Source organism: Trichechus manatus, unplaced genomic scaffold, assembly GCF_000243295.1.
Source record: "Trichechus manatus latirostris isolate Lorelei unplaced genomic scaffold, TriManLat1.0 scaffold00054, whole genome shotgun sequence".
Lineage (NCBI taxonomy): Eukaryota > Metazoa > Chordata > Mammalia > Sirenia > Trichechidae > Trichechus > Trichechus manatus.
Window position 1 is genome coordinate 1242459 of NW_004443990.1, and position 69811 is coordinate 1312269.

Below are 69811 nucleotides of genomic sequence, written 5' to 3' on the forward strand. Positions count from 1 at the left end.
TTATTCTATACCATCCGTTATAGACCCTACACTCACACTAAATACTGTCTATGCCTTTCAAACACTTAGAACAATGGCTTTCTTCCTTGCTGCTCTCTGACCAATCACTATGCCTTTTTTTCATTGTGCTTTAAGTGAAAGTTTACAGTTCAAGTCAGTTTCTCATACAAAAATCTATATACACGTTGCTATATGACCCTGCTGCTCTCCCTATAATGTGACAGCACACTCCTCCTTTCCACCCTGGATTTCCCACGTCCATTCAACCAGCTCTTGTCCCTTTTTGCTTTCTCATCTCAGCTCCAGACAGGAGCTACCCATTTTCACTATACCTTTTAATGTCTTAAGAGAGGACAATAAGAAAAAGGAAAACAAGTGGATGGCAGAGAAGATAACAGCACCATTTTCCCCCATTCCTTGACTTAATCTTCAGATTCTAGGTAACCTAAAGAAAGACAGTCCTGTAAAGTATTTCAGGTGTGGCTTTACAAAGGCATCATCAGTGTTTGGCTTCATGATGAGGCTGCCTATCCAGAGCTAGCCAAAATGAGAACTAGTCATTGTGCTGCAATTACTGCTTTATGAAGTTTATTAAATGCTTTACCCACTTTCACTCTTAAGTATCTGTCCTGGTTTCTCCTGACTATAAATAATCTGTTTTATTACATTCTCACAAGTTCTAACCAATTATATCAGGTTTGTGTTTCAAAATCATTTTTACTTTAGTTTTATTCATTTACTTCTTCATCCTCACAGCTATTTGTAACATCTCACCCTTGGTAAAATTAAATATTAAATCCAGAGTTGAAAAATAAAATGTTAAATGCTAAATTTTTAACAAATGCTGAACACCTAATTCCCAAGTGGATACGCTACCATGATTATCTTTTAAAGTCTGAGTTGAAAACTCTTATCAGACTTTCAAGTCCATTTAGATTGGTTTGAAGTAGGAGGGCAAACTGCATTCCAAAAATACTGTAGCAGTTTCACAATATGTATCAAGAGCTTTATTAAAAAAAAAAATCAACTTCCAGAGGAAAAAATTGTAAAATGCAAAGGTTTATGCATTATTTATAGTCTTATACATGTCTGATAATAGAAGAAGGATTAAATTATGGGATGTCATACAAGAAAATATTACACAGCCATTTAAAATGTTTAAGAACAACAAGAAAACACTCTCAACAGTACATTTAGTGAAAAAAAAGCAGGACATAAAATGGTATGGAAGACAATTATCTCAACTCGCATCTATGTGTGTATCTATGACTGGAATTACACTAAGTGCTGCTGTAGCCTCAGTTATCTCTGGGAAATAGAATTAAGGATAATTTGCTTTGCGGTTATTAATCAAGATATGTTTTACAAAGTATATATATTTTTACTTTATTAGTTCTTTAAAAAAATACTCAAAAAGTGTACTTCTTCAAACATCTCTAAAATAAAATCTCTATTCTGTCTATCTGCTAGCTTACGATTCTAATAACACTGAAGAGCATTTTAGCCACACAGCATACTATTTTGGTAAATATTCCATCAGCTTACTTATTTGAGAGATTGTTTTCAAATACAATTAGATCAGCACAGTGCTCAAGGGTTCAAACCCAGTAAACTACCGTTGTTACGTGCCATCGAATCAGTTCCGACTCATAGCAACCCTATGCAACAGAAAGAAACATTGCACAGGCCTGTGCCATCCTCACAATTGTTGTTATGCTTAAGCTCATTGTTACAGCCACTGTGTCAATCCATAAACTACCATATCAGTCTTTTAAACTTGGATGTAACATATCACATAACAGGAGCTTTCTAATTTCATTTTACAAATCCAAGTTAAAATCATTTAAGGTTAGAGGTTTTAGAAACCTCCTGTTACTAAAATAATAAACATCTGTAACTGATTGTAAACATAACTAGACTGTAACATCTAGTTGCTGAGAAGATTCTAAGACTACTTGAAATAAATGATCTCTTATTTCCTCTCCCAAAGATCAAACACTGTTTCCTCAGAGCATTACCTATGGTCCCTAGGAACAAAGACCAAACCAAATGTTAACTTCAGGCACACACCAAACTATCAATGGACAAGTGCAGAGCAGAAAGCTGCATCCTCTTTTACAGGTATCTTCCCTCCCTCTTCCCCTCCCCCCCTTGCTTCCCTTCCCCAACAAGTGTTTTGCTTTGCATTCTCCCTGTAAGTAATATTTGGTAGAATGGTCCCAAAATAAACTAGTTTCCCTAATTATGGTACATTCTTGGCAAGAATTTTCACAAAACAGCATTCAATAACTGCAGAAGTCCCAAGATAAAGTAATAAATGAAATATGCCACTCATTCTTTAGTGATAAAAACCCACTCCAAAGCAAAGAAAAACTGCACCTTTTCCTAAATAAAATGCTATTTTGAAATATCTAAATTAAGTAAGCCCAAATTTTATTTGCCTTGGTCACAAGTCCACATTACATTAGAAGCAGAATTCAACCACCAGGTACAGTTGAATCCAAACTTGTCTGGAGAAATAAGTGCAGTACTAAACCACAGTGCAAGGTTACATCTTCTTCTATGGAAAACTTTGTAAATTAACATCACTGGAGAAAGAAAAGAGTATAAGAGCACCCCAAAAGTTGGCTATTTCCAAGTACTATGTGACTGATGTATTAATGCTGTATTCACATTACAGGTAGTTATGTGGGTATGAAGAGAGAATCAATAAATCTCTTTTAAAATTTTGTAAATAACTCAAATTCATGTTGATTTCCCTTATGTTTTGGTATTATACACTCAAGAGAAATTTTATATTCAAAATCTGTGGCATTTTTTTTTAACTTCAAATCCATTCTAGGACAATAAACCTAAATGTTGACATCAAATTATGTGCTTTAGGAAAGTGTTTATGTTGGAGACAGAGAGAAGCAAGACAATATCAACAAATAACACTTCATTATCAGGAGTTTTCAAATTGAGAAATGCATCATATACTTTGATTAGAGTGCTAGCTTTTTTAAAAACTATTTAAAAAGCAAGTCCATTATACTTTCAACGCCAAGAAATACAGAAATCATAACAAGGAATACATACAAATAATTTCCAATGCAGCAAAATTAAACAAAAATTTCATTTACTTTATGTTCGGCCAAATTATCCTACCTTTTCCAAAAAAAAAAAGGGCACTGGGTAATTATAGATGTTTTCACTTAAAAAGTTCTAACAAATCAAGTCATTCAATAGCTCTCCTACTTCTTCTAAAAGTCTTACAGCTCAAACAAGTCTTGAGACCGGCAAATAGAAAGGCATAGAGTGACATCTCTACAATGACTTGCATTTTATTTAAAATTTGAAAAAATCTCACTAGATATCTTCAAATAAAAAATCAGGAATATAACAGATAAAATGCTTTTGAATGGTATAAAATCAAAGATGGTAAAATGAAAAGACTCATCTACACCTTGCCAAAATAGAAAAATGTATAATCCACATATTCAACATCATCAAAATAAAGATTTAAAAAGATACTCATAAAAAGTTCATTTAATTTCTTAAGAAATAGTGGCAAGCAATTGTACCCTTTATTTCCTGTTCAGATTCAGTTCAAATTTCTGCCATTTCCTTTTAAAGGAAAGAGTACAGCAACACAGGGTAGAGAGGGTCCGTAATGCTGCACAACCATGAACTCTAAAAACTGAAAACTACCCAGAACTGGGTCTTGACACTCAAAATGATCAATCAGCTTTTTACAGTACACATTCAATAATTTGGCTTCCTCAAAACGAAAAAAGGGGGGGAGAAGCTTATCTGTAAACTAAAGAATAACTAATGTCAAGAAAGCCCATTCTGAAGAGTCATGGCCTAGCAATATATACATTTCAAAGAGTTTTAAGGTAACAGTAAATACAAGACTATTTACAACGAAATCAAATCCTTTTAGTGGAATCTTTCTCGGCAAGTGCATGTCACTGTGCCCTCAGTAATCATGCTTATGTAGTGAGAGCTACAATATTAAAATAGAAATATACAGGTAGCACTACAGCTGCGACATTTCCAGATAATTAAGCCTCCCGCAGGGTAGGCGGTTTCTGTAAGGGATAGGCCCTAAACGCCTAAGATTCTTCAACCCCTCTTCAAGGAGCGTGCTTGGGCAAAAGCAGCGTCTCCTGGAGGGAAAGGGTAAAGGTAGAGGATTCAAAAACGAAGGAAAACCTGAGAAAAAGGGTCAAAGTGCGTACGGAGCGCTAGGCTTGGGGCCCGCAGACGTTACAGAGTGACCCACTGCAAAGGCGAGTTTGTGGGGCCTGCTGGAGAGAAGGCCTCGCCTAGGAGTTGCAACACACTCTTTCTCCAGTGCGCAGCGCTCGGGCTGAGGGAGGGGGAGGAGGGGAAACAGCTGCCAGGGAGCGGCGAGCCCAGCCCGGCCCGACCCGCTCACCGTGAGGGTGTCGTCTATGTAGAGCGGAATCTGCCTCCTCTCGAAGGGGAACTCCTCCTCCCCGTCCCTGCACACTGCCACCAGTCGCGCCATCGTCGCCGACGCTGCCGTTGCCACCGTCACCACCTCCTCGCAGCTGCTGCCGCCGCCGCTGCTGCTCTTGCTGCTGCCGCCTCCTCCCAGCTCCTCCGGCCTGCAACAGCCAAACCCCGCGAGCGTAAGCACCCGCCGCCGCGCAGCACATTCGCCACAGGGGGGAGGGAGCGGAGCAGGCGGGGACGACAGAGCCGGGCGGCGTTTCCCATCACCCGATTCCACACGCGCTCAGCCAATCAGCGGCGAGCAGCGCCGGGACCCGCCCCCTCGCGCCGCTCTCCCTCTGCACCCCCGCGCCGGCTGCCAGTCTGGGTCTAAAGGAGAGGCTACCCTAGCCCGTCACGGGAGTCCCGGCCCCAAGACCCCACCCCAGCTTCAGCGCCACAGCCCACTCCCCGCTTCCGGCCGCTGGGGCGCCCTCAGCCCACAGCTGACCCCCTCTTCCCCATTCTTGGAGCGCCCCGCCCAGTCAGCCCCCAGGGCTGCAGTCGCCCAGCGCGACCCCGCCCCTGGGAGGGGTCGACCCCACCTCAGCTCTGCGGAGGCTTAAGGGGGCCTCCGACGCTGTCCTCACCCTTGCAGGAGGGGGTTTCTCAGTTCTGACCTTCACTGTCTCGTGGTCTCTTCCCTGACCCCCACCTCTGCTCCCCGTTACCGGCTGACGAGCCCCGCGTCAAGGCCAGCCTGGGCGGGAGCGCGGCTCCGAATGCCGTTTCCTCCCCAGGCTCAGTCAGCCGCTCGCGCCACGGCGAGTGGGGGAGGGAGGGCGCGAGACGTGGGGCGGGTAGGGCAGGGAGGAGCCGAGAACGCTGGGCGGAATCCCTCCTCCTCTCGCGAGACTGTTGATCGTCGCTCCCAGCTTGCCCTTTTCGAAACCCTCGCGGAGGGGGTGAGATTCCTTCCTCGACAATTCCGAGTTCGTGACCGGCGCCTTTCGCCCTGTCTGGCTACTTAAATAAATCCGAAGTAGGGCTGCTAGGAGGAGTAGACCTAAACCTCAGTCTCCCGCCGCGCGGTACCGGGAACCGCTCTCCCGAGAGCCGGTGGCCAAAGGAGCCGAGCCGAGCCGACCCGTGGTCGAGGCCCGGTGAGGACTTGGGTAAGTGGTGAGAAGCTGAGGCCTTCGAAATCGGTCAGAACGGAAGGCAGGAGTGAGGGGAAGGGGAGACGAGCATCTGGCGGGTAATAGACAAACTCTGAGCTCGGTTTCCAGGTACCTGACTTCTCTTAATCCAGTTTCCACTGCGGGAAGATTGGAGGCGAAGGCCTATCTCCGTGGCCCTAACACTGATTCACCCGGAACCAGCTGCATAACTGCTCCGCAGTTGGAACTGCGTCGAAATCCCGCTGAGGGGACAAAGTATTTAAGAGCTGACAGTTATTTTTGTGTTACACTAGAAGTAAATAGAAAACCTACTATCCTTTTTATGGAAAGTGGCTTGTGTATGTGCCCTGGACAGAGGAACTTAGTGGGCCGGGTTAATATTAATTTAGGAACTCAGACTGAGGACGATTCCCTTGGGCAAGTGCTGGTACTGGCCAAGGGCCCTTCCCTCTGGCTGTCTCCTGAGAAGCAGAGCTGCTATAAAGAGAGTTCTTCACTCGACCCGCCACGGTTTGCTCCGTTCCTACCTTGAAGTCTTTGAAGATCTGTTGTAAAGCCAAAATAGTTGGGAAGTCTTTTGCCTATGAACGTTTTGAAGATCTGAAGGGTGAATCCATTGACTGCTCTACAACTAACTAATGCTAAAGACAAATCTATCTTTCCTAGGAGAATAGGCTAGAGCTCTGATACTGACCTTTAAAATGAATTTTGGTCGTCACATGAAGTCTTAGAGATTTCACAACAACAAAAAACCCCATGGTGCATCCTTGGCCATGTTGACTTATGACATTGTGTGGTCACTGTTAGGGTAGATGACATAATAAACTGGAAGAACCATTGTTTAGTCCCAAAGGTATGATTATCCAGTAAGCATGTCTTTTGGATGTATTAGGAGAACAGTGGGATCATTAGTTTATATCCAATAGGTATATAGGATGTGCCTGCAGCTTCTGACTGGTTAGACTACATAGCCAAACCTTGGACGTTTTTAGAGAATTTCATGTTCTATGTAAAAACAGACTTAAGAAAAAAAAAATACTTGTGACTTTTAAGGTCTAGAGGTAAACAGACTTAAGAAAAAAGAAATACTTGTGACTTTTAAGGTCTAAAGGTGCTCCTATAAGGACGATACCAGTTAATTAAATGTACTTACATTGTACCTTTTAAACTTCCTTTGGATTGTGGTTTGTAAAGGACATTGACAACAATGAGCTTGATATATAGATGCTGATTTTAATAACTTTCATTAATGAACAAAAGAGTATTCACTTTTCGGATTTAAGTCTAAGAAAAGGCATTAAAACCCAGATATAAAATATGTTAAAATGAGACCACAATAATCTCTTCATCTGAGATTACTTACTTTCCCTGATTTGGGTTTGACCTTTAGGACCTCTGAGCCTGCTGCTTTAGTATTTTTGGACAATTTATCACATGTTGTTGTTGGGTGCCATCTAGTTGATTCCAGCTGATAGTGATCGCATGTGACAGAGTAGAACTGTCTCATAGGGTTTTCTTGGATGTAATCTTGACAGAAGCAGATCAGTAGATTTTTCTCCTGTGGAGCCACTAGGTGGGTTTGAACTGTCAGCCTTTAGGTTAGCAGCTGAGTGCTTAACCGTTGTGCTGCCAGGGCTCCTTTTACATATTACAGGCATTCAATAAATAACTTATTGTAAGGCTAAAAAGGTGAATAATTTGCAGATAAGTTGCTCTTTCTCAAGGAGTTAGCCTGGGTGGTACAAATATGATAAAATCAATATTTAAGGAAAAATGCTTACGAAATTATTTCATTGCAAAACAATTCCCAGTTTCAGAGCAGACACATTTTCACTACTGGTCTATATTCAGCTGTAACCAGTAGGGCTGCAGCAAATATTTCTTGAGTATTGTTCTGTGCAGTTTAAGATGAGAAGTATCTGCCTTTAGAGAGTATCTCTAATTAAAAAATGATTGCTACATGAAAAGTTTGTTGTTGCCTATCTTTAACTTTGATATTGGTATTGTGAAGGGTAGGTTGAAGTATTTGAAAGGCCAGGAAAGATGACCGTCAACAGCAGAGGACATTTTTCTGGTACCTAATAATGAACAGTTTGACTGATGGAAATGTGATAAATTATCATCAAAATACCATTCTTTGGTTTTCAGTTTTTGTTTTTTTAGCTTCCCAGCATCTGAGAAGCCAGCCACAAAACTCAGGCATAAATGAAATATGATTATTCCTCAGGTTATCTAGGTTTAAAAGAAATGAAGTGTACTAATGTAATTCTCACTGTATCTTATCTTCATAGACTATATGTGAACTCCAAGGAAGCAAAGTATGATGTTTTTGGATGACTTATACAACATATTGGACATTCATGCTCAATAAAAATAAAACTGGTTGTCATTTTCTACATTAACTGTATAATATTAAAGTCATGGGAGTCACTTTGGGAAGTGAATAGGGCCTAGGTTGTGTCGGGTATTGGCACTGTGAGATAGCAGGAAAACCAGTCAGCTTTCCTAGTCATGTTTAATTTGTATATTATCATCTTATTGGCTAACTTTCAAAATTCTTCCTTTTTAATTGAAAATAAAATCTAATCTGGTTTTTATTTTTATAGCTATGTTATTATTCAACATGCTGATTTCTTTACAGGGAAAATTGTTTTCAATAATACAGTTCCACATATAATTGATTGTAGTTAGCAAATATGAAGCGCTACATAAATGCTAAATTAGCCATCATCAATATAACAAATTAAACTAGTATAATAGTCATATTTAACAAATTAGGGAATAAAATCTCCGACTAGAGATGATTAATTAAAACTAACAGTAAATCTACGATTTAATATTAGAAGAGGCCTTACCTACCCTACCAACCAACAACAACCTACTGCCATTGAGTCGATCCAGACTCATAACAACCCTATAGGACAGAGAACTACCCCATAGGGTTTCCAAGGCTGTAATCTTTACGGAAGCAGACTACCACATCTTTCTCCCATGGAGCGGCTAGTAGGTTCGAACCTTCAGCCTTTTGGTTAGCAGCCAAGTGCTTTAACCACTGCAGCACCAGGGTTCCCTTCTGCTTCCCTTATACTACACAAATCCATATTGCCTACCAAATAGCAAGTTAACTTCGACATTCTGGCCCCCAGCTATTTCTGCAGTAATCAGATTTCCACTTGAAAATACATCTCAGGGCAAGTTTTGATTTATTTATTTTTACCTACTTTAAATAATATACAGTGAAACACTAGAATTGGAAACTAAGGATTTTCTGGAGGGTTATTAAATCTTAGATTTTGAACAAATTTTTTGAATGACTGAAGCCCTAAATAGCATATTAAACCTTAATACAACCATACTTTTATTAGACTAGGTTCTTGATGACTTTCTTTCTCACTAGTTCCTGTTAACGTGGTAGATGAGGCATGCCTGATATACTCCCTGCCTACCTCCATCTCATTGCCCATGCTCTCCCTTTTTCTAAGTTCTAGCCTTCTTTCAGTTCCAAAATGTGCTAGGTTCCCTCCCAATTCAGGACTGTTGCTGAAGAATTCATCTACCTAGAATATTCTGTTTACGCCTTCCCTTGTCAGCACTCCCCACCCCCCCCGCCCCCCAACACACACACTGTAACTCCTCATCACATCCATCAGCTCTAAGTACCATCTGTGGGGAAAACTTTCAACTCCCTTTTACTAGATTAGTCTTTGATTTGAAACTCTTGGCAATCTATACTTCTTTTTCATGACTTATCACAGTTGACTAGTGTGTTTCCCCCACTAGATTGCAAGCTCCAAGATGTCAGATAGCTTGAGCTTTGCTCATCATCATATTCCCAGCACAGAGTAAGCTAAAAAAAATGAATTAGGTCCAATTAGGTTCGATTCTCTCAATCATTACATATGTGAATTGTATCAACAATTCAGTCTATTCTTTAGAGCACTTAACTGTTTTCTGACTTCATAGTATACTTTGATTTTAAACACTTGCTGCTTATGTTATTGCTGTCGAGTCAATTTCAAATACTTAGGCTTTATTAAAAGATTAAAATTGAGCAATAAAGGATCAACAATTCCACAATTCGCACTGAAATGTTTTAATATAAACTTTATTATAAAAGTAATACAATAAAAAAAAACAATGGTGTAAGGTGATTATAAGATGAAAAATAAAAATCTTCCTCCCCACTGTCTAATCTTCCAGTGCTGCAATTTTATAAACAGTTTGTTTGACATACTAAATTTAATAAATTAACAAATTACAGGCTTTGTTTCTTCTATTGGTTTGATATATATAGTGCTGAGATACATTAAAATAGGAAGTATCACCACCAATGTCGCAGAGAAGGGTTGAAACTTAATTTTATAATAAAATATGGTTAACATTGGATTGCCAAAAGCACATTTTCTTCACATTTAATATTTATTCTCCATTAAAATACTGCCCAAATACAGATAAATATTACCCATATTGATCACCAAAATTTTATAGTCTTATCTTGCAAATGTAGCACAAACAGAGTTAAACAGTTGATAAGCATGTAGAAATAGAGCACAAATAAGGTCCATGAGGGACTGCTGTGTAATGTATCTACCATTAGGTTGATCAAGCCAGTGGTTATATTTGACAGCAAGAAAAAAAATAACTGGTTTCTGTTAATAGCTGTGATTAAACAAAGACTGGTTCCCTTTCTTTCAGCTTCAGGGACTAGAGATTCTGAATGCTTTTTAGTTGTAGCAGGTGACTGGATAAGTTTCCAAGAACATGGTACTAGAGTACCTTTAAATAGAAATTTGGCAAAACTCAAAATTATATCACCCATTAATAAACTACTAAGAAAAATCAGGCTGGAAGCAACTATCCAAACACAAAAGGCTAAATTGGCCATTCTTCGAGATACTGCTTCTATATTTGCCTGAACTATGTAAAGACATAAGAAGAGGCTAACAGCTGTCAGTAGAAGACAACGTATTACTTTTATCCAGTCTTTGATATGTGATCTGCTCTTAAACAGATAGGACCCTGTTTGCACACCAGCCATATATATTGTCACATATCCCAAAGTAGAGATTATTCCTTCTCGGTTGGCATTTAGTAAACCGACCCTTGTGCCACTGCCATCAGTGCCATACAAAATTAACCTCTTTAGTGGGGTAAAGTCAAGAGCTAGCTGGTATAATACAGTAATGCTGATGGCCACAATCCAGGATTTATTTAGGGGGAAAATAATCAAAAGCAATGATGTTAGTAATTTCACAATTACTAAGGTAAAAAAAAAGTTCCAATGAACTCCATATTCGGTTAAATGTTCCTGATAGTCTATGTATTTTATAGTGACTAATCGTCCTATTCCTAAGAAGACTAATGGACAAACAGAGTGCAATGACTTTGTAAGGTGATAAAATCTGGATATCTCCATGTTGGATTTTTTCCTAACCTCTGGACAAACCATTGCAGTCCCAAAAACAAAGCCTCCTACTCCCAAATCCATTACTCCTGTTCCATACAGCTCTGTTTTGGCAAATCGTCTGGGAAAAAGTGGGAAGTCCACAGCCAAAATGGCAACAGCAGTAAATACATTGTTCATTATACGGAAACAGGAGATGGCTGGAATGTATTCTGATTCTAGACCGACTTTCAAGAAATTTTCAAGGATTTTCTGCACAGGCACTCTGGCATAGCAAGTCCTCCTGTGGTATATTTGATAGGCCAGTCCTGCCCCAAAGATAATTACAGTAAGCTGCTCAAGGAGGAGAAATGAAGACAAAATGGTGAAAGCGGCCACCAGGGGAACTATCAGAACAACAAAGTCAATGAAGAATTGGGTTCTCCAAGTATATGAAGAAGGATAGAAGTGCTGTAAGAGAATGGTCAGCAGCCCTCTGCACAGGATATAGGGTGCAGGCAAGCACAAGACCTGGGTGACTTCCAGGATGGTGGTTCCATTGAGATTACTGACAAAAGCTTCCTTCATCTGCTTTTGAGACATTGTTTTTTTTCTTCCTGTGAAAGCAAAAAAATGAATTTATGGAAAGCAATGTTCTTGTGGAACTGGTATATGTAGGTACCTGACTTGATTTTACTCTTATTCCTAGGTTGCAGAGCAGAAATTTAGGCCCTAATGTCTTCAAATCACTAGCAGAACCTAGGACTTGTGATTCCTCTCCCGAGATTTTTGGGAAGAAGTCTAACATTGATGCATTAAGATAGAAATGTCATAACTAATAGTTAATGAAATTATTGGTTAAAAGCTCATCTTAAACACTACCTAAGGGGCTTTATTCTCCGTATAAGGCAAACTCACAAAGAAAGTGAATCTGAGATACAAATCCTCAGAATGGCATCGCAGGCAGATAGGAATTTCTACTACAGAGCACAGAAGATATCATGAAGATTATTTAATGAAAATTAAATACACCTAGTTAATAGTTTAAGCCAAATTCAAGTGTGTTTAACTAGCTATAAGTACACTTGGGTGTTTCTGCTCAGAGCCTCTCTGAGCCTATTGCCAATGGTACAACATGCCAGCCCTCCAGTGAACTGAGCTCTAAGCTCCTTACCTCCTAGCCACACCTTTGACAGCCAGCCATATTTTCACGTCAAGGTGTAGGTAGATAGGATGGATGTTAATCATTTGGGGAGGGGGGGATGCAATTAGTGTTGCTCTTTTTTTTTTTTAAGGGATATAGAATATCTTTCTGCCCCATATCAATGCCTGAAAAGCGGCAAACATACTTTTTTGGTCAAGCAAGAATCATAATGAATGAATGCATTATAGGTGATCTGGGAGCAGCAACGATACTTCACCGTAACAAACCAATCCGAATCTGCAGGTCTGAAAAAAATGAGTCCTTTTTCTGACACTTCCGCCCCAGCTGCGCCCAGCCCTTACTGCTCACGTGCTCCAGGTGGTCCTGGATACCCCCAGCAGAAAGTCCTTTACGAGGGCAGAGCCGTCGGGCTCCAATCTCGCCGGCAGCACAACGCGGGAGCAACCCACTTCCGCCTCCCGAGAAGGGGAGCTTCCGGCTGGCGCGGGGCAGCCTGCTCTTCCGGGCCAGCGGATTCCGCACACACCCACTACCCGCCTGCAGAGGGGTGGCGCTGGCTCCCCAGTCTTGTCCTTTAATTTGGGCTCGCCCAGCTCAGATCCTCTCGGGTGGTGGCCATGGGCTGATCTGTCAGAGGAGCGCCCGGGAACGGGAAAGCTGCGTCGCCTCACAGCTGCCCCTCAGACCCCTATGGCGAGGCCTTGTCAGGGTGATGGGGTCCGAAGGACTAGCGCAAGATTCGGCCACGGCGTGCTCTACTGAAAGATCCCAGTCCCTGACCCGAAGACCCAGGAAACCCTGCTTCCCGCGCCTCTGCCCCCGTAACACAGGAGTCCCCAGCTTCACCGTTACCCTTATTTTACCCAGAGTCTCAACATCTTGTCCCAGACGGAGCTCCCAACCCCGGGGCCAGGCGTCCCGGGCTGGCCACGTGCGCCCCGGGCCGCGGTGCGGCCCCGCCCCGGGGGAGGAGCCGGCCGCCTCCCGGTCACTGGGCTCCAGCAGCAGCCCGCAGGGTGCGATCCGGCGGTCCCGGCTTTCCCTCCTCCTGTTCCCCCCCGCCCCCAGGCTCTTCCCGCCGCCTATCCCGACCTCCCGCCTTTCCAGTCGGGCCGGGCGAGGGCCGCACGCTCTTCAGCTAGGGCTGTGGGACCGGTGAGTGCCACCCTTGGCCCAGATCCAAAGCTCTTCGTGACCCCAAAGGCGCAGAGGGAGGCCGGTTTACCCGGAGAGCTAAGGAAGAAGAGGACGTCTCCCTGTCCCTTTTCCAAAAAGCCCTTTCCCTTTTCTTTCTGACCCTCTCGTATCCAAGGAGGAGGTGGCCCAGCTCGGAGCCCCTGCCTCGCTAGACCCAGGAGCTTTCACAATCGCTCTCTTCTACCTTTCCACCTTGCCGGCAGGGGGGCGGTCCAGGGTCGTGAGGAGGGTTCTCGTTGGCAGTGTGGTCCGGCCGCCTTTTCCTCTCCGGGACTACCCAGGGACCGGGGACGGGGAGGCTGGCCCAGGGAGACGCCAGGGCAGTTGGCGCCCTTGGCTGGGGTCACATCCACCTTCCTGGGAAGGACATACTCTCCCCGTGCCAGGTGCTTCCGGAGCGGCATCCCAGCCCTGGGCACGGTGGGCACCTTGCCCGGATGGGGAGTACCCAGTTCCCGCCGGGAACCTGGGGGCGGGGCCGGCCGGGTCCCTAGGACCCTTCCCTGGCTTCCCTCCTGGTCTACCGTCCCACTACCCTGAGTAAAGAAACAGGCTAGGGAGGAGGAGCTGGTGATCAGGTTGTAGCTTGTCTTGACTCGTTACTTCATCCACTCATTACTGGCTCTCTCCTGCCCACAATGGTCACACCCTTTCCTGAAATTCTTGGCTGGTGGCGCAGTGGTTAAAGCCCTGGGCTGCTAAACAAAAGGTCTGTTCGTAGCCGCTCAGCGAGAGAAAGATGTGGCAGTCGGCTTGCGTAAAGATTACACTTAGGAAACCCTACGGGGCAGTTCGACTCCGTCTTACAGGGTGGTTATGAGTCGGCATTGACTCGACGGCAATGGGTTTTTAACCGCGAAGTTTACTGAAGAGCAGGAGCTGGGATAACTGGAAAAAACTGCTCTAAACTGACTTGACTCGGGCTGGAACCTGAGACTGTATCATAATAACTAATTACAAAGTGTTTTTACAGGTACTATACCATTTAATCCTTAGCTCAGCACTGTGAGGTCTAGATATTATTACATTTTGCAGTTGAGAAAACAGAATAGGGCTTAGAGAGTTCTAGTCATCTGTGTGCTAGCAGGCTTGTGGACTTTGGATTCTAAGGGCCACATCTGTTGTGCTCTCCCTCTCAACCTCTATCTTAAAAGGAGCTCCCAGTTGAGGGAGCTTTGTTCTTGAGTCTCTGGAGCCCTCTGCATTGCTGTCCCTCAGACTGGGTGCAGTCACTGTCCAGGGTGAATGTGTCCAACATAGTCCTGAGACCCTTCTCTGCCTGCATTGTTTTTTTCCTAGTGCCCATGAAAGTCCCCATCTCTGTATTCAGAGCCCCAAGAAAATCTCTCCAGGATTTTCATCCTCATAGTTCCTTGCCTGGGAAACTCCAAGTCTGAGGGTCACTTGTAGTTCTTTGGAGATTGGTCAAGACCCCCCTCTCTTGGGCACATTCTCCTCCTGTGAAATCCTCACCTTCTTGAATTTGATTGGATTGTCCCACCTGATTAGCCTCCCAAATGGCTTATCAACTCTTATTAACAGTACTAACAAAACACCCTTTGAGTGAATTTATGGTTTTGTACTTTGTGCAGTGCTTTCAAACGATGACTCTATTCACTTTCAGAACTACTCCTTGTGAGGTAGATTTTACTATCCCCATTTTCAAGGTGGGCCAGGGAGGTGATGTGGCTTACCCAAGGTTACATACCCAGTGAATGGCTGAGCTGTGATTTCCCTCCCACACAACAGCTTTCCTGTAGCATCATGGGTTGACTCAAGCCTCCCCACCCTACCAGCTGCTGGTTACACTGAAATAGAATATTTCTGTGTAGCAGAGGATAGGGCAGGAGGCTTCTCTGTCTCCCAAGTGTCTTCTATGTCCTCCATGGCACAGTGACACAGAAGACTTGCAGCCCCACCCCAGCCCCTGCAGAATTGGCACTGATGCTGCAGAAGGAACCCAGAGAGCCTCTGGATGCTCTTGTAAAAGTTTCCCTTGTTCCCTACTTGGCAGAGGACAGGGCTGACTCTCCCTCTTTGCCCAGTGCCACCCTGGTCCCAGGTCAGTTTCTCTGGCTTAGTGGGAGGAGCGAGAGTGAATCACCTTGGAGAAGCCTTAACCTGTGTGTGGCCTTTGTCTTCTCTCTTATACCCCAGGCTCCAGGGTGACTTGTCTCACATTCCCCCAGAACCGAGCCCTTGGCTGGACCCATGCCCCAGCCTGTACTCCACGACCAGGTGAATAGCACTCCACGTGCCTACAACTCAGAACCCTTGCTGACCACATTGAAGCAGGATGCTCCAGCAGGTAAAACCTCACTTTTAAGTAACCTAGATCCTGAGACGCATTTTCAGCTTTTGCTTGCCTGAATAAAGGCTCCACTGCCCTTATCTGGATACATGAGGGAGGAGGGAAAAGACCCCTTGAAGGTCTTTAATTTCTCCATTGCCTTTCACCCTTAATAGTGAAGAAACTCTCTCATCTAATTTGAATTTATCCTGTTACGGTTTTTAGCTCTTTCTGAGGTGTGTAAGGTGGGATGGATTAAGGAATCCTTAGGGTACTTTGGTGACCATACAAACCTGAACTGGAGAGGGAGCGCTGAGAGGTGTCCCTGCCAGCCTGAATTGTTGAGGCACAGTGGAACCCTGGGGCTTCCAAGAGGAGGTGTTCCTTGAAGCTGAGCCTTAAAAAATAAGAAGGAGTTAGCCAGGTAGAAGAAGGAAAATAAATATTCCAGGCAAAAAGGTCAGCCTGTACAGAACTGTCAGAGAAGATGACCTGTGTGGAAATATAGAAGAATTCTGATGAGTGGATCATGGAGTACATGCCAGACATTGCTATTAGGATATGAAACCTGCCCTTACTCCAGGCCTCCCTGGGAAGGCTGTCATCGTCCCAGGCCTGCAGGATTCCAAATCACCTTTCACTGTGGAGCTCCATCACATACCCATAGTATCCTTCATATGCAGGCTTATAGATATTTGCTGAATTTTTATCAAGTGTTGTCAGGCACTGAGCTGAGGCAGATGCTTAAGATGGTCCCTGGCCTCCAGGTGGTATAGTAGAGTACACCCGTATCATCTAGCATCAGGGCCTGTCTATCTTCAGGAGGAGAGATGAAAATCAAGATCAGCACAAAGCTGATTCCTGTGAGGTAGAGGTCAAACATAGCTCCATGCTCCAACTTTTTCACCAGCTGTCCTCCCTGCAGCACTCTCTACTTCTCTGCTGGGTTTGATAATTCATTGCAATGGCCACATAACTCACAGATCATACTCACAATTATGTGGTTTATTAGGAAAGTAACAGGCTACAACTCAGGATCGGGATCAACTTGGAAATAAAAGGATATGACTTAGGAGACGGGATACAGTTCTTTAATCAGGATAGCTTCCAACCAGGAGAGCTCTCAGCTTCTTCTCAGCTGTGCCCACTGGCAGGCAGCCCTTCTCTCAGCTGTGCCCACAGGCAGGCAGCCCTTCTCTTGGCCATGCCAGCCAACAGGCCCTTCTCTGGCCTCTGCCCTGCTGGGACAAGGGTTACAGCTCTTTAGCACCACTGGCAAGCGCCCAGAGGCACCCTACTCTGCCAACAAGTCTCCTGCCTCAAGGGGCTCAACTCTCTTGCTCCATGGCTGGCAAGCCCACTGCAGTCACCCCTCACCCGTCTCCTAGTTCCCGCCACTCGTACTGCTGCCGCTGTTTCTCTGCCACTGGGCTGTGCTGTGGTTACCAACGTTTCTCACCGTCTTTAGTGTTACAGCTCTCTCTCTCCTGGGTCTAGGAGGTTCTCAGTGCGGGGACCCCGGGTCCAAGGGATGAGCTCTGTTCCAGGCTCTTCTTCATGGTACTGAGGTCCCCCTCAACCTCTGTGGGGTTGGCCTTTATATTCAATTTCAAAACATAGCCTTTCCAGCCAGACCACGAACTGACCAATCCCCTCTGTAGACCATAGTCATTCAATTTGCATAGTAATTGGCCAATTCCTACACGGTCACTTGATCCTATTGGGTGGTTGTGCACACCCTAGTTGCACAGTAAACTAACCAATCCCTTGCAAGTTTATGGCCTAGCCAACCATTTTGGCAGAATTGTAAACCCAAGGCCAAAAAGGCCATATATAAGAGAAACCAATTGCATGGCAACCCATCTAGTGGCACCCCCGGCAGGTAAGTGCTTGAGACTCAGCAGAATAACCGAGTGTGGGGCCAGCCAGCCAGGGGAGCCATGGTAGCCAGTGCTGCTTGACCTTCTTCCAGCTACTTAGCTCATAAAATAGGCTTGAGGGCTGGAGAGAAGCAGGTGGGACAGTTGTCTGCTTTGGGCTTTTTTATTGTTTAATTTGTTCTTTCTTATTTAAAAAGCAGTAATATTCACTATAACCATACTAGCAGCTATTCTGTGTTGAGCTCTTGCTGTGTGGTAGGCGATAAGCCAAGAATTTTACACGTGTAATTTTTGTTTAATCTTCACAATATCCCCATGAGATAGATACAGTATTATATATATGATGTTAAATCATATTCTCATTTTGGAAATAAGGCCCAGAGAGATTAAGTGACTTATTCACGGTCACATTCATTTTAAGAAATTTGGAAAATACAGATAAAGGGAACATTAAAATTATTCATAATTGCACCACCCAGAGATAAACAGCATTTTAGAGAATATCCTAGGATTTTTTTTTTTCATAAATAAATATTTTAAAAACATTTAAAGGTGTCATACTTTTTTGTAATGTGCTTTATGCCATTGTATGGATGCACTATAATTTAAGCAACTCACTATTTGGACATTTTGGTTGTTTTCAATTTTTTACAATTAATAACAACTCTGCATACACTGAACATTCTTATGACCTTTATTTAGGATCATTTCCTAGACGTGGAACAGCAGGCTCAAGGAGAATGCATAGCTTTAAGGCCGCTGATATATTGTCTAATTAAAGGAACCACTTTTATTTGTTGTTGATTTTGTTTTTCTTGTTGGTTTGTGACTTTGGAGAGACCCATGTGTTACAAGTAGAACTGCTCCATAGGGTTTTCTTGGCTGTCATCTTTACAGAAGCAGATTGCCAGGCCTGTTTCCTCTGCGGTGCTGCTGCGTGGGTTTGAACCACCAACCTTTTGGTTACCAGCTGAGCACAAACCATTTGTGCCACTCAGAGGCCGTAGGAACCACTTTTAAAAGAATAATAATAACTAACATTTTTTGAGGCTACACCAGGTACCTTTTCATGTACCTTATGTGTTTATGAGGTGTAGTACGTATGAGGTATAAGGAGTGCTGGTGGCACAGTGGTTAATTGCTTGGCTGCTAACTGAAAGATTGGTGGTTCGAACCCACCAGTCCCTCCGTGGGAGAAAGATGTGGCAGTCTGCTTCCATATAGCTTTAGAGCCTTGGAAACCCTATGGGGCGGTTCTACTCTGTCCTTTCTGGTCACTATGAGTTGAAATCACAATGGCAATAGGTTTGGTTTTTGTTTTTTAGACCTATGAGGTAGGTGCTATCACCATTCCCATTTTACAGATGAGGAAAACTGAAGCACAAAGAGGTTAAGAAACTTACATAAATTTATACAACTAATAAGTGGTTGAACCAGTATTCAAACCCAGGCAATTCAAACCAGGCAAAAAAATCTAGCTTTTGTTCTTTCATTATACATTATATGTTTTAATAGCAATATTATGCCATTTAACAGATTTTGGCAGGAAAAATCCTCTGGTGGCATTAATTTCTGCAACCATAAAAAGAATCCCTGCTAAATGCCAGCAAATGAATTGGTAATACATTAGACTTCTTTGCTCAGCAGGGAGACACTCAAGGGGGGAAAAAGATCTGCTTTGAAATCTCTTTTCCTGGGAGGCGGGGGGTGGAAGTGGAGTGTGTTAGTGTTAGATGAGCCCACTGTCCAGGAACAGTAACTGCCTTCCTGAAGCACTGCTTCCTGTAGGGTGGTGCCTTGCTCAGAAGTCTTGGTTTCTCTGTCATTGCAAGGCATTGGCTCTCCTTTCCCTTGAGTAAAAACCCATCGCTTAAGCTTCATCTCACCCTTACAATGACATCTCTGGCCCACTTTGCATCTGAGTTGTGTTTTCACCACATCTCTTCTCCCTCTCCATCAAGTATGATTACACTCTCCCTGGGTGGCTTGGGGTTTTCTTGTCCAGTCATCAACAAGCTTTCACTGAGTGCCTTTTTATCACTCAGGACAGACTGGGGTATGTCGTTGTTAGCAGCCGTGGAGTTGGTCCTCGACTCGCGGTGACTACATGTACAATGGAACAAAACACTACCAGGTCCTGTGCCATCCCCATGATGGGTTGCAGATCAGACCACTGTGCTCCATAGGGTTTTTATTGGCAGATTTTCTGAAGTAGAGAGCCAGGCCTTTCTTCCTACACTATTTTAGTGCCTTTCTTCCTAGTCTGTCTTAGTCTGGAAGCGCCACTGAAACCCGTTCACCATCAGAACAACACACAAACCTCCACTGACACATGGGTGGTGGCTGTGCTTAAGGTGCATTGGCCAGGAATTAAACTCACATCTCCTGCATGAAAGGCAAGCATTCTACCACTGAACAACCTCTGCCCTCATTGAGTATGTTGTAGCAACAAACAATCCCTGAAAGCGTGGTCGGGTGTGGCTGGGTGGTCCCTTTAGATTAAATAGTCAGGGAAGGCCCTGAGAAGGTGACATGTAAGCTGAGGTCCTACTGATAACAAGCAGCAGCCATGACAAGACCCTGAAGGAACATCCCAGGCCCATGCCAAGGCCCCAAAGCGGGTAAGCTTAGTATGTCCCAGGCCCTGAAAAGGGTGCGTGTGGCTCGGGCAGTGGGACTGGGGAACGTGGTACGAGCAGTGTGCAGAGAAGCAGGTCCAGACGTCGGGCCGAGAGCAGCAGTTATTTACTCCCTGGCATTGGATAAATGGAGCGGTGGCTGGGCACTCCTCGCTTCCTGTTTCTTTGTTTATCATTATTTTTTTAATTTAAATAATTTTTGTTGTGATAAAATATAGACAACAGAACATTTGCCATTGGAACCGTCTTTAAGTGCACAATTCAGTGACATTAATTACATTCACAATGTTGTGTAATCATCACCACTATCCATTTGTAAGTGTTTTTCATCACCCTAAACAGAAACTCAGTATCCCTTAAGCAATAACTTCCCATTTCCTCCCTCCCCCAGCCCCTGGTAACCACTAATAAACTTTTGTCTCTGTGCATTTGCCTCTTCTAAAGATTTCATATGAGTGAGATCATACAATATTCGTCTTTTTATGTCTGACTTAATTCCCTCAGCATAATGTTTTCAAGGTTTGTCATGTCGTAACGTGTATCAGAACTTCGTTTCACTTTATGGCTGAAAAATATTCCATTGTATGGGTATACTACATTTTGTCCATTCATCTCTTGATGCACTCTTGGGTTGTTGCCAACTTTTGGCTATTGTGAACAATGCTGCAATGAACATTGATGTTAAGTGTCTGTTTGAGTCCCTGCTTTCAATTCTTTTGGGTATATAGCTAGGAGTGGAATTGCTGGGTCATATGATAATTCTATGTTTAACTTTTTGAGGAAAAATCATTGTTGTTTTAAACCACAAAATTTTGGTGAGATGTGTTATGCAGAAAGAGATAACTGAAATAAATACAAAATTACAATAATTAGTATAACTGATGTTTTTATTTATTTATTTAAATTGTGCTTTAGGTGGAAGTTTACAGCTCAAGTTAATCTCTCATTCAAAAATCTATACACATACTGTTTTGTGACGTTAGTTGCAATCCCCACAATGTGACAGCACACTCCAAAAAATCTAGTTTTTCAGTCTAGACTCCTTTTCTGGTTGAATCAGAACTATTCATAACTTGTGGCAGCGTTTGTTCTCTGAGTGATATTTTTTTTCCTGGAGCACAGGGATTATATGAATCCAGCCATGTGCTGACCTTAGCACTTATCCTGGAAGTCAGCAGCCTGCCTTGTGTGTTAATGGTGGCCTAAACTCGGACGTCTTTGGAAAGAAACTCTACTGGGCACCTTGGCTTGTTGCTCTGAGGGGTTTGAACCTTTAGGATTCACCAGTCTTATTGGAAACCTACACTCATGTCACCTCATAGACTTCTTACTCCAAAAGCACATTTAGCCGAGTCCCTGTCTTCTACTCCCCACCCCATCTTCTCTGTAGCACCCAAGGAGACAGAACCATAGGAGGAAAGTAGGGAGAGGAAACATGCAATTGACATTGAGGATGGGTGAGGGTAAACGGGCCTGTTCCCCTTGGTGCCTGTTATGGATTGAATTATGTTTCCCAAAATATGTGTTGTAAATCCTAACTTCTATGCTTGTGACTATAATCCTTTTGGGATGGGTTGTCTTTTTTATGTTAATGAGGTAGGGTTAGTATAGGGTATGTCTTAAGTCAATCCCTTTGGAGATATAAGAGATTAAACAAGCAAGCTAGGAAGCATAGATGGGGGAAGATGCCAAGCCACATGAAGATCACCCAGGAGCAGAAGCTCAAAAGAGACAAGGACCTTCCCCTAGAGCTGGCACCATGAATTTAGACTTCTGGCCTCCAGAAATTTGCTTGTTAAAGCCATCCACTTGTGGTATTTCTGTTATAGTAGCACTAGATGACTAAAATAGTGCTCGTTCTTGGCCTCATACAACCTTCTGAACCAAGCTTCCCCTCAAATAGACCCAGAGCAGAAAGAACTTGCCAGACTAAATTTAAGCTCCGGGAGGAGGTGATGAGGGCATGGAGCTACCTCTCTGAGAAGAAGATACGGCTCTGCTTTTTCATTATAAGCTGAATGATCTCTTTCAAAAAAGACACAGAGCATGGATCTTTTCCTTTGTGATATTCCCATAGCAGTCACCCCCTTGGGCCTCACCCCTGCCAGTCCCAGTAAGGCTGATAGCTGGCTGTCTGGAAGCTGACTTGGCTGGAACTCTTGGCAGAGAAGGGGGATTGCATTTATTGATTACATGCTTTGTGCCAGGCACTAAGTGCTCTGTATATTTCCTCTTATTTTTCTTCCCAGTAGCCCTGTGAGTTGGGTTTCTTTTTCTTTATTTACAAATAAAGAAGCTGCGTCTTAGAGAGGTTAAGTAACTTACTTAGGCTTACAGGGCTAGTAAGTGGCAGAACTGAAATTTGAACCCAAACAGACTATGATACTGGAGGCCTGTTCTCTTTCTACTGTATAGACTCTTACCCTTTCTATAGCTGCCAGCTGGTCTGAGTCCCAGCCCTCATGGCCCTCGTGTTATTCCTTTCCAGGTTAACGGCCACAGTCTGGGCACTGATGCCCAATGCGGGGAACCCCTCAGAGGAGACCTACAGGATTTTTTGGGTGGGGAGACCTTGCTGTACCAGCTGGATGACCTCACCAAGGTGAATCCTGTGACGCTAGAGACAGGTATGGGCTTCCCTCCCCCTAAAAGTGTTGTCTCCAAGTGGGTGGAGGTGTGTGTGATGAGGACATTTGGCCCAGTTTCCCTGGGCACAGACAGGCCGGCAGGACTTTGTAGCCAGGTGGGCTATTCTAGACTTCTGCCCGTGGGAGCCTGGCGACTGAACCTGGGCTCCCCAAGGCAGGCTTTGCTCTTGATTTAGGGCTCATCTTAATTAGATCTTATACCTATTCTTCATGGAACTGCTGGCATCTAATGGGAGTTGGCTAATTGCAGAGGGAGGGCTCTTAGGTGGATGTGTGTCTGTATGAGGTTATGTCAACATTTAAGCCAGATTTTGCTAATGGTGCCTGTGCCTCAGTCCTGAGGTGCCTGCAGGCTCGGTACACGACAGACACCTTCTACACCAATGCTGGCTGCACCCTAGTGGCTCTGAACCCCTTTAAGCCGGTCCCTCAGCTCTACTCGCCAGAGCTGATGAGAGAGTACCACACTGCGCCTCAGCCCCAGGTAAGGCTTGGCCAGCTTTGCATGGCCTTAGGGCTCCCCACCCTCCTCCTCAGCCTCCCTGTAGCTTCCCCATCCCAGCCCATTGTCCACCAGCCATGCAGTCATTCATAGTCTCCTGGTGACCAGGCCGTCTTGGCTTGAGGGAGGCTAAGAGGAAGTTGCCACCAGGAGCTCACAGAGTTTTGGACACATAAATAACTGGCTACAGGACAGCAGCGGGTAAATAAGTGTTTGTTTAACTGAATTTGGAGCCTAAAGTGAAGACATAGGATAAAGGATTTCTATGTTCCTGTTTGTGGTTTATTAATAGCAAAGGATTTATGAGGGTATATTTGTGTATTTAACAACCCACCTTTTTGGAAAGAATAAAATTACACGACACAGGGATTGCCCTAGAAAATTCAGCCCATGTTCTGCTGAGACAAGTAAATTTCTCTGGAGGTGGGTGGCGGTGCAGGGAGGGAAGGGGCTGATTGGCGTTAAAGTACATGATGTGTTCAGGGAGAGGCGAGAACAAACTTGCTGGAGGAGGGGAGCTGTGGGGAGAGGGGCAGCAGATGAGGGTAGAAAGGTGCAGTAAGGCGGGGCAGTTGGTGAAGGGACTGAAGTACCACAGCAGGCAGAGAGACCACCAAGTCTCTTCACCAGGGGTGGACATGGGAGTGTGAACAGAGCCTGCTGTAGGAATAATTACTCAGCAGGCTGGGGAAGGTGAGACAGGAGGCAGCAAGAGCAGTTGGAGGCTTTGTAATAGTCCAGGTGAGAGGTGGCTGGGGCAAGGGCAGGTGGAGAGGGGGATGGCTCCCTTCAGGAAGCTGTGGGAAGTGATCAGATGCTGGCGGTGCCGGCCAGGCTAGGCATCCTGCAGATGGAGAGATCTTCCAGAAGAAGCTCATGCATGGTTAAGTGTCCCAGTGGACTCCAGGGGAACTGTATCCTAAGAGACCCGAATCTCACCAGCTGTGTTACCTGCCTCCCTGCCCTGCTAGGTGTGATCTCCTCAAAGGCAAAAGCCATGTCACGGTCCCCTTTGTTTCCCCAGTGCCCGGCATGATGTGAGGACAATTAATGAATATTTGTTGAAGGAAAGGAGAACAGTGGCCTTCAAATCACATTGATGCACTTACTTGTTGAGTGGTTTTGAGACTTTTTTAACTCCTCTGAAACCCAGATGTCTCATCTATAAAGTAAGATTAACCGTCCAACTAATGCACAGACTTCTTTGGCAGTGTCCTTGGCAAGCTGCAAAATACAATAACAAAATAACAGCACAATAAAACTATTAACTATTAAGTCTAGGTAAGACAGGAGCATAAAGTGTTAATGTCCTAGACTGATTGAGGCCAGAACTGCTTCCAGGCTGAGAGAAGATGTGCGGGTGAAACCCCCATGGGGGTCCCACAGTTGGGCCTGACACTGATATGTTAGGAAATTTTTCTGGAGGAAGCATTCCGGCACTGCTATTGGCAGCCTCCCCTTCTCAGCCATCATTGGGCCAACTACTCCATGTAGAAAAGCATTCACTCACCTGACCTTTCACCCCTTGATGTTTCAGAAACTGAAGCCCCATGTCTTCACTGTGGGTGAACAGACCTACAGGAATGTCAAGAGCCTGATCGAACCAGTTAACCAGTCTATTGTTGTCAGTGGAGAGAGTGGTGCTGGAAAGGTAGGAGGGCCTCTTCCCCACCATGTCAGCTTCATGACTGGCTGGGTTGCTGCCTAGTCATTCCCAGATAGGTTGGCTCAAGCAGGGAGTCAGTGTACTTGGTGGGCAAATACTGGCCAGGAAGTCAAGAGGCAGAGTTCTAGTCCAGGCTCTACCACTAGCTCTGATAGAACCCTGGGTGAGATAATTTTATCTCTGGGCCATCATTTTCTCATTGAAGTCACTCCAAGCTATGATGCCATCAAAAACAAAGGCCAGCTATCAGGGATTACAGCGTAGTGATTAAGAGCACATCAGGAAAGGCACTTTACTTCCACAAACCTTAGTTCTCTCACCTGCAAAATGGCAGGAAGGAGAGGACGAACACCCAACTCGTGGGACTGCTGTGGGGGTTATCTGAGCTGGTGTACATAAAGCACTTGGTGGCATGCTTGGCACATGGCAGTGCTCCTCCAACGGTACTGGTGTTACTTGTGGGAAAGGGTTTATTGGAGTAGTCCACCCTGCACCCTTGGGGTTGCCCATGCTGGCAAGGGTAGTGCATTGGGCCAGCTGTGAGGGCAGACAGAAGCCCCTGGTGTCCCATGTGGCTCCTGGGTGGCAGAACCACAACAGCTGAGACAGAATGTTGCACAGGGATGGGCATGGAGTTGTATAGCTTGTCAGAGGACGTTACTGGCCCAGGCCTCACCACCTTCTTGCCCGGCGTCACCCAGCTGCCCCACACTTTCCATGGCACTTTTACCTTCACAAGAGATTCTTTGGACCATGAACTTATTCTGCTGACACCCACGTGTGAGAGAATGGGTGAGCACTGAGCACCTGCTAGGCACTGAGGCGTGCAAGGGGAGAAACAGATAAAAAATGGAACATCCAGCTCTCAGGGGGCTCTTAGTTCACCATGAAAGACAGTCAAAGAAACAAACGAAGACAGTAAGTTGCAGCGGTGAGGGCTGGGACTCGCGTGAGGAGAGGATATTTCCGAGAGCCGTTATCAAAGGGGCCCGTGAAGCAGCTGACGCCCAGCTTCACTGACAAAGCTCACTGTCCCCAGAGTTGCTCAGGGGAGGTGAGGCTGGACCTGGCCTGACCCATGCAACCAGAGCTCAGCAACCCTTTATCGAGCAGTCGCTGTGGCCAGGGGCTTAGCCTGGTATATTTTTAAAATTTAATTTATTTTTAAATAAGAAATATAGCTACATAGTTGAAAATTAAGCAATACTATAAAGCTTACAAAGAAAAACAGCAACTCTGCTTCATCTCTCTCAACCCTATTCCCTCTCTCCAGAGATAGCTACTTTCACATCTTTTAGCAGTTTGAATGTTTATGTCCATATTTCTAAGGCACGTACGTATATTGTTACTTCCGATTTTTCAGGTTTTTTTAGCTTCCTACTTTGATGGGGACTTAGCCCTTATTTCCCTGTCCCCATACTCCATATGTGATTATATCACAATTTCTAATTAAGTCAATACGCAGTATTTACATTATTATGACCACGTATACATTATTCACAGAAGAGCTGTGTATATTTTTTTCTTGTATAATTTCTATTTTCCTTCTGCTTAATAATTGTCCCATTTTTTTACTTGCTTCATTTCTATATAACCAAAACCAAACTTGTTGCCGTCTAGTTGATCCCGACTCATGGTGACCCCGTGTGTTCAGAGTAGAACTGCATTCCATCGGATTTTCAATGCAAAGACAGAAGAGCATCCAAGAGCTATCCTACAGTGTCAGATGGTTCACCATACTTGTAACTGGTGTCCCAGAAGGACGAGAGAGAGAACATGGGTCAGAAGATATATTCTACAAAATTAATGAAAGACAGTAAGCACGATCCAAGAAGCTCAGAAAACACCAAACAGGGTGAATACTAAGAAAAGCACACCTAGTATGTCATAGTCACACTAGGAATCGAAGGAAACAGATAAAGGGACTCCATAAAAAAAAACTGGAGCCCTGGTGGTGCAGTGGTTAAGAGCTCTGCTGCTAACCAAAAGGTTGGCAGTTCAAATCCAGCAGCCGCTCCTTGGAAACCCTATGGGGCAGTTCTACTCTGTCCTATAGGGTCAATATGAGTCGGAATCAACTCGACAGAAATAGGTTGTTTTTTTTTTTTTTTTTGGTTTTGTTTTGAGTTTAAATCAGAGCTCTGTCATTTTTTAGTTGTGTGATCTTCAACAAATTTCTTAATTTTTCTATGCCTCCGTTTCATCATTTTAAAACTGGGTTGTATAGTTGTACCTGCATCTGTAAGATTGGTGAGAAATGCACAGAAAGCCTCTGGAGCTCCGTGCCTGCCACAGAGGCAACAACTAGTGTTAGCTGTGAGGCCTCAGAGACACTGAGTAGCCAAAGTCAGGGGGCTTGTCCCTTCTCTGCGCCAGCTCCCCTTGTTTCTTTCTTTCTTTCTTTTTCTAATTGAGGTGAAATGCACATAAGTAAACCATTTTAAAGTGAAAAATTTAATACTTTCATAATGTTGTGCAACTACCACCTCCATCTAGTTCAAAACATTTTCATCACCCCAAAAGGAAACCCCTTATCCATTAAGCACTTACTCCCCATTCCCTTTCCCCCATCACCTGGCCCCTGACAACTACTAATCTGCTCTCTGTCTCTGTGGATTTACCTATTCAAGATATTTTACATAAATGGAACTATACAATTTGTGACCTTTGGTGTCTGGCTTCTTTCACTTAGCATAATATTTTCGAGGCTCATACACACTAACATGTGTCAGTACTTCATTCCTTCTTATGGCTATATACTATTCCATTGTGTGTATATATCATGATTTATTAATCCGTTATCCGTTGATAGACATTTGGGTTGTTTCCACCTTTTGGCTACTGGGAATAGTGCTGCTATGATCCCTTAAGTGCATGTTCTGCAGCTGGGAGAAGCAGAGATGAGCATCCCATGTCACAGATGGGGAAGTGCCTTGCCCAAGTCCACAGAGTTACATTCAGCATTCACCCATTTGGTCAGCAGCATGCATGGGTGAGAGGAGGGCTCTTGGGAGCACTGCTCCCTCAGCCAGGCTCAGAAGCAAGGGAACCTGGGCACGGCTCCCACAGGGCTGTTTCTGTCACAGACATGGACGTCTCGCTGCCTGATGAAGTTCTATGCTGTGGTGGCCTCCTCGCCCACATCCTGGGAGAGCCACCAGGTGGCAGAGAGGATCGAACAACGGATCCTGAACTCCAACCCCGTCATGGAAGCTTTTGGTGAGCTCGGTGTTCTCTGTAGAGCCCTTCCGTCCCATTTCCTCTGGAATCTGCCTCTACTTGGGAGAGGGGTAGAGCTTTGAGACCTTCTCTTTGAGGGTTGGAGAATGAGTGTATCCTTCACTGCCTTGGACCCCTAACCTCCTCCCAGGTATCCCTTAGGACTTCCCTCCAATATAGGGACATCATTCTGTCATCTCCTTCCCTCCAGCCCAGGCACATATAGCAGTGGTGCTGAGAGGACCTCATGGCTCATCTAGTCTACATCCTATCACTCCATCCAGTTTCCTGAAGGTCCAGAGAGGAAGAGGACTTGGCCTAGGATAGACAGTAACTAGTGTCCAGACTGACCAGAGCCCAGATGTTGTGCCGTACTGTCTAAGCCAATAGTCACAGCTTGCTTTTGACCCCTTCCCTTCAGAGAAGACAGTTCCTGACTGCCTAGGCTTGCTCATTCCAGTTCCTTGCCAAGAAGTTCTTCTAACTCTCCTGAAAGCCACTTGCTGAAGCCTGAGTGCCCTTCTCCTAGTCCTGTCCCCTGTGACCTGGAAATTAGCAACAGTGACTTGAAGATAGGGCACCTTCAGCCACCTTGACCCACAGGAACTGGGTAAAGATGGGGGAGCAGTATTAACACAGGTGTGATCTGTAGGGAACGCATGCACGCTGAGGAATAACAACAGCAGTCGCTTTGGGAAGTTTATCCAGCTCCAGCTGAACAGGTAACAGCTGCTGCCACTCTGGCTAATACTGGGCGGGGGGCGGCATGGGAGGAAAGTGGTTGGGGCAGTGTCTAGCCTGGGCCACTCCTATGGGCAAAACCCCACTTCTCCTGGCATGTGTGTGTATGGGATTCCTTAGGATCAGTGAGCCCTGAGGGTGAGCTATAGCTGCTCTGACCATAGGAATTCCGGGGCAGTGTGCCTGTGTGTTCGTTCCTCCTGGCTTCTAGCTTTTCTCAGGAACTTGGAGTTAAACTTCCACCTCTCTGGGCCGTGCCCCTGAGCTGAAGTTGAAGCTTCTGCTCTTGCCTTGGGAAGGGGCAGAGTAACACACAGAGACCTTGGCCCTTCCCACCTAAGCTAGGTACAGGGGAATGTCCCAGGCTACCAGGGACCTGCTGTTAGCTGAGTGGAAGAACTTGGCGGGTGATGGAGGGGAGTTGCTAGGTTGCAGTCTGGCACAGAGTAAGTGCCTAATAAATGGCTGTGAAATGAACAAGCAACTAATGGGCTCTGATCTGCACGTGCCCAGGGCCCAGCAGATGACCGGAGCTGCAGTCCAGACCTACCTACTAGAGAAAACTCGAGTGGCCTGCCAGGCCTCCAGTGAGAGGAACTTCCACATCTTCTACCAGGTCTGCCCAGTGGGCCCCCAGCTGCCCAGCAGGGCAGAGATAAGTCTGTGACTCAGACACCTACCTCCACCACCCCACCTGCCCCACACCTCGGCCCCTCCCTCACCAGCCTTTCAGCAGTGCAGCCGCTTATTCCTGTGGACTTGTGTGGCACCTCTGCCTTGTGCTGGACCTTGACTCCCTATAGTTTTGACCTGGGTGTGAGTTTTGCCTCCTCTGTCAGGCCAGAGGAGCCCTGGTGGTGCAGTGGTTAAGAGCTCAGCTGCTAACCAAAAGGCCAGCAGTTCGAGTCCACCAGCCGCTCCTTAGAAACCCTATGGGGCAGCTCTACTCTGTCCCATAGAGTCACTATGAGTCGGAATTGACATGACAGCAATGGGTTTGGTTTCGGGTTTATCAGACCAGAAGGTGCTTGAGACTGGAACTGTATGTCTAGGATGGGAACTATGTCACCCTCATCAGACTGGGGGCTCCTAGAATGGCAGCTGTCTCCTCCAACAGAATAAGGGCTTCCATCAAGGCATGGATAGTATGTCTCCCCTGCCTTCAGTATGGGAGTGTCCTTAGGGAAGGGGTATGCCTCCCCAGTCAGAACTGGGGGCTTCCCAGGGTAGGAGTGGCGCTTTCCTCCTCGGGTTACAGGCTTCCCCAGAGCAGGGATTTCTGTGTATTTTGCATCAGGTTGGGGAGATCCAGAGCTCTGTTTGCTTCTTTTCTTGCCCCCGTGCCTGCCCTGGGCTCTCTACAGGGACCTTTCACCTTTGTGATATTGCTGCCATTTCTTACTGCTCTCATCCCAGCCCCAGGCCTATGCAAGCCTGGGCTGCCCTGTACCCCTAGCTCAGCCCCCCACCTGCCCCTGCCCGCAGATCTGCAAAGGAGCCAGTGCAAATGAGAGGCTGCAGTGGCACCTGCCTGAGGGAGCTGCCTTCTCCTGGCTGCCCAACCCAGAGAGGACTTTGGAAGGTAGGGGGCACCTCACCCAGCACCCTGGGCTGGCCCAGCAGCACCGACCCACTCTGCATAGGGCCTGCCTCTCTCACCCCTCACCACCCTACTGACCTTCTCTAGCCCTGGCATTGGACTGTGACTTGGATTCTTTTTCAGAGGATTGTTTTGAGGTGACCAGAGAGGCCATGCTCCATTTGGGCATCGACACCCCCACCCAGAACAACATCTTTAAGGTCAGAAGAAAAGCCACACCACTTACACTTCGCAGAGGCCATGGGGGCCCCTTCATGGGCCCTTCCCTGGACTTACAACTTGGTCTTTGCCTGCGGATCTATCACTTAGGACCCTGCTGTGCAGTCTCCAGGGAGTCGACCACCCTCTGTGTCAGGGGATGGACAGGGACACAGAGAAGAGCACAGTGTCCCTCAGAGCTCAGGGCCCCTGGGAGGGCAGAGAGCAAGGTGCTTGGGTCAGTTACTAATACAACAGCCATAACGAGAAATCATGCTACCATGTGTTTATCTAGCACGTTAAATGTAAAAGTCACATTCACTTGCTTTTTCAACACTCCTGTGTGTGTGGAGATTATTGTTCCCATGAGAAAACCAGAGAGAGAAAATGACCTGCCCCAGGTCAGATACCCCTCCATGATGCAAACAGACTTTGTCCCAGACTTAGTAATTCCAAAGTCCCACCATCTTTCTCCTACCCCCCATCCCCCACCTATCCCTCTTGGGACATAATGCTAGCCTAGGTGAATGGGGCCCGTCTTACCCCATTAGTGTCCTCCCTTCCCCCATGTGCCTTTGTTGACAGGGCTGACTGCCTCCCACCTCCCCCACAGGAGAGCACTGGGGGGGGGGAAGACAGGATAGGCTGGCTGCAGGGAGATGGCAGTCCAGTGGAAAATGGCCTCCACCTCCAGATGGGGGCTGCTCAGCAGGGAAGGTGTCACACCTGGTGTGGGCACCACCAGGGCAGAGCTCAGCCAGAAGGACAGCACGTGGGGACAAGCCCAGGATGAGGAACACCACTAGGAGTCCGGGCAGGGGTGCTGGTTTGAGGGTGGCATGCCCCTCTGCCTCAGCCACACTGCCCACTGGGCATAGCAGTCTTCTCCCGGTTGGAGGTGTGTGCAGGGAAGTTGTGGCCAGAAGGCCAGGAGCATGTGTGGAGGCACCCACCCTGGGACGAGACAGGGGTGAGGGATAATCCTGCTCTCCCGGAATTAGGTCCAAATCATTCAGAGTTGCTGGGTCTGGGGTCTCCTTTCTGCAGCCCCTGGGGGACCTTGGTCCACAAGTAACAGAGGAGCAGTGTTCCCACTCACACAGTCTTCCTGGACAGGGAGCCAGAGGGATGGACGGTGGGTGGACATGGGCGCCCACTGGCTGCCCTGGGAGGCATCTGGAGTCAGACTGCTTGTGGTCAAATCCTGCTTTACCCTTTACCAACTGTGTGGCCTCAGGCTTGTGATTTTTCCTCTCCTATAATGAGCATCATCACAGCACACACTTCATTGGAATGTTGAAAAGATTAATTGGGATGATTCATGTACCTTGCTTACATTATGCCTGACAGAGACATTTAGTAGGTGAACAATAAATGGGAACTACTGTTATTCTAGATCATGATGATATTCAGCAGAAGAGATTCCCCCCACCCCCAGGTTAGGCTCCAGCCGTTGACGAGAAGTGCCCACTTGATGCCCTCTCCTGCCCTGCCCCTCTTCTCCTCCCTCAGGTCCTAGCCGGGCTGCTGCACCTCGGCAATGTGCGGTTTGCTGACTCAGAGGATGAGGCCCAGCCCTGCCAGCTGATGGACTATGCCAAATGTGAGGGGCTGGGGGGACCTCCCAGGAAATCACCAGTGTTCATGGGGTTGAGTGGGAGGTTTGTTCTTGTTAGTTGCTATCAAGTCCATTCCAACTAAATTTTGAATCTGATGCCTTCAATCAAACCACGAAAATTAAATCTCAGGTTCTGTCCCGGATAACTTACGCTTCACTCCATCTCTGGTCAGGGAGACAGTTTTGTCCCCATTTTACAGATGAGAAAATGAGAGTCAGAAAGTTTATAAAAAGATTTATCCCACATGTGGTAGTGTGGACTAGGACATAGAAGTCCCAGGTTCAAATCCTGGTTCTGCCCCTTGTGAGGGCCTTCAGCGAGGCTCTGGACCCATCAACCTAGGTTTCCCTGGCCAGTCAGGGGAGTCATGGTTCCACTGTGGTGACTTCAGTGGCTCGTGGAGGGGACTGTTCAGATGGAGGGTGATTTGCCTAAGGAGGATCCGCCCCTCGCAGGCTCTGTCAGGACACTGGCCTCGCTGCTGCAGCTCCCAGAGGATGCACTGCTGGAGACACTGCGGATCAGAACCATCAGGGCAGGCAGACAGCAGCAGGTGTTCCAGAAGCCCTGCTCCCGAGCCGAGTGTGACACCCGCAGGGACTGTCTGGCCAAACTGGTCTATGCAAGGTGAGCAGATCCTTTGGGCCCAGCCTGCCCTGTCCTGTGCTCCCCTCAAATTCTCCCCTATCTAAGGTTGGACCAGCCACCATCAGGCAGGGTTGGGGAGGCCAGATAAAGCAGACCCAGTTCCTCTTCCTGTTCCTGAGACCCCTGGGTATAGGGCAGGGGGAGGCTCCCAGGTTTTTCCTGAGGCAGGGCTCTTGGCCTCTATTCCTGAGTACTCTTAAGTGGGGAAGTTGCCACATTCCTGGCCTAGATTCAGCTCCAATTTCAGTACAGAAGGCTGCCTTGACCTTGGCCATAAATGAGGAAAGCCTACTAGGCACTCCCCTGGCAAGGTAAGCTCCAGACCCTTAGAAGAATAAGATCCTCTGTCTCCATGTACCCTTGTCTCACTTAGGGCCTTGTGTATTCTCCTGGGTAGGGCTAGACACTCAGCTCACACTTTTGGACAACACATTATGCAGTAAGTGGGAACCCAGAACAGTGGTGGAGGTGGAGGGGTCCTGGCATCTTCTGGGTAGGTTTACATGGGGCATCTTCACCCTCTGGCCATGTGGTATTTAGGCCACACAGCTTCACGAACACTAAAACCACAGGTCTGAGCTCCTTAAGGTTGGTTTCTCACCCTGGGTTCTGAGGAGGGCTTTAGGGGCCCAGAGTTCTCTGAAATTATGGGACAAAATATATGTGTGTATGTGTACACGTGCATATGGGAACTTGGACACCCTTTTTGGAAGAGGGTCCCCCTGCTCCACTTTTAAGAACCTCTCAAAGAATCAAGAGTCTGAGAAGCACCACTGAGGGAACAAAATTCTCTGGGTTGAAGATGGCCCAAGGCAGCTGGGCCCAGACTAGACCATTTTGGCAAGAGACTTGGTTACCACCACTTTCAAGCTAATTTCACGTCAGAATTTCAGGTCAAAGATTTTTAACAGCCTTTGCCTGCACGTCACTGAAAAATGAATGGATAAATTGTCTGTGATAATCACAGAATGAGTCTCTGACCAAGACATTTTACACATGATAACCATCAGTCAGTTCATTGCATCACTGGGTTTTTGGTTTTTTGGTTCTTTTTAGTACCTCTAATGAGTATTTGAAGCCCCTGTTGTAAAAAGAGAGCATTGAAATCTATCTGAATTGAAAAAAGCTGTGGAACAATTACTTTAAGAAAAATTATAAAGAAGAAACCCCTTAATAGTGTTGTACATGTCCTTACATTGTACAGTAACTACCTCGTCTCCTCTGGGATGGGGGTGGCTCCAGAGTGCAAGGTGCCATTGTTGATCTCAGGTACTTGGGCCCACTTGTGTGGGACCAAGTTGGGAGCCGGTGGCAAGTCCCTGGGCTCTGGGCTCCACAGGTGGAGTTTTGCAGGGGAGCCCAGTAAACTCTGTTCTTTACAAACCCAGGCCTGCCAACCACCCTCTTCTAGTCAAGACCCCAGCTGGGTATCAGGCTGTGTGACCCACTCCCTGTCTAGCCTGGGGGGTCTCATCGGTCCCAGGCTCAGTCTTGCTGGGAGGACAGGCCAGGTTTCTGTGTCCCTGGGAACATGCACAATGATAGCCTGCAAGTGCAGGAGGTCAGGACAGATGGACAGGAAAAAGGAGGAGAGGGCTTAGCCCCTTACATGTCAGGCTTAGAATGCAGGGCCTTCCAGAGCGTGGTACCCTGGCTGCTGAAGTAATTTAGCCGCCCCTCAGGCTCACCAGAATCCACTCTCCCTTCCCCAACAGGCTGTTTGACTGGCTGGTATCCGTCATCAATAGCAGCATCTATGCAGACCCCGATTCGTGGACCACTTTCATAGGTAGCCGGGCTCACCCTGCCAGGAGCACTCCTTCAAAGAACAATAGAGCCCTGGACTGAGGGTCAGAAACCCTGGGTCCACTGTGACTCTGGGCAACTCCTTTCCCTTCTCTGTACCCAAGTCTCCTCATCTTTTCACCATTGGGTGAGGAGATGGCTGTTCTCTGCAATGCCCACATCTGACCCATCCGTAGCTCTGCAGGCTGACTCAGATGGTGCTTGTCTATCTCAGGAGAGTAGTGGGGGATGGGTGAGCTAGATTAGAAAGGATTTGGAGGACATGATTGAGGTCAAAATCATTGAAACCTAGGTGGGATTGTCCAGTGGGGGAGGAAGCAAAGCTCAAAGGCACCAGTGAAATTTGCACACTGAATGGTGGAATTCTAGGCGCCAACTTGGCAGAAGAGACCAGGGTCTCCAAAGTGGATTTGACACAGAAAATGTTCCCTGGGACCTGAATCCTTCATAGGAAGGGCCTAGAGGGGCCAGAAGATTCAGACTCAAAAGTGGACCTGGTGTCCTGGGCTGCCCCTCACACCTCATTTGACTTTTCTGCTGTTTCTGGGTCCTGAGGGGGGATGGGGTGAGGTGGAGACAACCCTGGGTGTGTGTGGGATGGGAGGGGTGTATTACTCTGCCCACCTCATGCTCATCCCATCTCATCTCCGTGAGGCTTTGGCAGCAGCTCAGCTCGGCTGCTCTGGGCTTCTAGAGTCCCCCACCCCACCTGCCCCCTGCAGTGGCCCCATGGGTTCTCACCCACCCTCACAGGTCTACTGGATGTCTATGGATTCGAGTCATTTCCTGACAACAGTCTGGAGCAGTTGTGCATCAACTACGCCAACGAGAAGCTACAACAGCACTTTGTGGCTCACTTCCTACGGGTTCAGCAGGTGAGGAGTGGGGTAGGGTGGGGTGGTCCTTTCCCTGGGGCCTCTGATCTCCTCCTGGCTCCAGCCCCATCCTAGGATCTGACTAGCAGCCTTTTCGTCCTTCTTTGATGCTATTCTGGAATGTGCTGTGGTACTGAGGCCAGCCGTGGACCAGCCTCTTTGGGCCTCAGACCACAGCTGCCTCCTGACCTTCCCGCCTTTGCCCCCTAGGAAGAATACGCAGTTGAGGGCCTGGAGTGGTCATTTGTCAACTACCAGGACAACCAGAGCTGTTTGGATCTCATCGAGGGGAGCCCCATCAGCATCTGCTCCCTCCTGAATGAGGTGAGGAGGATCAGCTAGTAATCTGAGCACCAGAGTTGGTCTCTGGGCTTTCTCTGGAGCCTTGATGACTGTCCCATGTGCTGTCTGGGCCTCTGTCTCCCCGTCTGCCAAATGGGTCTGCTAGTCCCTACATTCCCTGCCTGTCGGGGTTACTATATGCCTGGAGAGATACTTGTGACAACTCTGCTGCCATGGGGCCACAGGGTGGGACTGTGAGGGTTGTGGTGAGACCCTCTCATTTCCATGGCTGACTGCCCACCACTGTCCCACACAGGAGTGCCGCCTTAATCGGCCAAACAGTGCAGCCCAGCTCCAGATGCGCATTGAGAGTGTCCTGGCAGGCAGGCCCTGCCTGGGCCAGAACAAGCTCAGCCGCGAGCCCAGTTTCATCGTGGTGCACTATGCAGGGCCCGTGTGCTACCACACTGCCGGCCTGGTGGAGAAGAACAAGGTGAGGGCTGTACCATGGCCGCGGGAGCCTGGGTGAGATGAGAGGCTGAGCATTTCTCATCACGTGTCCACTCCATCCTGAACATCCTTTCAGAATGCAGATCACCATCTTGAGCCCACCTGCCTGAGTTCTCGGCTAGTCCAGGCCTGATCCACCTACAGATGACTCATGATAGACCGGGTCTCTGGCCCTCCAGTGGACCCGCTCTTCTCTTGGACTCGGTCTCTGCTGTCCCCTGGAAGGCCTGTCTTCTGGGGTTTAGGTGGGCACAGATGACCTGCCTGTGGACAGGCCCAGCTAGCAGCTCCACCTGCACTCACCTGCTGCCCTTTCCCTTTTCCAATAGGACCCCGTCCCCCCTGAGCTGACCGGACTCCTACAGCAATCCCAGGACCCCCTGCTCAAGGTGCTGTTTCCTACTAATCCCAAAGAGAAGTCCCAGGAGGAGCCCTCTGGCCAGAGCAGGGCCCCCGTGTTGACCGTGGTGTCCAGGTTCAAGGTGGGTCTGGTGGTGCCGACCTGAGGTGCTCATGCTCACTCATCAATCTCACAAATGTTTTTGGAGCACCTCCCAAGATTGCTGCTGTTTGCTGGGGAACAGTGGTGAGCTGAGTAGAATGGTCCCAGTCCACATGGAGTGTATAGTCCAGTGTAGAGGCAGAGACCTGAAACAGACAGACTGTTGGGTATAACTGGTCTGGTGGAAGCCCAGGGGCATGTGGGTCACACAGTAGAGGCCTCCCACCCACTGTTGATAGGTGGTCATGGGAGAGCAATAGTCGCATGAACCTCTGTTATCCACCCATTCCCAATTCTCCAGCTTCCTGCTCAAACTCTACCCTTGGCCAGCACGGATTTGTTGCTTCCTCCAACCTCTGATGCTTTCTTCTGTCTCTCAGCCCTTGCACATACTGCTCCACCTTCTCTCACTGCCCCCTCAACTCCACCCTCACTCCCCTGATCCACACTTATAGTCCTTCTCATCCATCACATCTCAGCTTTATTATCACGTCCTTGAGGACACACCCTGAGAAATGCAGGTGTGATAATTAGCAGTTTTCTTTCCCAGCCTTAGGCACCCCAGCTGAGAGCACCCATTGAACATCTGTGTGGCCGCTTGGACTCTGAGCTCTGAGGCAGCTGCCGACCCCGGCACCCCCTCCAGCCCATAGAAGGGGCTTAATGCTAGTAGCTGTTGCCTAAATGAGTGGTGGGGGGATTATGAGATTTTTCTCTTCTAGGAAGATTGCTCTGGGAAGGAGGGTAATGGGGGAGGAGGCCGAGACCAGATACAGGGAAACCAATCAGGTGAAGGGCCACAGGTCAAGAAGGGTCCCTGGGGGCAGAGGTGAGAAGCAATAGGAAGTTAGGAGAAGAGTGTGCTTTGGACATGCTCAGTGCAAGCCCACTGTAGTGATCCCCAGGGCATGTGAGGATCCTGCCTTGGGGCTGGGAGGGCCAGAGAAGGTGTTTGATCTAGCCACTAACCAGGGCCCAGCTGTTGCCCTGGGCAGCCCCGATCCCTGCCTGACCCACGTCTCTCCACAATGCAGGCCTCCCTGGAGCAGCTACTGCAGGTCCTGCACGACACCACACCCCACTACATTCGCTGCATCAAGCCCAACAGCCAAGGCCAGGCACAGACCTTCGTCAGGGAGGAGGTAATTAACCCTGGGCCAAAGCTGATTTGCACGCATGCCATCTGACCAAGGCCCTGGGGGGATGAATAGCAGGACCGTCAGCTCCAATGGAGCGACTAAAGGGGCTCTCTCGGGCTGGGCCTGACACTGAGGAGGGCCTGTCTCACCTGCTCTGGCAGGGCAGTCATGGATGGTGTTGTGGTCTGTGCACTGCACAGTGGCCTAGCCAAGGAGGCAAGTAGGGACTTCAGTCCATCTTGCTCTCTACCCGCCAAGCCATGTGCCTGGGCAAGAGACTGTAGCTGCCTAGAGGACTGGACATGTTTTGTGATAAGGTAAAAATGTGTCTAACTTTACATTCCATGCATAGGAAGGCTGTTTCTGACTGGAGATATATTTTTTTTTTTTTTCTAATTTGTACAAAAGCACCCCGTGACTAGCAGCTGCCCTTTGCTCCTGGTAGCCGACTAAGGGATGTGGATGAGGTGTGGGTGCTGGAGATGCTAAAGAGCGTCCCACATTCAGCTGGTGTGTGTGGCCTTGGGGTTTATAGCCAGGACCACTCTGCTGTATGGTAAAGACCTTGCTCAGGTCACAGAAGAATCTTCACAATATAACCTCTCTGCCCCTCACCTGTGAATCGTATTATTGCCTGCAAAAAGAAAAAAGAAAAATTTGGTTGGGCTGTGTTGTAAGCTAGTGAGTCCTCGAGTACTGCTGCAAGTGCGGAGACAGAGCCGGGCTATATCCGAAGCCATGCATCAGCGAAGAGGGACTTGGGGACTACCGGGGCCCTTTCTAGAAAGGAGATTCCTCTGAGGTCCCTTAATGTTCCACTGCCCCAAAGGGTATACCCCCCTCAGCCGAGCCTTGGAAGAGGCTGCAAGTCCATGCTGGCCAGGGGCTCAGGAGAAGGCTGAAGGGATTGTGTTCCTGGCCCACTGACCCCCATGCTGCAGGTGCCCACTGTGTCTCCCCACACTTGCAGGTCCTAAGCCAGCTGGAGGCCTGTGGCCTCGTGGAGACCATCCACATCAGTGCTGCTGGTTTCCCTATCCGGTGAGTGGGCCGATCCCTGCAGGGGCGGGGCCAGAGCTGGGGCAGGGCCTGGGATGTGGAGCTGAAGAGAAAGAGGCAGGTCTCAGACGTCAACCTGGAAGTTAAGGGCTGCGTCCATTTGCTTCCTGAGCACTCTTTTGTACCAGCCACTGCTTCTGTAATACATCAGTGAATAAGGAAAGTGGGTTTCTGCCCTCTTGGGGCATACATTCCTATGAAAACAAGAAAATAAGTATAAATACAATCAGTGCTAGGAAAGAAACAAAAAAATGCCATTAGATAGACTAACAGGGAACAGGGAATCTTCAGGCCTACAGGACGGGAAGGAGCAGCCTGGGAAGATTAAGGGAGAGGGGAGTGTTCCAGAGAGAGGGAACAGCAGCCATAAAGTCCCCAAGTTAGGAACTGAGAGACCCTAAAGTGACTGGAGCACAAAGAATGGGCAGGGTGGGATGAGACGGGAGAGGGAGGTGAGCAGAAACCAGACCACAAAGGGCCTTGTAAGCCATTCGAGGTCTTTGCAGTTTGTCCTGAGTGCAGTAGAAGCCGCTGGACGCCATGAGGAGGGAGTGGTGTGATCTCACTCATTTTCTAAGATGATCCCTGTGGCTGGTGCATGGGGGCTGGACATGGGGTCAGGATAGAAGGGAGGAGATGGTGAGGAGGCTGCTGCAGGCGACCAGGCAAGAGTGGCGGCTCAGATGAGGGTGGCAGCAGTGAAGATGGAGGGGAGTGGGTGAAAGTGGAGTATGGTTTGCGATAGAAATAGCAGGACTTGTGGACTGATTGACTGTAGGGTGCCAGGCATGGGAGCAGCCAACTTCCAGATTGCAGAAGCAACTTCCAGGCTTCTGTCTTGGGCCAATGGATGAATTGGGAGACAGTTTACTGAAATGTAATTGTCTGGAGAAGGTCCAGGTTGGAGAGTGGGAGGGGAGGATCAGGAATTCTCTGAAGGTCCAGGCAGGTTTGAGATGGCTGAGACTGGCTTGGGGCTCAGCCGAGCTTTACGAGCTGGAGGTGCATGTGAGATTTCAATACTATGAGCAAGAAGGAAATCACCTGGGAGAGATGAGGGGTCTGAGGCCACGCCCTGAGGAATGTTCACATTTAAAGAGGGTGGGTGATGAGAAACCAGCAAGGACAGCTGGGAAGGAGTCGTGGGTGAAGGAGGAAGCCAGGATCATAGGGTTCTGGAGACTGAGAGCGTGCTGTACAGGGAGAGGGGTGAGCGGGCACCTGTGGCCCAGAGGCTGGGCAAGAGGGGGACTGAGCACTGACCGCTGGACTTGGTGACACAGGGCCACAGGCCACATCAGGAAGCCAGACTCGGGAGGGCTGACCAGCGAATGGGTGGAGGACGTGCAGATGTCAGGTTTATCGACTGTTTAGAGGAGTGTGGCCGTGACGGGGAGCGGAGAGATCAGAAGGAAGTGCAGCACACGAGTCAGAGAGGACGATGGGAGGTGTGGCTGGGCATGGTTGCATGAGAACGGTGATCCAGTCGTCTGCGGGGAGGCAGGCTGCAAACCCCAGGTAAAAAAGAACCTGTTGCCGTCAAGTTGTTTCCGACTCATAGCACCCTACAGGACAGAATAGAGCTGCCCCATAGTGTTTCCAAGGAGCAGCTGGTGGATTCGAACTGCCGACCTATTTGGTTAGCAGCCTGAGCTCTGCGACTATTAAAAAAAACACCAAGGCAGTAGGAAGAGCAGACTCAGCTTAAAATGGTGTCCACTGGCTTGTCACTGAGTGAGCCCAGCAACCTTGCTGGGCCGTCCTCGTCCATTGAATGGAGAGTCAGAGCAGCGCCTCACTGCGTTGTTGAGCAGATTAAGTGAAGGGAATTCTGCTGAGCCCCGAGCACTGTGCCTGGCTCACAGATGGAGTCACTTTGTTCTCTTCTCCCCGCTGCTTTGGGTTCCAGCGTCTCTCACCGGAACTTTGTGGAACGATATGAATTGCTGAGAAGGCTCCATCCTCGCGCATCCCCTGGCCCCCACAGCCCATCTCCTGCCAAAGGGCACTCAAGTGAGTGGGGCCCATTGGTTAGTTTTTCATTTAGCCAAGGTTTACTGAGCACCTACCCCATGTTCCCTTAGGGCTAGGGGCTGGGGAGTCACAGCCCTGCCATCATAGTTCTGGGGTCAGTGGGAGAAGCAGACTCAAACTGTGGAAAGTGGGAAGGCAGGGCTATGAACAGGATGCTGTGGGTAGTGCTGGGGAGGTGGGAATCCGGGAAGGCTTCCTGGAGGAGGTGGTGTCTGAGGAGAAATTGGATTAGCAGGTGAAGGGCTTTCCACATGTCAGAGATAATCTATACAAACACCTAGAAGCGTGAGACAGCACTGCATGTATGAGGAGCTCTGGAGCTTTCAGTGTGATGCATAAGGGCAAGAATGGTGGAAGGTGAGACTGGAGTGACAGGCCAAGGCTTCTGGACTTTACTCTCTGGGCAGATGGAGAGGCACTGCAAGTGAGGGAGGATCTCCACTGGCCTCATGCTTTCTGGAGACCATTCTGAGGCCTGTGAAGGGCCATGAGAGTGAGGCAAGACCCAGAAGGGAGGCTGCTTAGGAGGCTGGGGCAGAGGGAAGCCAGAGGTGTGGGCACAGTCAAGAAATGTTAAGAGAAGAAATTGGCCAGACAATGCATGTCTGGTTGGATGTAAAGGGAGAGGAAAGGCCAGTGAGGAAAAGCAAGAGGAGGAGAGGCTTGGGGAAGCTGGTGAGGCCCTGGTGACCCTCCTCCCAGGTCCTTGAGTCATCCGGTGGAGGCGTGTCTGCAAGGCACTTGGACGAATGTTAAGGAAGCTCTGGCCTATGGCCCGATTTGGTAGTTGTCGGCATGTAGAAATCTATAACTGAGGCTCTGGGAGTGAATGAGGCGGCCTGAGGACAGGTGGAGAAGAGGCCAAGGGTGGGCTCCACTCAGCAAGACCCCAGCCCAGCGGCAGCTGCTCCCCTCACCCACCCACCTTACCCTGGGGCCCATCAGGCCCCACTGAGACAATTCCACTTTGCTTTTCTCCCCTCTTGGGCAGACTTCTGTCACTTTCCTCTCACCCTCTCTTTCCCCTTCTCTCCTCTCCTGTTTCTCCCCCTCTCCATGGTTTGCTTCCCGTCCTGTGCCCAAAGCCCCTCTGGTCCCTGGTTGGTTTTGCCGCTGTTTCTCGTCTGCGATGTCTCCTTTGGCAGCCTGTCTCCAGTGAGGCAGTGGGCAGCTAGAGGAGGTCAGAGCCCTCAGGTAAATCCTCCCTCTCCAGGAGTCACCCCCTGAGATGTGGTGGGGTAGGCGGGGGACCTGCTGGGCCTTCACAGGGCTAGGACTTCTGCTCTCCCTTTTCCCTTCCATGGCAGTGGGGGTCAAGGACTGGGAAAGGGGCCGGCTGCCCTGTTTGGCCTCAGGATGTTGGGGGCCTTGGAAACAAATGTTGGCTAAGCAGCCTGGGATCCCAGGCTGGAATCCCAGTTGCTCTACCAGGCATCAAGTACCTTTTGCCAGCCTACCCAAGAGGGACCCATGGGGACAGAGGCTTATGGCACAGCCTCAGTGGGGATTCAAAGATGCCTCAGAACAGCCAGGGCCCTGAGCTTCTAGGACAATCAAAAATTGCCTCTGGCCTTCCCCTCGAAAACAGAAAATAGAAATCATTAATGCAAGAACAGCAGGAAAGAGGTCCATGGGTGTTGAGGAGGCTAGAGCCAGCTTCTTAAGGCCAGGAAAGGGGGAGACGCACAGGAGCGTGCAGAGATGGCCAAGTATTGATGCAGCCCTTGTCTCCCACCCTCCAGAAGGGCCTCCTCACGCCAAGGAGGTCACGCTGCAGCCTCTCCTCCGGGACATTCTCCACACTCTGCCAGCTCTAACTCGGGCAGCAGCCACACTTGGTGACCCAGTTGAGGCCAGGCCAGCCCCAGTGCACTGTGGCAGGACCAAGGTGTTCATGAGCAACTCCACGGTGAGTCGTTTGGGCATCAGGAGCAGAGATCACAGAGGCCAGCTGCATGCTCTCCTCAGCAGGACGGGGCGGGAGGCTCAGATCCTCTTTGGATACCCCTTCTCCTAGCTGGAGCTTCTGGAATGTGGGCGTGCCCAGGTGCTGGAGCAGTGTGCCCGCTGCATCCAGGATGGCTGGAGGCAACACATGCACCGCAAGCAGGAGAGGCAGAGGCGGGCCGCTGTGCTCATCCAGGCAGGTAGGAGGGTTGGGATGGTGAGGGGCAAGGCTCCTTCCAGACCAGCAGATGGCCCTGGATCCACTGCATGTCAGTGATGGCACACAGACCCCATGTGATCCTGGTTTCCTTTGAAATTTTGCTGATTGAGTCCCTGTTATGGATTGAATTGTGTCCCCCAAAAATGTGTGTCAACTTGGCTAGGCCATGGTTCCCAATATTGTGTGATTGTCCACCATTTTGTTATCTAATGTGATTTTCTTATGTGTTGTAAATCCTATCTCTATGATGTCAATGAGGCAAGATTAGAGGCAGTTATGTTGATGAGGCAGGACTCAATCTACAAGATTAGGTTGTGTCTTAAGCCAATCTCTTCTGAGATATAAAAGAGAGAAGCGAGCAGAGGGACAGGGGGTACCTCATACCACCAATAAACAAGAGGAGCAGAGCGCATCCTTTGGACCCAGGGTCCCTGTGCTTAGAAGTTTCTAGACCAGGGGAAGATTGATGACAAGGACCTTAGCCCTGAGCCAACAGACAGAGAAAGCCTTTCCCTGGAGCTGGCACCCTGAATCTAGACTTCTAGCCTTCTAGACTGTGAGAGAATAAATTTCTCTTTGTTAAAGCCATCCGCTTTCTGTTATATCAGCACTAGATAACTAAGACAGTCCCCATATACTGAAGCTCACTATCCCAGCCTCAGTAGGTGGATAGTGGTGGATAGCATGTCTCCGTGGTGCCCTAGGATTCGAATACTCTGTCCACCTCGCCCAGAGCGTCTCTCCACAGCTCAGCAGAAACCACTGTCAATAGGGTGCCCTATAGGTTGTTGTTGTTAGTTGCCATCGAGTTGGTCCCCAACTCATATAACAATACCTTAATGAGTATTTTGTTATCTCTTTCCTGTTTCTGGGCAAAACACTTAGCTACTCGCTCCTGGTTAACTCGGAAGCACATCCAGAGACTGCACACAGCTGCCACCATCATCAAGCGCACATGGCAGAAGTGGAGAGTGAGTATCTGACTCAGTAAGTCAGGGTGGGCAGGGGGTGGGTGTTTTGGGACGAGACAGACCAATTCAGAATGCTGGCTCTGCCACAGCTAGCTGGGTGGCCTTGGGCAAGTTACTCCATCTCTCTGAACCCTGTTCCTTGTATATAAAATGAGGATGATACCACCTATACTGCAGGGTTGTTGTGAAGGTAAAAAGTGGCCTAGGTAAGTCTGGGATTATACTAAAAATCATTGAATTATACAGTTTAAAGGGTGGTTATGGTATGTGAATTTTACCTCAGTAAAGCTTCTTTTTTTTAAGTAGCTTGTATAAAGACTTAAGCACAGGGCCAGGCACTGACATTGTATCCTTAAGGGGTGTTTTCTTTCTTAAGATCAGAATGGCCTCCCTTGCTTCTAAAGAACTGGATGGTGTGGAGGAAAAACACTGGTCTCAAGATCCCCATTCCCTGAGCTCCACTCCATTGCCTCTGGTGCAGACCAGGCTCCTGGGGGCAATAATCCGCCTCTGGCCCCTGGGACTGGTCCTGGCCAATGCAGCCATGGGTGTACGTGGCTTTCAGAGGAAACTGGTGGTCTGGGCCTGCCTCCAGCTTCCCTCAGGTAGGCCCAGCAGCTATACTGTCCAGACTGCACAACATGACCAGGCTGGTGTCACATCCATACGAGCACTGCCTCAGGTAGGTTGTGAGTGAGGGGATGGCCTGTCCTGCCTGACATCTCTGGGTCCCTCCCACCCCACCATAAAAGGCAGGAGGCAAACCCTAGAAGTCTACAGGGGGAGCAGGACTGAGGATGTGACAAGAGCTGTTGGGTAAACCAGAAGCTTGCATATCCCAGCTGGCTGCAGGTTTGGATTATTTCCATCATTACAGCTACGACTTTTCCAGAGCCCCTTCACGTTTTTAACACTGCGTCTAGTGTTCTAGCATCTCCTCTGATCTTAATCAGTCCACTTTGAAAACAATCTGGATTACAGTGATGGCTTGTTCCCTCAAATATCACTGGATTTGGCACCATGTTCTCAAATTTTATTACTTGGTTTACCTCCTTTCGCAGCTGAGGAAATGACAAGTGAGTGAATGAGTGGTCCAAGGCCCCCATGTTTTTATGTATCAGCCAGCACACTCATGAAGTCAATGTCACACATTTCCATTAAATATGAAGTGACTGAGGAAAGGTGAAAGGCGTGTATGCTAGAGACAGAACCCCAGGGTCCAGGTCCTGGCTCTGCCCCTACTCACTGGATAACCTTGGCTAAGTCATGTCTCATTTCTTAGCACCTCCATTTCTTGATCTATAAAATGGGGTTAATACTCTCAGCCTATTACACAGGGTCACAGCAAGGATTAAGTGAAATCGACAAGGCAGTAGAAAGGAAACATTGCATTTCCACACCAGAGGAATCTCTGTAGGTCGCAATCTGGATAAAATCTAGTAAGGGAAAGCTCTCCTAGTGTGTCCTCATCTGTCTCACACCGAGTGGATGTGAAATTTTATAATTTAGTACTGCTCTGGAGTTTCGCGTTGTTTCAGAATGAGGAGGAAAAAATGCTGATTGACTCAACCCTGCTATTGCCAAGACACTCGTACCAGCACTGATTTGTCCACACCTCACTGCATTTTCAGCATTCACCCCGTGAGGCATCTCCCTGGCACTCCTGGGAGCTGGGTAAGCTTAGCTGTACCTCTCTTTCCCTAGGGTTCAATAAAGTTTCACTGCAGAAAGTCTCCACTGCGCCATGCTGACATCTGCCCCGAACCTTCACCCTACAGTGTTACTGGCTTTAATCAGATTCTGCTGGAAAGACACAGGCTGATCCAAGTGTGATCTCTTCCTGCCCTCTGCCCTCCCCTGGCTGGGTGATCCTTGGTGCCTTTGTTTCTCTGAGGCCTTGTCCTGCCAGCTGCCTTGCCAAAGACGTTTAATCAACACACAGCTGCCAAACTATTCCCACAGTGACTGCAATGCACATGAGAGCATGCTGGCTCCAGCCTCAGAGCCCAGGCTGCAGCGACAAACGTACTAGTGGGCCTGGGTCTCCAACCTACATCTCAGGCACTGACAGGTCAGGGTTGGGCGATTCCCAAACCAGGAATAAGAAGCATCAGGGCCATGGAGATGTTCACTACATCCATATGTCAAACTGAGCACTGGACACAACTGTCCATCCTGGGGTGCTGTGCATCACTACAGCAGAGCACCCCTCACTCCCCACAAGCATTTCTGCAAGAAAACAGGCAAAGTCAGCCTGAAATTGGCTCTAAAATTTTTGCTGGGGGAAATTTTGCATGTAGTTCCTTAAAAAGGAATAAAACCTTTAAAAAAAAAAAAAGCCAGAATTCACACAGAAGCACTGTAAAGATTTTCCCAAGTTCAACACAGATATACACATGGTTACATACAGATGAAAACTCGTTCTCTTTTGAAGAGGCCAGATGATGGTGATAAGACAGTTTAGAAGAAAGGTGGTTCTTACTTGCATGGAGCTTATTCCCTGGCTGGGGGTTAGTGGTGTCCCTAGCCCTCCACTGGACGCAAGAATCAGCTGTGGGGTGAGGACAACACAGTCAGAGCAGGGGGAGAGACGGGTCCTCTGCTTTTCGTAGATTGTAGGAAGAGTCACTGATGAAAAACCACAAATTTTCCTGGATGCTTATAAAAGAGAGAAGTCCCACCTGACTACTGAGGAAGATTGGTATGATCATGACATGTGAGAAAGTATTGGTGACAACCTTCCTGATGTGAAGACCTCTAGATGTACTCTCAGAATGATCCTGAATAGAGATGAAAAATAAGGCTTTAACGTGTAGCCGGCCAGGAGTGAAACTTAATGAAGATGTTGGTTCTCTCTCAACAGCCGTATTAGCCAAACAGACTATACTTCATCTGTGTTGTTACTCATGGGGTTCAACTGTCAGAACATGTGGGGTCTGGTCCTGGTTTTTGAACTGTAAAAAAGACCTGTTATAATCATTTTCTCTAAAATGCTTTCCAGTGCTCTTATTCTGAGAGAAGCAAATAAATTAATGTTGAAACACAAAAAAAGAGGGACATGGAAATAGAGTCATGTACAGGGGGAAAACATGCATAGGATCATGGGGGCAGATGCTTCTATACGCAGCAAAGGAAAGACAAGAAATGCTCAGGGCTACAGAAACTGAAAAAAAACAAGGACCTTCCCCTAGAGATGGTAAAGAGACAGCACAGCCCTGCTGATACTCTGAATTTGGACTTCTAGCCTCCAGAACTGAGAAAATAAATGTCTGTTCTTTTAAAGCCAAAAAAAAAGGGAATGAAACCTTAGTATTTAACAAGTTGTTAATTTATTTAATGTAATTTCAAATAACCAGAATATCATAAACCAAGGATGATGAAACATACAATAGAACCACCACATCTTGATTTTATTTAGTACATCAGTCAAGTTTTTAGCTCAAACAGGTGTAAAAAACTTGATAAATGATATCATTTATGATGTCAATCTTAGCTGTACCCAAAATAAAACATTTTAAAACAACCATCTGAATGTCAAGTTTTCTCTCCATAAAGGATTTGCCATTCTGAGTACTCCCACCTGCCTGAAACATGAGTCCGTGTTGGTGGAGGTGAAGACCCACATAGCTTACATCAAGCAGCTGGTCGGCATCCTGAACTCCTCCTGTGCTGAGGGCCCCAGCAAGGCCTCTCCAAACTAGCTGGTCTCCTGGGAGGAGGTCGTAGGCTTTGGGAGTCAAACACATGCTTGAGGCAAGCAGCACAATAATCCATCTTAAGAATCCTCATTCTGGGACGGTTCCACAATTCTTAAACAGCAGTCTGCAAACTCCACAAACAAGGGCTCTTGCATATAAGCTCTCATGAGCTTTGCTTTGTCATCCCCCTGATCGAGGCTGACCATCAGCTGTCTAAGGTGTGGATTGAGCAGTAAGCTCCTCAGTGGTGCAGAGTCCCCTTAAAAATTAACAACAACAACAAAAAAAAGACAACCTGAGTGCAAGTGGGAACAGGTGGGGGTAGCTGAAAGCTAAATGTTTCAAATGGAAGAAACAACTTTCAAAGATGTATCCCCTTAACCCTTAAACCCAGAAGTTAACCCAATGCTTAACACATAAGGTGAGATCAGCATATTAAATACTTTCCAGGTTAAGTTTAAATATTTTAATTTCATGCCATTTCAGCAAAAGAAAATCAGCACAAATACACGAAGAACACAGCATTGAACTGTTGGCACACTTTATTTTCTTTATAGGGGAAAAGGCTGTCAACGGTGAGGACAGTTGTGTCAATTACTCTGAAATAAAAAGCATGGGATCCAGTATGAAGCAGGACCCACAGGGAAACTAACACTAACATCTGTATAATGCTTCACAGTTTACAAAATTTGTCACACCTATCACCAGCTCAGTTCCAGCCTCAATCTAATTGCTACCAGGGGATTAAGTGCAAATAACTGATTTTCTGCCTGATTTTGAAAAATGGAGAATAAAAGAAATGTCCACCTTTAATTACATATGTAATAAAACTATTATGAGGAATTGAATGAACAGTGCTGCAAAAATGCTGGGCATTATCAACACCCGTTTCCCCCTTAAAAAATCAAATCTTGTGATTACCAATCTACACTAATGGCTGGACTGTAAACTGAACACAAAGGACATGGGGATAAACGTAGGTCCCTGCCCTACAGATTGGTCCAGGCTGAGACACAAATTACCATAAAATGTGGTAAGTGACATATTAATAAGCCCAAGTCACCATGGGAGGCTGAAAAAGGACCTAATTCAGAGACAAAAGGTCAAAAGCTTCCCTGAGGAAAGGAAACTTCAACCATGCCTTGAAGGAGGAGCCAGGAGGATTTGGGCAGAGGGAAGGGCGCTGCAGGAAGGCTGCGAGGCTGTGAAACCTCTGCGTAGTTACAGAATGGTAGCTGCAGAAGAAGGGCCCTGCATGCCATGCTAAGCTATTTCATAACGTTTAAAAAGGACCTTTTACACAACAGATTAAATGTACCTCAATGGACTGGAGGACTATGTGAGACTATTACCCTCTTTAAACCTTGAAATGAAACTAGCTCCCAATGTCACCTTTTAGCTGAATAACACATTGGCTCACAAAAAAAGAATACCACCCTTGAGTACTGTGTGCCTTTAAAAAATCATCTATATGCAACCAAATGGTCAAAAATTACTTTACAACAAAAATGAAAATGTAAGGGGGCAGGAAAACTAGATTAATGGAAATGGAACAACCAGAAAGTAACCACTGAGAATGTCCATGCATTGTGAAGAATGTAACCAACATCACTGAACAATTTGTGTAGAAATTGTTGAATGGAAACCTAAACTGCTGTGTAAATCTTCACCAAAAATACAACAAAGTAACTTTTTTTTTTTAAGGTTGACAAAGAAATAAACAAGCATAGCACAGACCTACCTAGATTTTTTAAATTCTGCAGGGAAACTCTGTCCTCTTCCTCATCACTATTGAGAAAATCAGCTATAGATGACTCATCATCTAAGGAAAAAAAATAAACAACACAGTCAACTGCTTATGACTGGAAAGAAAGCCTAGGCATCAGCTTTTTAAAACTACTCCAATAGATTACAAATGTATGTGCACACACACATGAAGGGGTATATAGTAAGTTTAAACAAAACAAACACCCTTTCTTCTCTGGCACTTGTGGCCATATTCACACTCCTGTTAGGAAAGTGGAAGACAGCAGAACTGGTAGTAATAAGTTAATAAATGCATCCTAGTGTTCACACACTCTGTTCTGTGGTCTTCGAGCTTGGAGCCTGATTTTCTAATTCTTAACACTCCACCTCCCAACACCATGGTTCCAACACTGTCATGGGCCAAAAACTTGGTGCTCTATAAAAACCTGCTAAAGTAAATCCTCTCTGCTTTCAGCACTTGCAAAAATTGCTTGGGACTGCCTGAACTGAATCTGGAAGTTTCTCAAAGGGCAAAAATGGCCCATCCCTTTGCCGTGAATCTTCACTACTATTTTGCTAGCACTGGAAGGGACTGCTTTCAGAGCCTGGCGTGGTGCATGATACTCAGGAGGTATTAAAGTTTGGAGAGATGGACAGAATGACAGCCCATACTATGAGCTGTGAGGAGCTGCCAGCAGCAGCAAGGTCAACTGGGTCAAAGGAAGCTTCCTACCTGGAGTCTCGCTCAGGTGAACTGTCAGCCCCAGCCAGGGCCATTTAGAGAGACCAGATGTCACAGCAAGAAAAGGTCAGCAGGGCCCACTCCACACCAAACCTCTGCCATGGCCTTTTTACTCTCAGTTCCCTGCCCCAATTTTTCTTTCCGTGAACGATGCCTTCAGGCTGCCCTATCGATGCCACCCATGACAATGTGTGTCCTCACTCCTGCTGCTCAGGCTAAGGAAGCTACTGCCCGTGATGAAGCCTGTAGTTCTTGACTCTCACCCCAGGCCAAGTCTCTTTTCTTTCCCTTCAACTTCTTCTATTTGAAAGCCCTTTCTAGGTTGGTTCGTTTGTTTTTAAATCAACCAGCCCACCTTTGTCTTCCACAGGCTTTGTAGTTTTTATAGGAAGAGATGAACTTTTTTTCTTTACAGGATGAGTTTCAGGGTTGCACTGCTCTGAAAGAGACACAAATCTCAGGTACACACCACTTCCATTTCAGTAACAAGGCTGCCCCTGCCCTCCAGCCCCCAAAGCCAGCTTCTAGGTGGGAAAGCATACATATTGAGTAAGGGATGTAGGTGGGGTGGAGATGAATGCGGAGGAACTGAGAGATCAGTGTAAGGAAAACCACAAGCAACCCTGCACCTGGCAGTAGAGCTGAGGAAGCAGAGCTCATGCACCCCCAAGGGCCTGTTCCTGTCCTTCCTGCCCTACCTAATCTCACAGGACTTTCACCAGGATTAAGGAGCATACTGAGTTTAATTTTCTCAGGAGTTTCAGACACTAAATTTGCAGGGGAAAAACTCACCAGGCCATCCTGAAAGGGGTTTAGTATTACAGAGCAGCAGTAAGTAAACAAACAACTATATCACAAACGACAGCTAGAGATACGGATAAGGTAAGAAGGGTCTGGTCTAAATCCATCTGAGAGGGTCAGGAGACAAGACCAAGAGGATTCTTGGGGGAAGTATCTTTGCCAGGTAGATAAAGCAGCATCCCAGGCAGAGAGAAAAGTCTACGACCAGACACTTGAAAGACTAGGGTCAAGTACGGGAGACAGGGATAAGGAACTGTCAGGTAACTCATAGGACAGGCCTGGCAGGTGGCAGGGGCACAAGAGGAGGAAGCCAGAGCAAGAGAATGTCTCTCAAAAAGGTGCTACTGGTATCCAGGGTGGGAAGGTCTTTAGTGGTGTAGGACAGTCCCCATGCTGTCCTACAGGATGTTTACTTGACCACCCCCACCAATTATCTGTAGTACCACCAACTCCCCCTCAGCTACTGTGACAACAAATGTCCCCTAAACCCACTGCTGTCGAGTCAATTCCAACTCATGGTGACCCTATAGGATAGAGCAGAACTGCCCCATAGGGTTTCCAAAGCTGTAATCTTTACGGAAGCAGACTGCCACATCTTTCTCCTGCGGAGCTGCTGGTGGGTTCGAACCGCTGACCTTTCCGTTAGCAGTCAGGCACTTTAACCACTGTACCACCAGGGCTCCTAAAAGTCCCCTAGAGAGAGCAATACTCAGAATAACTACTCCTCTGCTGTAGATGCTAGGGAATTATGCAGTTTTCAATAGGGGAATAAAATGCTCAAATGTGCATTTCTAGAAAAATCAGGCCTGGCAGCAGCAGGGATTCCTGATTCCTGGAGGAACCTCAAATCTCCAACACTGTTTACAGCGGGGAAGAGCCATTCCTTTTCTATCTTCAGCTATACGGTTTCTTTTAAAAATGCTCCATTATTTAAGGGGAAGGAAGTACACCTGGTAACACTTCTGCCAAATGGTGAGGGGCTATGCCAGAATGCTAAGATGAAAGTCGGAAGCAGTCAACTGTTCGAAGGAGCAAAAGAGAGTGGCACGTGGAAAGAAAGGCAGAATAGGAGAGGGGTTTTTTTGTTTTTGTTTTTGTTTTTTTATTGTTTACAGTTCGGAGAAGCATTTCCACATAAAGGTGAAGGACCTACAGAAAGAGAAAGGTTCAGGACACCAGAGACGAAGCCCGAGGGAGGAAGGTTCCCGCGCAGATGGAAGGGAGACCGGCGACAAGAAAGGGGCTCCAACAGGATCAGGAGCGCGAAGCCTGAGAGGTCCACGTCCCCGAGACGTCCGTGGAGCGGAACGTGGCGGTTGCCCCACGCGAGCAGGGGGCGCCCAGGCCTTACCTTTGTGCTTCCGGAAGCAGGTCACCGAACAGCTGTAACAGAAACCACAGGCCGTGTCAGCCCCGCAGACTGCGCGGACCCTCTCGCCGCCCTCTGGCCTCCCCTCTGCCCGACCTGGCGCCCCGGCCTCCTGCCCGGGCCCAACACTCACTAGGGCACACGGCAGGCCGGACAGCGGTATTTGGGCTTTTCCAAGCAGACCACGCAGACGATGGTTCTGCAACTGAACGACGCCATGGCCCGTCTCTCCTAAGACTCTTTCCTACCGCGGTGCGCGCTATGTAATGTGCTTGCCTTCTTTCCGTTTCCTAAGCCAGGACCAATTAGCGCTCAGCGCTTACTGGCAGACAAAAGCAATGGAATGAATCTGCTCGTTGTTCCAGTCCAGGTAGGTAGAACGTCGATGCACTCGATGTACACCTGGGAGTTGCTTTGGAGGTTTTCCCTGATTAGGGCACTTGGTCGAAGAACTTGCTATGTAGCCTTGACCCTGTCCCACATGTAAAACGAAGGCGTGACACTAAACGCGCCTTCCAACTCAAGACTTTCTGAATCTTTGCGGGAATTGGGTTCTCCCTCTAGCTGGTTAGAAGTCCAGATACTGGGCAAACCAAACTTGGCTAGATCATGTGGCACACAGGAACGCACCCTTCCCAGCCTAGGTCATTTTTCGCAGAGCAAAGAAAGCCAAGGCTCCTCCACTTACAAATGTTTATCGAGCTCCTACTGTGAGCCCAAGGAGCATGGTTAAGCACTCGGCTGCTAACCGCAAAGTTGGCAGTTCAAACTCACTAGCCGCTTAGGGAGAAAAGACCTGGTGATCTGTTCCTTTAAAGATTAAACCAAACCAAACCCGTTGCCGTTGAGTCGATTCCGACTCATAGCAACCCTTGGAAACCCAATGGGGCAGTTCTACTTTGTCCTGCAGGGTCACTATCCACTGGGCAGCGCACAACATCTGTGAGCTAAGCACTGATTGCCCAGGCACAGGGAAGGAGGGGAGGGATTAGCAGATTGGGGATTAGCAGTCTCTGCTCTCTGGGAGTTTAAGTCTTCAAGTGGAAGTGAAGGGAGGACCCAGAGGCAGAGGCTCACTCTGTTATGCTGGTACTAGCGTGCGCTTGCACGACCCCAAGAATAAGTGCCTCCTTAAATTTTGTGCCTTAGGTTTCTCACTAGCCTCACCCTAGTCCTGGCTGTGGGTGGAGTAGGTTGAGACCACCACTGCTGTTTTGAACCAGAAGTATCCCAGGAGGCTGGAGCTTAAGCGGGAAGGCCCAGCAAAGACCAGTGACTTGTCCAGGGCCTTGCTTGAATCCCATGCCCTGTCTGACACTGGTAGAAACTCACCCACTATGGACATCACCCCTGCCTGTTCCAGACTTGTTCTGCGGGTTATGTGCAGAGGCTGAGGTTAGGGACAGTCCCCACAATTTCCAGAGACTCAACCCCATCTCCCAGGGACTCAACCCCATGGCATCCAAACAATGCTGACTCTCCTACCTGCTAGTCTGGAGTTGGGGACTCCAGCAAAAAGAGGCAATTCCTGTATTTCTTCCCTTGCACATCCCACCTGAGAAGATGCCCCTCCCTCTACTTTGGATGGTCCCCCAGCCTGAATGGACCTCCATGCCCCTTGTCCTCCAATGTCCAGGAAAGAAGGTGGGTTTAGTTGTAATGGCGGCGAGGTTGGAGAACACTAAGAAGCTGCTCCTCTGGGCAGTGGCCAGCCCAGAAAAGAAATACGGGTATGACTCCAGGCCCAGCAACTAGATGTGCACACTGATGCAAATGACAGCCCTCAGCTGCCCTTGCCACATCCTGGCTCTCCCTAGACCCCCACTGGCCTGACCAGCATAGTGGCTGCCCAGGGCTGCCTTATGCCTTGAAGCACAGTGTGGAACCTGAGGGAGGCAAGCTAGTAATCCAGGCAGAATGGATTTTAGAAGTCTGCCACCTGGAAGGCACCACTTAGCACATTCCAGGCAAGCCAAGCCCACAGCCAATGCCCAGTTGGCTACAGCCACAGCAAGGGCTAGGTGTCAGGAGACGCACATAGGGTCCCAGACTCTGCACCTACCACCACCAGACAGTCCTTCAGGTCGAGGTTGGTCCTGGCATAGATGGTGCTAGAACTAGACATGGCACACAGCTGTCATGCTGCACAGAGAAGAGCAGGCCTCAAACATCAACAGGCAGCAGGAGAGGGCATCAAGAGTGCAGGGACGCTGCCCATAGTCTGGCTGCAAAACCCACCCACCTACACGCTCTAGGGAACAGGGACACACTTTTCTCCCAGACACTCAGGGGCAGCCATCAGCCCCCTGCCTTGCTCAGTGCATGACCCCCTACTGCAGACAGATACCTGCACCTACACCAATCGTCCCTGCCTGTCTAGGACTGTAGGTGAGAGCCTGCACCACACACTTGGTGACCAACTACCTGGACACCTCACCTGAATCCATACAAGAAAAGTAAACAGACTCCAAGGCTCACATACCCACTAACAGATCTAACCACCTGGTGACAGGACACTAGAGCTTCAAAGGCACCAATAATCAAACTAGCTCACATGAGCAGCCTATTTTGGCATATCAAAACAAAACAAAACAAGAAGCTAGGACATAGTAAGCAAACATAAAATAAATAAATATAATAACTTATTGATGGCTCAGAGACAACAGTCAATATCAAATCACATAAACAGACAGACCATGATGGCTTCAGCAAGCTCCCAAAACAAAGAATCAAAAAACCTTCCAGAGGAAGAGACTTCTTGGAATTACCAGAGGTAGAATACACAAGATTAATATACAGAACTCTTCAAGATATCAGGAAGGAGATGATGCAAAATGCAGAACAAGCCAAGGAACACAGAGACAAAGCAATAGAGGAACTTAAGAAGATTAGAGAAGAGCATAATGACAAATTTAACAGGCTGCAAGCATCCATAGACAGCAAACAGAAATCCAGAGGATTAACAATAAAATTTCAGAATTAGACAACTCAATAGAAAGCCATAGGAACAGAACTGAGGCAATGGAAGTCAGAATTAGTGAGATTGAAGATAAAGCACTTGACACCAACTTATTTGAGGAAAAATCAGATAAAAGAATTAAAAAAAATGAAGAAACCCTAACAATTATGTGGGACTCTATCAAGAGAAATAACCTACGAGTGATTAGAGTACCAGAACAGGGGAGGATAACAGAAAATAGAGAGAACTGTTGAAGATTTGTCAGCAGAAAACTTCCCTGATATCGTGAAAGATGACAAGATATCTATCCAAGATGCTCATAGACTCCCACACAAGGTAGATCCAAGAAGAAAGTCACCAAGACATATTATAATCAAACTTGCCAAAACCAAAGATAAAAAGAATTTTAAGAGCGGCTAGGGATAAACGAAAGTCATCTACAAAGGAGAGTCAATAAGACTAAGCTCAGACTACTCAGCAGAAACCATGCAGGCAAGAAGGCAATGGGATGACATATATAAAGCCTTGAAGGAAAAAATTTGCCAGCCAAGAATTATATATCCAGCAAAACTGTCTCTCAATATGATGGTGAAATTAGGGTATTTCCAGATAAACAGAAGTTTAGGGAATTTGCAAAAACCAAAATGACAAGAAATATTAAAGGGAGTCCTCTGGTTAGAAAAATCAATAACATCTGAGAGTGCAGGGATGTAACAACCTAGTAGGCGTGCAGGAGCGTCTCCTGCAGAAAAGCAGGACCCATGCCAGCCAGGGGCTCCACATGCGACTGGCTGTCCAGGGGCAGTTCCTGACAGTTCCCATCACCCTATGCTTCTGGCCAGCCCAGGGTATTGGGAGAGGAAGGGAAGTGGAGATCCAGCTGGAAGCTGGCTATGCACACTGACTTGATTAAAAGTTTAAGCGTACTTCCAGAGGTTGTGGGTTACTTTAAAAAGCTGCCCGGCACCCTCCCCATTGCTATGATGGGGAGGACAGATTGAATCACTCCACGTGTGCCACATGATGCCTTTATCAGAGGCCCAAAGTGGGCAATCTACTCTGTTGATTTTCAGATTTTCTCTGCAGCTCTAACAAACACCCCACCCCTCTTCTGGGTATGGAGGACCATCAGCATCTGCACCCGCTCTCTCTCTCAGGCAGAATCAGACACATTTTCTGAGTTCCCACTTGCTTATTACTAAGCCACAATTCTCCACATTTCATGGTAATTTGTAACTGTTTCCCCCACTAGTGTGTAGGGGATGCATCTCTATTCCCATGTCCCCAGAGCTCAACTCACAGTCATGAGATTCAGTCAGCTGGGATTGGTAGTCACAGGACTTGATTTATTTTTTTAAGGGAGAAAGAGGTATTGATCATGCTTAACACTTTTAAAGCTCATTTACTCTTCATAACAGTTATTTTGTATGTACTTAATGAGCTGAGGTAGTTTACAATTATGTGCATTGTTTTCATTCTGCCCATTTCATGGAAACAGGCTGAAAAGTGGTGCTTCGTCCCTGGGCCCTAAAAAAACCAAACCAAACCCATTGTGGTCAAGTCAATTCTGACTCATAGCAACCCTATAGGACAGAGTAGAACTGCCCCATAGAGTTTTCAAGGCCGCAGTCTTTACAGGAGCAGATTGCCACATCTTTCTCCTGTGGAGCCGCTGGCAGGTTTGAACCGCCAATCTTTTTTTTTTTCTTTTTTTTGTACTTTAGATGTAATTTACAGAACAAATTAGTTTCTCATTAAATAATTACTTCACATATTGTTTTGTAACATTGGTTGCCAACCCCATGACCTATCAACACTCTCCCCTTCTTGACCTTGGGTTCCCCATTACCCGCTTTCCTGTCCCGTCCTGCCGTTTTGTTCCTGCCCCTAGGCTCCTGTGCCCATTTAGTCTTGTTTTGTTTTATGGGCCTGTCTAATCTTTAAAACCGCTGACCTTTTGGTTAGCAGCCAAGCACTTAACCACTGTACCACCCTGGGCCCTAGTAATGATTAAAAGACTGAAGTTGGAACTGAGCTGCAGTTTTCTAGCTAAAGAAATGTAGTAGGGGTATGAAAATTTTTGTAAACTCTAAAGTACTGTCCAAATACTACTGTTAGCTCATGTTACTTGTCCTGCCTAAGACCTGATTGCTTTTTACATCACTCAGACTATTTGGGTATACTGTCCAGAGCACAAGGAACATTTACTTCTGTAAGGAAAGAAAATACAGCATAGCAACAATTGAATGCTCTTTGTTCTCAGTGTATTTGTGCTAGTTGGATACAATTAAGTATTCATAAGCTGCAGTGGCATTAAGGTGTAATAATTAGAAAGAACAGCGTCTGTAACTGCATTTAACATGGAAATCTCGTGTTGACAATGTTGTCTCTTTATAGGCAAAGCATTAGGTGATGTGTGGGTTTAAATGGTAAGCGGTCACAACATCCTTGAATGCTGTTTATTATATTTTAAACAGTCACCTTTCACATAGCTCTATCTGTTCTGGTGTTCAGGTTATTTTCTACTGTTAATTTTTGTTTTTTTTTTAAGAGGAATCATGCAGTTGCTAACCAAAAGGTCGGCAGTCCAAATCTACCAGCCGCTTCTTGGAAACCCTATGGGGCAGTTCTACTCTGGCCAATAGGGAGGGTCACTATTAGTCGGAATCTCATTACTCAATCTGCACGACTGACAGTTGATGGTCAGACTTTGTCAGGAGACAACAAAGCAAAGCTCATGAGAACCAATAGCAAGAGGCTTGGTTTCTGGAACTTGCAGGCTGCTGTTCAAGAACTGTTGAACCACCCCAGAATGAGGCTTCTTAATATGAATTGCTGTGTTCCTTGTTGAAGCACGTGCTTGACTCTTGCAGCTTTCATTCCTTTTTCCCAGGAAACCAGCTAGTGTGGGGAGAGGCCTTGCTGGAGCCCTAAGGAAGGCTCATTTCCAGGGCTGCAGACCAGCTAACCCAGGTAATTCAAGTCTTCACTTTCATCAACCTGCACTCATGTTTAGGCAGATGGGAGTACTCCAGGTGGCAAATCCCTCGCGGAAAGAAAACTTAGTATTCATCTACTGCCAGGTAGTTGCTTTGAAATGTATGATTTTGTTATAGATTAAAATATAGCATATAAAAAATATACCTGGCAAATTTTTTAACACCTATTTTTACTTATATATAGATCTTCAAGGCAGAGATGATGATATGGACATCACTCAGTGGAGATCTCCTGCAGTGAAAATTGGACAGAGACCTAGGGAGAGAAACGCAGCCTTAGCCCAGCTCCCAGTAGCAACCGAGACCTAAGGACACCCCCCAAGAGGGAAAGCAAGAAACCAGGAAGGCGAGAATACAAAAGCACTGAACGTTTCCCTACCTGTCCTATGGTGTAGGGTCACAACAGTAGTAGGATCAGTTCCATCAACATATTCTCCTGCATGTAAGAGGCTGAGAATATCGGTCCCATTTTATACATTAAGAAATGGAGGATCAGAAAGGACAAGAATTAGCCAAGGCCACCCAGTGAATAGATGCTGAGTCGGGACCTGAACTCTGGGGTTCTGCCTCCAAGCTTATCCCTGTTCTTTCTTGGCTGCCCAGAATATACAATATGCAAACATTGTGGCCTTCAAACACCTACTCACTGGGACACCAGTTCTTTAGTTGGAAAGGGAGAATAAAATTTGAAGGAAAAAACTGAAACAACAGCAAACATGGTAGGAAATGCAATGCATTTGAGAGAAAAAGCTGTCAACAAATACAGTATTCAATTCTCTGGAGGTGGGATTAATTTCAACAAGATTCAGAGATGCCAAAACACTTAGCTAGCAGGTTTAAAGAAGTGAAGTGAGTGGCAGAGCCAGTATTCATACTTGGTTCTGTCTGATGGCCCACCCTGCCTACTCTAGCTGGACAGTCAGATACTCACTCTGCACTTTTTTTTTTCCCAAGGATTTTGGTTTTTATCTTTTTTTTTATTATTGTTATAGTTAAAGTGAAAGTTTAAAATTCAAGTTAGTCTTTCATACAAAAATTTACAGTTACGTGACCCTAACTGCTCTCTCTATACTCTGACAGGACGCTCCTCCTTTCCACCCAATTTCCTGGGTCCATTCAATCAGCTCCTGACCCTCTCTGCCTTCTCATCTCACCTCCAGACAGGAGCTGCCCATTTAGCCTCGTGTATCTACTTGAGCTAAGAAGCACACTCTTCATGAGCATCATTTCATGTCCCATAGTCCAGTCTAATCTTTGTCTGAAGAGCTGGCCTCGGGAATGGTTTTAGTTCTAAGTTGACAGAGTCCAGGGGCCATGCTTTCTGGGGTTCCTCCAGTCTCAAGTCAGACCAGTAAGTCTGGTTTTCTTACTAGAATTTGAGTTCTGTACCCCACTTTTCTCCTGTTCCATCAGGGACTCTCTGTCATGTTCCGTCAGGGCAGTCATTGGTGGTAACCGGGCACCATCTAGTTCTTCTGGTCTCAGGCTGATGCAGTCTCTGGTTTATGTGGCCCCTTCTGTCTCTTGGGCTAATACTTTGTGTCTTTGGTGTTCTTTATTCTCCTTTACTCCAGGTGGGTTGGGACCAAATGATGCATCTTAGATGGCTGCTCACTAGCTTTTAAGACCCCAGACACCACTCACCAAAGTAGGATGCAGAACATTTTCTTAATAAACTTTGTTATGCCAATTGAACTAGATGTCCCCTGAAAGCATGGTCCCTAGACCCCCACCCCTGCCACTCTGTCCCTCGAAGTGTTTGATTGTATTCAGGAAACTTCTTAGCTTTGGTTTAGTCTAGTTGTGCTGACTTCCCCTGTAGTGTGTGGTGTCCTTCCCTTCACCTAAGATAATTCTTGTCTACTATCTAGTTTCCCTCCGCACTTCTATCTTGTGCGTTTGGTGAGGGTGGCAGCCATGTGCACCCCATGGGTGCATTTCCTAGTTAACTAGGAACCGGTGGCTAATAATGTCTGAAACTGAAAAGGGAGAAAAATCAAGTGTCATTAGAGCAATTAGGAACATCTTGCTGCAGCAACACCATTTGTGCTTAGAAGTTTAAAATAAATGCATTATTTTTTATGGAGGCTATAATTATGCTTCTTCATAAAGGTTAAGTTCCGCAGTCAGCACAAATAGCAAATGGTCCTTCAAGAAATACCTCAAAGTGCTCTCAAGCTTGAAGAAATAGCTTTTTTTTTTTTAAAGACTTTATTTTTTACAGCAGTTTCAGGTTTACAGAAACATTGCAGACAGTAGTTTCCATATACTCCCTCTCCCCTCTTCACAGATATTATTAGTACCTTGCATTAGTGTCCTACTTTTGTTAGAACTGATGAACCCGTATCAATACATCATTATTAACTGAAGTCCATAGTTCACATTAGGGTTCACTGTTTGTGTTTGACTTCTATGGGTTTTGACAAATGAATGTCAAGAATCTTATCCACCGTTAGAATTATCATGCAGAACTTGAATTCCTGTGCTATACTTGCTACAACTGATGAATACTGATCCATTATTAACTAAAGTCCATAGTGTACATTAGGGTTGACAATCCTTTGAGTTTTGACAAACGCATTATATCATGTATCCACCATTACAGTTACAGTATCATGCAGAATAGCTGACTGCCCTGAAAAGGCCCTGTTTCATCTATTTATCTATTCATCTACTTAGCTACATAAAATCAATTTGTACAGATTTATTTTTTGGTAACTAACCTTTTTACTTCAGTATTATCTATTCCATAATGCCATATAGTTTGAATCATACAGTATGTAGCTATTTCATACTGGCTTCTTTCACTTAGTAGTACGCATTTAAGATTCAGCCCTCTCTTTTTGTAGCTCGATAACTCATTTCCTACCGCTGAAAAATACTGCACTGTATGGGTGTACCACAGTTTATCCAGTCACCCACTGAAGGGCATCCTGTTTGCTTCCAAACATTGGAAATTACGAATAAAGTTGCTATAAACATTCTTGTGCAGGTCTTTGTGTAGACGTAAGTTTTCAATTCACTTGGGTAAATATCTAGGTGCGGGACTGCTGGATCATATGGTAAGCCTATGTTTAGCTTTGTAAGAAACTACAAGACTGTCTTCCAAAGACGCAGAACCATTTCACATTCCCACCAGCAATGGATGAGTTTCTCCCCAGCATTTGGTGTTCTCAGTGTTTTGGATTTTAGGAGCCATTCTAATAGGGGTATAGGAATCTCTCATTGTTGTTTTAATTTACAATTCCCTAATGACATGATGTTGAGCATTTTTTCATATGCTTATTTGCCATGTGTGTGTCTTCTTTAGTGAAGCGTCTGCTCAGATCTTTTGCCCATTTTGTAATTGGGTTGTTTTCTTATTGTGGAGTTTGTAAGAGTTCTTTGTATACCTTGGATACAAGTCCTTTGATAGATAACATGTTTTGCAAATATTTTCTCCCCGTGGCTTACCTTTTCATTCTCTTAAAGTATGTTTTTTAAATTGTGTTCTGGTAAACTTGGCTATAACTCCAAGCTCCTTCAGAGAATACCTATTGTTCCTCTACACAAAGGAGAAATACCTTGTGCCATAGCTTTAAAGGTAAAGGAGCAGAGTTCATGTAGGTAGGAGCAGTGAATTTGTACCTTCTGATTGCCAAAACGGTGCTCATATTAACAAAAAGAAGGCGGCACCTCCTAATCATCCCTTGACTTTCTCCCAACATCACTGGAAACAAAAAGGAGAGTTGGGGAGGGCTTCACTAAGTTGTTAGTGCAGTTATGGTGGTAGTGTTGATGGGAAGGGAGGCTGGTTTTGCTGCAGTCTATGCCGGAAAGATCTTTCTTCTCCTTGTCTATTAGACCTCTCTAGTGAATTATTCATTTCAGTTAGTCTATTCTTCATCTCCAGAATTTCTATGTGGTTTCTTTCTATAATATATATCCCTTTATTGATGAGCTCATAATTTTCATTCAGTGTATTCTGGGTTTCCTTTAGTCATTTAGCCAAGCTTTCTACTCATTCAAGCTTTGCCGTTATCTCTTTGAGCACCTTTATAGTATCTCGTCTCCAGGCTTTGTCTGACCATATTCCATGTTCTGACCATGCTCCATAGTCTGACAGCTGGTCTCTGTCAGGGTCAGTTTGTGTAGATTTGTTTTTTTTCTGTGAATGGGCCATCCACTCCCGATTCTTTGCATGCCTTGTAACTCTTCCTAGAAAATTAGGGTCAGTTTGTGTAGATTTACTTTTTTTCTGTGTATGGGCCATACGTTCCTGATTCCTTGCATGCCTTGTAACTCTCTGTTGAAAACGGGGCATTTTGAATAGTATAGTGTGGTAACTCTGGAAATCAGATTCTCCTCTTTCTCTGGAGTTTGCTTTTGTTGGATCTTGATGGCTTAGTTGTCTATTTAGTGGCATTTCCAAAGTATTTTTGCAAAGGCTGTATTCCTTGTAGTGTGTGGCCAGTAGAGTTCCTTATCTCAGTGGTCAGCCAGTGATCTGACAGAGATTTCCTTTAACGCTGAGAGCCAAAGGGGTAAAGAGAGAGAGAGAGAAATTATTCTCCCGGTCTTTGCAGCTTGACTGTGAGCTGGGACCCTCCTCAATGTGAAGCCAGGCCGCCTATGACTCTGCCTTGGCCCTCACCTTTGCTTGCCCAGAGCCCACAGATCTAGCTCAGGTGGAAACCCAGGGACCGCGCAGCTCCCAGGGCAGAGTCAGCCAGGGCGCCCGCTCAGGGAACCGAAGGGGGTGCGGACTGGCCGCACCTTTTCGGAACGTCTGGTCCTCTGCATGAGCACTGCACACTTCTCCCAGTATAGCCCTCTTCCCTCAATCTCCCAGGTTCCCGGGCCCTTAGATTCTCTCACCTGCTTGTCCAGTCCGCGGCCCCTTGCCCCAGGCCGGCAGGGGATGTGCATACGACTTGAAATCTTATCAGCGGCCGCCTGGAAGCTGCTCCAGCCCGAGAAGGGGAACTGGGTGGGGATGAAACTAAATCAGCCTCTGCACCGGTCGCTCAGGGAACCACCAGACAGGCCTAAACGCACAATCACAGTATATTACGAACAAGGTCCGTATTAGTCACCCGGCACCAGCAATTCACACCAGGAACGTGGGCCGCCGCGCCCGCGCTGGGGATTGAGAACGGTAATCAGATGGCGAAAATGCCACCACGCTCTCTTACCAAAATTCAGGTACAATTTTCTTCTTAAGCGGCCCCCTGCTTGCTGTAAATTTCGGATTAGACTCTAGAGTTCCAAAAGAGCTGAATTTGTCGATCTTTGTCAGTTTATGGCTGTTTCAGTGGACTGGCCGATTCCGCCAGCTCTCTACGCCGCCATGTTCCGTGACGTCACCGCCCGCCCTTCCCTAAGGCCGCGGGAGTCGAGACTGTTTAGGGCCCAGCGGAGGCCCATCTCCCAGCGCAGGCTCAGGCCGGGGCGCCCGCTCAGGGAACGGAAGGAGGTGTGGACTGCCTGCACCTTTTGAAATGATTTTTCACTCTTTTTTTTTTTTGGTCATTTGTTTGAGCATGCTCAATTGAATTTGTCCATGGTATAATAACACCATAAATGAAAAAGCAAATGAAAGTGCTCACATGAATGTGAAAAAACCCACGTGGAAAGTCTACAGAAGATCTGATCCCAGTCTCCTTTTGGTCTGAACCTGGGCTTCTATGCCTGGGACCCTGGAAAATGGGGGAATTTTTCTGCAGAGCTGGAAGAGAACATGTGCCATATGCCTTGCAGGGATTTTTGTGTGCTTCTTATGTCTGTAGCTACCTCAAAATATTTCAAAGGAGACAGTTGTTCCATCTCCTCTGCCAAGGAGGCCCTCTCATGCCCCAGTGACCACCTCCAGTCCTCTGCCTCCTCTGTTTATTTTTCCAGGTTCCCCTCAACAGTCCAGGAAGATAGCGTGGGGTAAAGAGGTAGGGAGAGGGGCTGCAACCTCCCCAGGCCCTGGCAAGAAGGGAACTTTTCCTGTCTTTCCTCTCCATTGCAGAGATCCCAGTTGGGGAGTCCAAAACAAGTTAAGCCTTGTTTCATGCATGTATTTAATCTCAGCAGACACCGAGGGGCACTCAGCAGACTCTGAGGGGCACCCAGATTCCTTGCAAACACCTCCCCGTATTAGCTACTGTCTTGGGTATCTAGTGCTGCTATAACAGAAATACCACAGGTGGATGGCTTTAACAAAGAGAAATTTATTCTCTCACAGTTTAGAAGGCTAGAAGTCCAAATTCAGGGCACCAGCTTCAGGGGAAGCCTTTCTTTCTCTGTCAGCTCTGGGGGAAGGTCCTCATCATCAGTCTTCCCCTCGTCTAGAAGCTTCTCAGCACAGGGACCCAGGGTCCAAAGGACGCGCTCTGCTCCTGGCTGTTCTTGCTTGGTGGTAAGGAGGTCCCTGTCTCTCTGCTCACTTCTGTCCCTTTTATTTCTTGTAAGATAAAAGGTGATGCAGGCCAGACCCCAGGAAAACTCCCCTTACATAGGATCAGGGCTGTGACCTGAGTAAGGGTGTTGCATCCCACCCTTATCTTCTTTGCTGTTGTTGTTAGGTGCCTTTAGTCAGTTCCAACTCACACTGACCCCGTGCACAACAGAATGAAACACTGCCTGGTCCTGTGCCATCCTCACAATCATTGCTATGTTTGAGCCCATTGCTGCAGCCACTGTGTCAATCCATCTCATTGAGGGTCTTCCTATTTTCACTGACCCTCTGCTTTACCAAGCATGATATCCTTCTCTAGGGATTGGTCCCTCCTGATAACATGTCCAAAGTACATGAGATAAAGTCTGACCATCCTCCCTCCTAAGGAGCATTCTTGCTGTACTTCTTCCAAGACAGATTTGTTTGTTCTTCTGGCAGTCCATGGTATATTCAATATTCTTCGCCAGCACCATAATTCAGATATATCAATTCTTCTCCAGTATTCCTTATTCCTTGTTCAGCTTTCACATCCTCTTTAACATAACCTAATCTTGCCTCATTAACCACAGGCAGAGATTAGGATTTACAACACATAGGAAAATTACATTAGGTCACAAAATGGAGGACAGCCACACAATACTGGGAATCATGGCCTAGCCAAGTTGACATATATTTTTGGGGGACACAATTCAATCCATGACAGCTACTATCAGAGGAATCTCTGAGGATGCAGCGGACAAAGCCAGGTAGAGCCTGGGGCTCTCAGTGAGAGGGAGGCAGGGAGATGGCATGGAAATAGCACTGGGAGGGAGCAGAAGACTAGGGTTTGAATCCCAGCCCTGTTCCTTCCTTGCAGGGTTACTTAGGTGAGTCATTGTCCTGACTGGGCCTCAGCTTCCTCTCCTATAACTCAAACAGGCTGTTGAGCTACATGATCCCTGTCTCCTGCTAGGGTGGAGTGGCCCCCACTGAGACTGTTTTCTCCCCTATAGAATCAGGATCTTGCTACCCACCGTGGAAAGACAAGTAATCCCAACAAACAAGCCCACCTCTCTGGCCCTACACAACTCTTCAGTGTCATCCTTCAATACTCCTGCCTCTCATTTGATGATCTTGCACCACAAAGCTCGATTGAATTTATCCATGATATATATCATGGACAAATTCACCCTGCCTCTGTACCTTTTTCATCTTTTATATAATTTATTTTATTTTTTGTTGTTGTTGTTGAGAATATACACAGCAGAACATATACCAATTCAACAGTTTACACATGTACAATTCAGTGACACTGATTACATTCTTTGAGTTGTATAACCATTCTCATCCTCCTTTTCAGATTTGTTCTTCCCCCATTAACGTAAAGTCACTTCCCCCTAAGTTTCCTATCTAATCTTTCAAGTTGTTGCTGTCAATTTGATCCCAAATACTGTAGTAGATCTTTAAAAAGCACAATGTTCAAGGTAGGCATTCTTTACTCGTTAAGCAAAACTACTGTCTGGTTTTAAGAACACTTCAGGAGATATTTTTGGTTTATGGTTTAAAGATTATCTCAGGGCAGTAGTGTCAGGGGTTCGTCTAGCCTCCATGGCTCCAGAAATTCTGGATGCCATGAGAATTTGAACTTCCATTCTGCATTTTCCCCCTTTTGATCAGGAGTCTTCTATAGACTCTTTGATCAAAATGTTTAGTAATGGTAGCCAGGCACCATCCAGTTCTTCTGGTCTCATGGCAAAGGAGGCAATTGTTCATGGAGGCAATTAACCACACATTCCAGTTCCTCCTCCTATTCCTGACTCTCCTTCTTCCTCTGTTGACTTCAGACAAATAGAGACCAATTGTTGCGCCTTGCACGGCTGCTTGCAAGCTTTTAAGGTCCCAGGTACTATGCAACAAACTAGAAAGTAGAACAGAAGTACTAAACACGTTATTAGGCCAATTAACTGGGATGTCCCATAAAACTATGACCCTAAACCTCCAAACCAAGGAACCAAATCCCATGAGGTGTTTGGTTGGACATAAGCAGCCTTAGCAGCTACTCTTTTTTTTGTTGTTGTTGTAAATATATCTATCACACAACGTTTGCCAATTCACCTTTTTATATGTGTGTAACTTACTGATAGTAATTATATTAACTGGCTGTGACTGCCTCTGTTCCTTTTCTTATTCTGTTCCCTGTGCTTGTATTGCCCCTTTCCATCTTTGGTTAACATCTACTTATCTTATAAGACACATCTCAGTCCTCACCTCCTTCAGAACGTCTTCCCCAATCTCCCACCCACTGGCTGGGTTAGGTGTCTTTCCTCTGGGCTTCTGTAATATCTGGACATAACACCATGGTCAGAGATGAAGTTATTGAGCCTTTACTACCTGCCCCTGTACCAGGCCTTTTACACAGCATCATCTTGTTGAATCCCAAAGAAGTAAAAGTAGCTCAGAGGTGAAAAGAAACATCTGCTGTACCATTCATCCAGCTGGGATAATAGACCTAGATAAAGCCAGATGCATGCATAGTTAACAGCAAACAGTATTTTCCCAAGCATATGCTGTTGCTATAAAGTGTCATAACTGCCCCCTTCTTTGAGTTACTATTGATTTCTTACTGAGATCTTTTTTTTTTTTCTAAACTCAAAGAATATCAGAAACTTTGCTGTTTGAAATTATATCAGTAAGAATCACCCAGGCTTTTGAGGGCTATAGCCTGGTTGCCAGGGCTCTGGGAGTGGATGGAGCCTCCCCATTCCACATGCAGACTTTCACTTAATTCCCCTGTTTTCTAATCTGCTTCTCACCCCCATCCCTAGTTGTACAGGCCTTTCCAGGAAATCAACCAACTTTTTTCTGTCAGGGTAGGGAGAGGCCTGGGGTTGACCATTATACAGACTGTTAGCCAAGCTTCCTTTTTTCAGCTCCACTCAACACCTCCTCCTGCAGAGGCTGCTGGGGTCTCTAGTCCCTGGGGCTTGTTTCTGGTGGGTTTCTCCTGCTCAGGCTTTAGGTTCCATTTCTCTCCAGTGAGTGAAGTCATTACTGCACATCACCCATTTTCCAGCTTCCAAAGTATTCTTGACAGCCCTCATTTTCTGTTTTCTCCTCTTTTTAATCTTCAACCTTGTATGTTTATTCATTTGTCTGTGTGTTACTATCCTGTCATTGTGTAGCATTTGTGAAGGGAGTAGAGATTAACAGGATTTTTCAGTAGTCTGCCATATTTAACCAGAAGTCCTTCCTGGTAGTTCACAGACATTATTTCATTTATTTTTTAAAAGGTGGCATCCTGTGGTAGTTACGTGTGAGCTCTACAATCTGACCACCAAAGATCAAATCAGAGCCCCATTATTCACTAGATACATTCTCTTCAATACATTTCTTAATTTTTCTACTCCTCAGTTTCATCAACTTTAAAATGGGTGAATAATTGCACCTGCCTCTTTAGGGTTGGTAAGAAAATGCACAGAGATCCTCCTTAGCACAATGCCTGCCACAAACAATCACCACTATCTGTGAGGACTCAGACACTGAGTAGCCAGCCCAAGACTGGGGGCTTGTTCCTTCTCTGCCCCAGCCTCTCTTACCTCTTGGTGCATCTTCTGTGGCTGAGAGAAGCAGAGGTGAGCACCCTCATTTCACAGATGGAAGAAACAGATACACAGAGGCTCAAGACCTTGACCAAAACTGTAGCTCTGAATGCCACAGCCAACCATTTTCACAGTAATGTGCTTGGTTTGGGGAATGGCTCTGGTGAGCACCGTTCCCTCTGGCAGCCTCAAAGACAAGAGAGAACATGGGCACAACTCCAACAGGGCTGTTTCTGTCATAGACATGGACATCCCATGGCCTAATGAAGTTATATACGGTGATGGCCGCTTCACCTGCATCCTAGGAGAGCCGAAGTTCAGCAGAGAGGATTGAACTGCAAATCCTGAACTCCCACCCTGTCATGGAAGCTTTGGGTGAGCCCAGAGGACCTGTCACTGGCCCTCAGCCCTTTCCCCTGGGATTTGCTGCCTCCCTGGGAGGGATGGAGGGTGAGGTGGCCTGTGTGGTCACACAGATCCTCCATTTGGGGATGGGGGAATGACTCCATACTTTCTTGCCTTAGATCCCCAACCTACTCTCAGGGACTCCTTAGGATTCAGATACCAGTGACATCAATTGGTTGTCTCCACCCTCCCATCTAGACTCCTAAAACATTCCTGCTGAGGATGACCTTGTGCTTCTTTTAGTCCAAATCCTATTTCCACACCCAGTTTGTGACAGAATTCCATATTTTTTTAATGTTTTTTTTTTACTTTGTATCACAAGAAGATGTTCCAGGCTTATATCTTTTTAGTTTCTTGCCCTAGCCCTGGAATCAGCCACGTCTGGGAGCAGCCCTGTTTTCTATAAATGGAAAATGCTATTAGAGACCAAGAGCTGGTTGCTAGGTGTGGTCATTACCACTAGAGCTTCTTTGTCTCCCCCTTCAGTAGACAGAGATAGGAAATCTGTGTATGTATAATATATAAAAATACATTCAAATATTCATATCCACATACATATACATACATGTATATGTATACATATACACATACATATTTGTATTTTAGATGTGAGTTCACACCAATGCTTCTTGTTTAATTGCCTCCCCAAGGTTCCATTTTGCCTTTCCCCATTCCATATTTGTATGTTCCTGCCTCCTGAGTGAAAACCCTGCCTCGCAACAACAT

At 46.8% G+C, this 69811-nt stretch overlaps 4 protein-coding genes across 11 annotated transcripts in view; 1 reads left to right on the plus strand and 3 right to left on the minus strand.

Moving 5' to 3' along the window:
- The window catches only part of GGNBP2 (gametogenetin binding protein 2), a 29999-nt gene extending 24694 nt beyond the window's left edge, over window positions 1-5305 (minus strand). Inside the window, exons 1-2 of one of the 5 annotated variants that reach the window (XM_004377837.1) lie at window positions 5094-5305; window positions 4424-4616 (exon numbers count right to left, since the gene is read on the minus strand). In XM_004377837.1, coding sequence (XP_004377894.1) covers window positions 4424-4516 — 93 coding nt within the window. In that variant the 5' untranslated portion in view covers window positions 4517-4616; window positions 5094-5305. The remainder of the gene's footprint in view (window positions 1-4423; window positions 4617-5093) is intronic. The other 4 variants (XM_023732679.1, XM_023732677.1, XM_023732678.1 and 1 more) reach the window with 4 other exon arrangements.
- Window positions 5306-9074: 3769 nt separating this feature from the next.
- PIGW (phosphatidylinositol glycan anchor biosynthesis class W) lies at window positions 9075-12885 on the minus strand. 3 transcript variants are annotated; one of them, XM_023732680.1, is made up of 2 exons: window positions 12521-12885; window positions 9075-11624 (listed from the first exon to the last, which is right to left on the minus strand). In XM_023732680.1, exon 2 carries the CDS (start codon window positions 11608-11610, stop codon window positions 10096-10098), a length of 1515 nt encoding a protein of 504 aa, XP_023588448.1. In that variant the 5' UTR covers window positions 11611-11624; window positions 12521-12885; the 3' UTR covers window positions 9075-10095. The 3 variants fall into 3 exon arrangements, with proteins under 3 accessions (XP_023588448.1, XP_004377895.1, XP_023588449.1); XM_004377838.3 differs by having other exon boundaries at window positions 12514-12885; XM_023732681.1 differs by lacking the exon at window positions 12521-12885 and adding an exon at window positions 12429-12493.
- Window positions 12886-15569: 2684 nt separating this feature from the next.
- On the plus strand, window positions 15570-46702 carry MYO19 (myosin XIX). 2 transcript variants are annotated; one of them, XM_004378094.2, is made up of 24 exons: window positions 15570-15677; window positions 22667-22805; window positions 23162-23310; window positions 24866-24979; window positions 28081-28213; window positions 28866-28935; window positions 29468-29570; window positions 30440-30536; window positions 30678-30754; window positions 32265-32355; window positions 32827-32998; window positions 34735-34808; window positions 35579-35700; window positions 35911-36024; window positions 36299-36475; window positions 36822-36974; window positions 38029-38136; window positions 39104-39174; window positions 41102-41205; window positions 42969-43135; window positions 43244-43373; window positions 44279-44364; window positions 44741-45046; window positions 46069-46702. In XM_004378094.2, exons 1-24 carry the CDS (start codon window positions 15666-15668, stop codon window positions 46195-46197), a joined length of 2898 nt encoding a protein of 965 aa, XP_004378151.1. In that variant the 5' UTR covers window positions 15570-15665; the 3' UTR covers window positions 46198-46702. The 2 variants fall into 2 exon arrangements, with proteins under 2 accessions (XP_004378151.1, XP_023588450.1); XM_023732682.1 differs by lacking the exons at window positions 35911-36024; window positions 36299-36475; window positions 36822-36974; window positions 38029-38136 and having other exon boundaries at window positions 35579-35673; window positions 39116-39174.
- Window positions 46703-47697: 995 nt separating this feature from the next.
- ZNHIT3 (zinc finger HIT-type containing 3) lies at window positions 47698-53121 on the minus strand. Its single transcript, XM_004377839.2, has 5 exons — window positions 52854-53121; window positions 52703-52734; window positions 50906-50989; window positions 49804-49884; window positions 47698-48321 (listed from the first exon to the last, which is right to left on the minus strand). Exons 1-5 carry the CDS (start codon window positions 52937-52939, stop codon window positions 48140-48142), a joined length of 465 nt encoding a protein of 154 aa, XP_004377896.1. The 5' UTR covers window positions 52940-53121; the 3' UTR covers window positions 47698-48139.
- Window positions 53122-69811: the final 16690 nt, after the last annotated feature.

Excerpts from the sequence above, each read along its gene's own strand:
- MYO19 (XM_004378094.2), top strand. Across the intron at positions 22,806-23,161 it reads TCCTGTGACGCTAGAGACAG|TCCTGAGGTGCCTGCAGGCT; the intron begins GTATGGGCTTCC and ends CCTGTGCCTCAG. Across the intron at positions 24,980-28,080 it reads GAGAGAGTGGTGCTGGAAAG|ACATGGACGTCTCGCTGCCT; the intron begins GTAGGAGGGCCT and ends TTTCTGTCACAG.
- ZNHIT3 (XM_004377839.2), bottom strand. The coding sequence starts at position 52,939 with ATGGCGTCGTTCAGTTGCAGAACCATCGTCTGCGTGGTCTGCTTGGAA. Across the intron at positions 49,885-50,905 it reads AAAGCCTGTGGAAGACAAAG|ATGATGAGTCATCTATAGCT; the intron begins GTGGGCTGGTTG and ends TTTTTTCCTTAG. Across the intron at positions 48,322-49,803 it reads GCAGAATTTAAAAAATCTAG|GGGACTCTGCACCACTGAGG; the intron begins GTAGGTCTGTGC and ends TTAATTTTTAAG.
- PIGW (XM_023732680.1), bottom strand. The coding sequence starts at position 11,610 with ATGTCTCAAAAGCAGATGAAGGAAGCTTTTGTCAGTAATCTCAATGGA.